Consider the following 72,089-nt stretch of genomic DNA (forward strand, 5'->3'; position numbering starts at 1 on the left):
TTTTTAACGATTTTTGCCGTTCTCGCGGTTTTAATGGACATTTAAGGGAACAAGGAGTCCTTAAAAAAAGATGACTTATAAATACTTTTATTTTAGCAATTAAATTTGCTAAATTTCATGTGTTCTGAAAAAAATTGTATTCCTAACTGGTTTTGGTTCAGCAGAAATTCAAATTCGGGGATTAATTATAATATTGCAAAAACATTATATATGCGTCTGAGAGAGAGAGAGAAATATACGTTTGAGAGAGAATATAATATAAGCAATTATGTTTATATTCTTGTACAAACTTTAAATGAAGATAGCTAGACTTAGAATAAAGGTATTAACATAAAATCAAAAGTGTTTTGAAAATTATGTTATTGTTGTTTATATCTGTAAAAATAAACATTAGAAAACATGCCTTATTAGTGTCCTATTTTACTTATACTGGACCTACCTAAAAATGCCGGGACTCGAACTGGGTGCACCTGACGCTATATTTATGTTCACAAACATTGTTTGCATTCAAGAAATATTTACATAGACGTTTATTTTGTTAAAATATTCCTATCCTAACTAAAGTTATGAAGGTTTATAGATTTTTTAAAAATAGGGTAGCTTCGCTTCTCCAAAACCGCCACACGTACTTACTAAATGCACATTAGAAGTTAACAGGAGCAAAATTTATGTTATTTTTGAGTTAAAGCAAAAGAAATTACATCATTTCGTCAATTGCAAGCTTTTTTATTGATGTTTACTTTTGTCTACCCTTAATGTCCCGTTTTTTGGCAAAAGATCCCACTGTGGTACCTATTAGACTTATTTACCAAGTTTCAAGCTCAATATTCAGTCCATTTTACTCACGATTTACAAGCTCCCGGCACCTAGCATCCCCCCCCCCCCCCCTATATTTGTTGCAAAGTTCCTAAAATACGGTGTTGCTGCATAAGACCTAATTCTACAAAAAAACTAAATTACAATAGAACTAATCCTACAAAAGACCTAATGACAACATCCATAAATCAGGGTGCCCTAACCTTGTGGGGCTACTCAGCATTACTTAACCTAACTTAAGTATTTAGGTAGGGTAGTTTTGATCTTTCTTTATTCTAGGTCTTTTTTTCATAAAAATAAACAATAATTTCCCGCCAGAACAATTTTCTGAGTAGGTATTAGTTAAGCATTAAGCGTTAAGCATCGTAATTGAGTAAATGGGCAGAGAATTTGTTTAGCTAAATTTTCATAAACAAGGGTCAAAATATTGTTTATATTTTAGGTTGATAATTGTATTAATGTCAGTCAGCAACGAACATATACAGTGAACAGAGAGAAATCTGCAGAGGAATTTTGATTGTGGAATAAACTCATGAAAGGTACTTTGTTTTCAAGGTATTTTATGTGCCCAGTTTACATTAGGAGAAGCTACATTATATTAAATTACATATTACATGTTTTTAATATTAAAATCCAAAAATTAAAAGTGTCCATAGCAATTAAAAGGTCAACTTTATTAGAAAATCTAGGATTGTCTTTGATAATTCAAATTTGTGTAATTTGGCGAAAAAAACTAAATTGCGTGAAATACCGGTTTTCGGTGGAAGCGGTGGTTTTGCCGCCGTGCCTTCACAGTTCTATATTGTACCATAGTAGAGCAACTGCCATGCCAAATTTTTTTAGTTTTACTCCTGTTTTAAAGTCTTAAAACACACAATTTTACGAAAAATACGCGAAAAAAATTATCCCCTTTTTTTGTGTGGTTTTATTAATAAACAAGCCTTAACTATTGTTTATATTTTAGGTTATCACAAATTACCCCAATCTTTGGTACCTTTAAATAAAAAGGCGACAGGACCGCCGCTCCCGCCGTTAACCGCTATTTTAAGCCTAAAAAATAACACCTCACGGAATTTTAGCACAATCTACCTCCCTCTTTTTTTATGTAGGTATTATATTTTTAAATACAATTGCTGGTATGTCGTAGCACGAGTCACCACTCCCCCCCCCCCTTTAATCAGGAAATGTTTTTTGTTGAAATATTAATTCATAAAAATAATTTCAGGAGATTGAGAAAGGATAAATCAGCATAAATATTTGTGATATTTGTAACAAGAATTTTACACAGAAATCTTCTTTAGTTGTTCACAGGAGGGTACATACGGGTGAGAAGCCATACTCATGTGATCAATGTGAAAAGACCTTTAAAAGTAGTAGTCATTTGACTAAACACAAAAGAATTCACACAGGTGAGAAACCATACTACTGTGATACACGTGAAAAGACTTTCTCATGAAAAGGTTAATTAACTTTCCATCAGAGGATCCATACAGGTGAGAAGCCATACTCTTGTGATACATGTAAAAAATCTTTCTGCAGAAATAATGAGTTGAAAGTACATATGGGGATCCATACAGAGGAGCTTCACCTTCTGCTTCTACCAGTTTTGTTGATTGTGATGAAGCTGATGTTAAACTAGAGATAAAAGAAGAAGAATCTCTTGATGAAGATCCCCTCTCTATTAACATGGAGGCTGAGAAACTATAAAACATGGAATAGAAGGAGAAAAAATGAGGATAAAGATTCTATTGATATAGTAGAAAGGGATAGTTCTACGAAGTGTATTTAAAGAGTTAAGGTACTTAGAGTAGTGAACTTTTATATGTCTTAGTAGAATATATTAGGCATTGGATAGATATGATTATATGTTAAAGAATTTTTAACATTGACCAGACCAAACTTTTTTTATTTGACAATATCTAAAAAAGTTAAAGTGATTTGCCATAAAAAATTACAATAGAATGGTCTATTTTTTTCCAAATATGTATAGCCAAAACACCAATATCAGAGAATCTTTTTCCACATATTTCACAAGAGTTATAAAAAAATTGAACAGGGGTTCCCCTTGGGACAAGTTACTTAAAAAACATAAAAATAACGTCCGGTTCATAATAGGACAGGTTTTCTATAGATTCTTTTTTAAAAAAATAAAGAAAACCGTCCGGTTTACTTACAATATACACATAGTCTCACGCGGAAATACCAACTAACCATACAACATATATATATATATAAAGACCATTCTCATGTAATTTATGTTGCAAATCACTAACTTTTTGAGATATTGTCAAATAAAAAAAGTTCGGTCAGGTCAATGTTAAAATTCTTTATCGCAATCATATCTATCCAATGCCTAATATATTCTACTAAGGCATATAAAAAGATCACTACTCTAAGTACTATACTAAATATTTTATTGGTCATTCTTTGTTGTTATGTGTATTTTGTTGTATAAAAAGTTTGAAGTTATTTTAATCAATAACTTTATATTATGCACTACTACTTTATTTAAAATAGAAAAAAACTTACAGTTCACTATTTTTTTTTGAATGCACTTCGTGAAACTATCCCTTTAAATATGATGAACTTTTGGGTTTCTTATATGAAAAACCAAATTTTGTAAATATTTTATTATTTTTAAGACAACAGCATATTTACTCATAAATTATTCTAAACCTAATGCAAACAATTTTCTCAAAAAATTAGACAAAAATAATTTAAGTGTTGAAACAATAAAAATAATTTTAGCTAAGCAAAATGATGAAATGTAATGTAGGTTTATATAAGCTTTAAATACTTAATCCATATTTAGACTAATAAACAATAACATCTACAATTAACAAAAACAATTTCATGCCAAAATATATTTATTTGGTAAATATGCAAAATTAATCTCATAAAATAAATAAATAAAATTAAAGTATGTTATATTATTTCCATAATGCTTGATATTCAATTCCAGTAATCCATCTATATCTATGCTGAAATTAAAGTTTTGTTTTATCTTTTGTCACATCATTTTATGGATAAATTTGCCGTTTTCATTGGAAGATATTAAAATGTCTCAATTCCTAGTTTATGTAGTTCAAAATTAGAATAGAATAATATTCAAATTACACATTTCAGATATCAGCAATTACCTGGTATCTTACACACAGCATAATATAAGTTTGTACAAGTTCCATCATACCAAGACCATTTTTTATAATAATATGCCTAAACGTTTGATTATAATGAATCATATTGTTTTATTATTAAAATATTCAGTAGATCATTGTTATTAGACTTATATTTAACCCTATAGGATCTGGCCCTTTCGTTTTTATTCGCCAGGATGGTATTATTTAAATAATTTTAAAAAAACGAGAAAGAGAAAACTGGATAAGGGTGTGCCACATCTCCCCCCAAACCTGTGACTTAACGCATCATAACTTAAGACGTTTAAAATTGTTTCTACTGCTACTATGCACGACAGTAATAGTTAGAGTATGGGGAATGCCTTTAGTTCAAAACAGTGCAACTTATTACATCACCGTTAGGACTTCTCAGACAAATGTCATGCAATCACTGAGTTGGTTATCTGATGGGTGTTACTTAAACTAATATGCCAGGTGTTTGGACAAAAAAAAAAGACACTTGGCTTTCCTGGGTTGTTGGACCTGGCGTTTGATGGAATTGGACAGCATCCCTGCCCATATGAGGTAATTGTTGAGGTACCCCTCCCCCTTTGATCTTTTAAATAGCTTTTTTTATTATGAAAGGAGATAACTTAAATTGTCCTAACCTAACCATGTGTTTTCACATACCTCTTCCTCTATCTTTCCTGGTTTCTATATTTTTGAAAAAGTATTAAAATTATATTAAAATTTTTTTACTATTAGACAGTTGATATTAGTAGAAGGTTTTCGTTCTTCATACCAGTCAGAATAGGTTACTAATTTTTAAAGTTTAAATGTTATTAGAATTTATTTGTTCTTTCTGTCACATAATTATTACTCTAAAAAATGTTTTTTGTAAAAAGTGGAGTTAAAGATTGGTAAATTGAATAATATTTAAATGGATGGTTAAATAAAAATCTTAATTTCCCCTCTATGATTTTCAAGCATTATATTTTAATCAAAATAAAGGGATCATGGAAGAAAACGAAGTAGCTGGTTTTGTTGTATTTTAACAGTAGCTTTTCTCCTATTTCTACGCCCTGTTGTGGGCTCTAACTATGTGGGGCAACCATCAACATTTACCTAACCTAAAATATCATATCATAAGATACTGTGATACTCAATACTTCGTTTTGTCTCCATGATCCGAATGAAGATTGAGCTATTTTATAATGATTAACTAATTATTGAAAACATTTGGAAAATTTTACCTGGGGATCCATCTGTCCAAACCCAATTTTCATCATTGGCTATATCATTTGCACCAAGCCAAAATGGTCTACCAATAGTACTAATTTTGTGGTTACTGAGAAGATCTAAATGATATTTTAACAGTTTGATATAGGTATAATATTAACCTTAATATATTTAATAAGGTTAAAGGTTTAAAAATTATTGTGTGAAGACATTAAAAATCTTTTACACATTTTAAGATCTGATGTAATTAAACATTAAATATGATCATATTAGCTCTTCAAAGTTACTCTAAACCTGGATGATCAGGACCTGCAGGATCATACTTGGAAATTAAAGCTGGCTTGTACACTTATATTTGGCGCTTTATCTTTTCCGTATTATTTTTCTTATAAAAAGCCAACAACATGAAGTCATAATTCTCAATTTCTTTGTTAATAGGTCATTTTTTGGTTGATCTATAGTGCGAGTTTCTACCAAAGTTATAAAAAGTTCTTTTTAATGTAAAAAATGAATCCTGTTGGGCACTGATAAACACCCCCAACTTCTTTTTGAAAAAAATTTCAACTAAAGGGAATCATATTTTTTGTTTCTTTATTACTTATCAAAATAGGTTATGTTATATTTATTTTTTTGGTAGCACTTCAAAAATAGGGTACTCGAGTCCTAAGGGTTAAGGCATAGAAGAAAAAAAAACATACACTACCCTTCAATTTAATTTTATAGAAAAATATGAATGAGCAAGGTATCAGAAGCTCAACAGACACAAATATTATGGAGCAAATTTGGATCTCAATTTGTTTTCAAGAACTACCGAAAAAACCAATTTGTAGTCTTATGAAATCACCTTTTCCTTTGTCTCCTAACATGTATCATCACAATTTTTTTATCAACTCTTTGTGTTGTGTACATGGATGTTATATATAGACTTTCCATGATTACTTTATTGAGAAATGAACCTGATATATATTTTCTTAGAACAGTACACTTGAAACCGTATAGCCTTCTATCTTTTACACATTGAAAATCAGATTACAAAAGCCAAAGAATGAAGGGTAATTTTGCTTCTCTACACCACCAATTTTTAGAATTAAAATTTATGACTGAAGAAAAAAATCAACAACCTTTAACAAATTCCCATTCCAGACTTGATCTTATAGATGCAAGTTCAGCACCTTCCAACTGACATTGAATCTTAGCATCATTAAAGGTCCTTTTACTTGTCAACACTTTGTAACAATTTCCTGAAAACATTTAAGAGTCATTAACATGTTCTTTCTTATTATAAACTTAAAGCACCTATAAAACATTTAATTTTTAAGATAGCAGGAAAATTTTTAAGTGAATGTTTATTTATAGGAAAAATTTTATTTAAAATTCTAAACCTATTCAAGGGAAAATTCCAATTTAATAAGGCGGGGCCCATTTGACCCCCTTGCTTTCTTAGGAACCATAACAGATATCAAAAATAACTAAAATTTACATTTGCTCAAAATAAAATATTAAGGAGATTGAAATAAATTTTGAAAACAGAAAACCTAAAAACTAAGAGTTGCTTAATTTGATAGTGTTTACAATAATTTTCTCAATTGTCCAGCTTTAATGCAATTCTCTGCAATATATATTTTTATTGTAAATTAAAAAAACAGCTGTTTTTTACAGCAGGAAGCGAGAAAATAGTGGGTAAAAAAATTCATTTTTTCATAATTGTAAAGGGTACCATATTGTAAAATATTCCCTGACTGAGGTTAAAAAGTGGCTTAATAAACTAATCATTTGAACTTTGTGTTTGAAGTAATAAAAGGCCTAAAGAACAATAATTATTTTTCTTGTCACCTTTAATAATGTAACAAGATTTGGTATGGCTCTTGTGGCTCTGATGATGAAATGATTCAAATTAAAATTTTACCAAAAATTGCATATTTGGGTATTTGAAAATTTTTTTAATTTTTAAAATCCGTTACACAACTATTGGTATTGGGAGGGGTTGGGAGTTACTCCAGAATTTCAACAGGGAATATGCAGATAAAACTAATTCATTACAGCCTCTAGTAATATTGATTTGAATTAAAGATAGTTTACCAATAATATACAATATCATTTAAAATACTGATAAGCTTAACATTACCCAACTATTTATCCAAACTTAACATGTACTTTTTCATAATATTTTGAAGATAAAGCAAACCAAAGACACAAGTGGGAATTAGAATTGTTTTCTGATCTTATAAAATAATGAATAATAGTGTACTATATTCTTAATTTTGTTTTAAATTAGGGGGGAAGTTCTTAATGCTTGATATGCCCTTTGTGGGAGAGCACCATACATTATATTGTAATAATGTTTTGTGAAAACAAGTTCACCTGAATATCTGGTATATCCATCTTTACATATTCCTAAAACATTCAGAGTAAAATTGGTTAATTTTAAATCTATTAATGAAGGAGGTGTGGGTAGTTAGGTTAGAAAGAAGGTATCAGATCCTAAATACCTTTATATGAATAATATCAAAAGAAAACCTTAGAGAAGTGAGAAATTCTTACTAGACATATAAAATTGTTAGTCTAATTAAAAATCAAAGGCTGATAGGAGAGTACTTTTCAGGATGATGGGCAAAAATGGAAAGTTCAATCCCTCTTAGAAATATGTGCCGATAAAAAACTTCTAATTTTACTATTCAATCCTTCAAGTAAAAATTTATAACATTAATTTTCAATATTTACTTGCAATAAAATATCTAAAGATTTAAAAGATCTAATTAAAGAATTAGAAAAATTCAATAAGAGAGTAAGTATTAAGTTATGAAATTATTTGTATACCTGGCTTTGGGCTTTCAATAGGGCAAGTTGGACATGTTGGGCAAGATGGACAAGCTGGAATAAATACAGGGGAGCATAAGGGTGATATTTGAAATGGTGATGAGCTGGCAGTTGTTCCTAGTATAAAAAATGATATATATTTTAACTATTCAAAATGTAACAAATAATGACTGTAAAATTTTAGTTTAAAATTCCCCATCTTATATAGACTAAAGCTATTAAGCTAAACAAGATGCTTAGATTTTGATTCTGGCAACTATCCAGAGAAATCTAATTTTAAGAAAATTAAGTTAAATTTTCTTCCTATAGGAGTTCCCTTGCAGTCATGATGAGAAAAGATTATTCTTTTAAAAATTTTAAACAAAGTTTATTTTTTAAAAATTCTTCTTTAAACTATGCCTTAAGGGAGTAAATCATTGGCCATTTTTTCAGTTGCATTGTTAGGTCATGGAAATTTAGCAATGAATAAATAATACATAGATTATTTTTTGAAAAACTCTAAATAAGTACACTTGTATAATATTAGAAAATATGTACAATATTTGATTTTCTTATTATTGATAGGTGTATTTTTTCCAAATTAAATATTTCAAAATAATATCATTTCCTGCAACTGAGTAAGCACCATGAGAACTGCCAATGGTAATCAGCCACAAAAATAGCTCAATCTTCATAGTGGTACCTGAATAAGTCATATAAAAAAACCAACAATATGAATTTAAAGATTAGTTTTAGGTAGTAACTCCAAAAAAATATTTTAAACACAAAATTGTAGCTATGTTTAAAGCTGACCTTTTAATTTATGTTTGTTATGTTATAAGAATTATTATAAATATACATCATTTTAAAAAATAAATGTAAGTTTTTATTGAAAAATTCTATTTAGCTATTTGAAAAGTCTTCAAATAATAAAAAAAATCATATCACCAATAAAAACTGGAAAGAATAAAGGAAAATAGTTACATTTGTAAAGGTTAAGTCACCATCAGAGAGAAAAGATAAAAGGTCAACCACTTTACTTGTTCAAATTATAACAATATAAAAATTTATGATAACTTGATATGATACAATTATGCTTACCTATGAATTGGAGCCCAGTTGAAACTGATAAATCTTTAGAAATTTACAAACAATTTATACCAATATACAAGTGTTGATTATTATTGATAAAAATTTTTACCAATTAGAGTTATGCTGATTTACATCTTTTGCTTATTTATCAGTAAATTTTTACTTTAACAAGCGATGTAGGCTTTAGGTCTGCTTCATCTAACATCAAGTTTTCTTTACAAAAGGCTTATTATCTGCCCCTCAGAATTATTACAAAAATATACAGACTTTCATAAGAAGGAAAGAGGAAGGAGAAGTAATAAATTTACCAAATTGCTCATCTTGAGAGTATTCTTAATAATCTGACCTTTATACCTTTTTTACAATTACATGCATACATGCTGTCATTGAAGTTTGAATAACAGTTTAAGGTAAATGAAATTGAAGAGAAGAAAAACGTTGTTTTATAATACAAAGAATGTTAAAAAAAACAATTGCTTCACTTTTTTAATATAAATCCTACAGTTTTGGTAAAAAAAAATAACACAATTCAAGCTCAAGAAATAAAAATAGAAAAATGATATTGAATTTTACTACTCACCTCTCCAGAGTACTAAAGCTCGAGACCTAGCCCTTGTGGAGAATTTTTTATAACATAGGTTGAAGTAGATGCAAATCATTTTATTATAATCAGGTAGAAAAAATATTTGTATCTATAAAATTATGTAAGACTACCTACAATAAAACTTTATTTTATTTGGTTAGTAGTTAGTTTTACTATATTGGTAAAATATTTTTTTGAATTATTAATACTGTAGATACCTCTTTTCTTTCTACTTTTTATAATTTTGCTGATGTGTCATCTTACTATCTGTATTGATTTATTGATCAAAGCAACAAGTGCAACTATAGAAACTGAATTATTAGTATATTTAATAATAATGATTATATTTTTTATATTTTATTTACACATCAAACATTTTTAATCAGTTTAAGCTGTTAACCTTCTTTTAATGCTGTACTAGATGGCATTTTATTTTAGTTTAAACACAGATGTCAACATAAAGAATTGTCAAACAAAGAAAATAATATTTGCCCTACAGCATTACAGGCTGTTGAACAGAGAGAGTAACGACTACTAATAGAAAATGATAAAAACCTATACCTGATAAAAACTATTTAACTTTCAAAAAAAATATTTGTCTTTTGTTTGTATTTTCTTTATGTTTCCCAATAGTATTACAGACTGACGGTCAGGGATACAGACAAACGGGCTATAGAAAAGAAAAATGGAATATCAATTTAATATTCAACATTATTTTTGAAGCCTGAAAATATTTCTGTAGATAGAGGTTTTTTTCCAACTGCTATAGACAAAATTTCAATGAACAAGGATGACAACATCCATAAAACCGAAGCTCTCAAATGGCAGGACAAACAAAACTTGTAGTGTGTCAGAACTGAATAAGCAGAATACAAATGTATAAGTCAAAACAAAATTTAACATAAATTTGTTACAAAATTGCTTAAATTGAATTTACTGTTTAAGGCCATACATTTTAGAATTTAATTACAGAGATGCTTCACTTATAACACTAGACTTTGTTGTCCAAGGAATTAGTATTCCAACAACCAGATCAATAGGAGCCAATTAGCCATTATATTATTTTTAAAACAATATCTTATATCCTAATATTAAATCATGCATTTTGTCAAAGTTACATACTAGTTATTTAAAGCCAGATAAAGTGATGTTCTGCCAATTGGCCTTAAGTCTGCTACAAACAATACTAATATTTGTTAAAAAATTATTTAGATGATTGTTTGTTTTCTATTTTCAAGAATTAAGAGTATTGACGTAAACATAGCTTATAACAAGTGTTGTTTGTGAATAGATTTATTTTGTAGATTGTCATAAAAATGTGAAAAGAACAATTTAAAAAATGCATTTCTACATGAAAAATACTTACCAAATTAACAGATATAAAAGTATGAGCCATTTGGAAAAAAATATTTTGCTGATTTCATATAATTTTGTTTATAATAATTAATATTGTATAAACAAAAGTTAAAAGTATTTTTTACCAAAGGCTTAATCCATTTGAGTGCTGATGTGTCTTAAGGATATTATTGATTTATTGATCCTAGGAACAAGTACTATAATTCATAATCTTGATTTTTTTTCTAAAAACATGTTCTATAAAGCTTAGGATCCTCACACTGTCTGTATGTAATATATTATGTTTATTTCATTTATGAACGAATTATATCTTTTAAAGAAAATTCACATTATGTTTTCTATAATTCAGATAACAATCTTCTATTTTTTTACATTTATATTCATCCCATGGAAAAAATTTTGTATCATACATCAAAGATCGACAATCGGTTGTAAGAATTATTATTTAAATTAATAATTAAAAACAATACTCAATATTATATTACTATGAAAAGTTTACAGTTTATGTGTGTTCAGTAAGTTCTAAAAAACGGCTAGACCAACTTCCAAGTAATAATGTGCACTCATGTGTGCTGAAAATTTTTTTAGTAGCAAAGCTACTCTAATATTCTCTTTGTCTGTCCGTCATTCAGTCAGACCTTTACTGTATGGACAAAATGTAATTTTCTTGGCTGCTATTGAAGATGATAGATAGCTGACATTGTTAGTGGAGATTCCTCAAATCAAATCCAAAAATTTTTTGGCCATCTGTCTGTCAATGTTTAGGTTATTGTAAGTTTTCAGTTTTTTAAATACAGTTTAAAACCCTAGAAGCCATTAAAATTTTTCTTAACTTTTCCCAAAGAGTAATTGAAAAAAATTGGGTTGGGGTGTCCTCTCCCCCCCCCCCCCAAAAAAAATAGCTTAAAACCACCAAAATACCAATACATTTATTCCCTGAAGAGTAGAATCCAATCAGTTCAGTGGTTACCGGGATCTTAACTTCTTAAGCCTCAGACGGACGGACAAACATCAAGCTATCTGTATTATTGATAATATTAAGTCTAAAGACAATTTGTTAAATTATAGTTGTTGTAAAAAAAGCAGTGTTAGGCTTGTCAAAAAAAGTGTAAATTAAATATATTGTTTTAATACAATTTAAAACCATTTTAGAAACAAACATAGACTTTGAGTCAGGGTAACTGTGTGTGTGTGTGTATTTTTCAGAGATATGCATCTGTACTTTGAAAGTCAAAGCTCGATTTGAAAAGTCCCATTTTTTACCAATTAGTGTGTGTTTTTTATAGTTTGATTTACCCAACGGTGCTTTAAACGTTGATTCTCGGTTTAAAAAGTCCCAATTTTCACTAATAATGAGCAGGGATCTTATGGGATAAGACAATGGCTGATGAATTTATGTACATCCCTAATGATGATATACAAAATTACCCTATTTTAGATTAAGAATTGTGGTTGAAACGTTGGTCACTCAAATTAACAAACCAACCAAAATAATTCCATTAAAGTCCCTAAAGTTGTTAAGCCAATGAAAGGAAACTTAATCATGAAACTTTGGGGAATACTGTAATAAAAAGCCCATTGTCCACTCCCCTCCCTCCCTCCCTGAATAATAAGCGTGTGTGTGGTTCATTAGTTATTTTTTTACTTTAGTATTTAATTTATAGTAGCAAAACTAAACTATAATTCGAATATTTGTCTGTATATTCACCTGTCTGGAACGTTTACAGAACTTAATTTTCAGACATTCAATAGGTTTAAATTGTTACAAAATTAATTGATATATTAGGTAATGGAACGTAATTTAAGGTAGAGAATAATAAAAAATAGATTACCAGGTATCTAAAGTGATAAGACATTCGCTGATAGATTAATGTACTTATCTAAATTATCCCTTACAATTAATGGTTGAAACATTTAAACACTCAACTTATTGAACCAACCAATCAAAGTCTCCAAAGTTGTTGAGCCAACGAATAAGAAAAGGTTGGTATAAAACTGATGTAATAAGCAGACCTAGAAATCATGAAAAATACTTTAAGAGGCGTCAAGGTAATAAAAGCTTTAAAAGTCTAGATAATTTGTAAATCCATGGTTGGGGTCTTGTGGGGCAATTGATATATAATTACTTGGATGTTGCACCAGATTTTTATTTACTCTGATAAAGTAATACTTGCAGCTGGCTATAATTACCCCCCCCCCCTAATCAATCACCCTCTCATGCTGGATAAACGAACTGATCAATTAATAAGGTCTATATAAGCAACCTAAATTGACGACAAATTTTGCCTAGTCAATACGTATGTTATATTCTTTTGTAAGGTGTAGCCACGGATATACAGATAGGACAACGAATTAAAATTATTTTCAAAAAGTTATGAGAAAATTATATATATGAAAGCTTATGAAATGAGAATAGTTATTTATCGGATCATAATATAGACAGCTTTCCGGTTGATTCTAAAATGAGGACCGGCTTTCATTTTATGATTTTATTTTAATTTTCGTGGAAAATTGTCTATAATATAATGCTAAACATGATTTTTAGGTAAAGCTGAGAACCGGTTCTATTCCAGTGAATGTTAATTGGTGAAGTTTTCGTATTTTGTAGAACGTTGATTTTTCTGATATCAAAAACAGGTAGATACAAATAAAATGCCCCGAACCCTATAACCCCTGAATAAAGACATTAAGTGCTGCCCAATTACCTATCCCTGTGTACCTGCGGGTAAACTGAGATTATTCATGAAGGGAGGGGATATTGGGCTGTTTATTACACTAGTCTCCAAAGTGTTATAATGATGTTTTCTTATTCGTTTTTATTAAACTATTATTAGTTCATTAAGATGAGTTTCCAAGCATTTCAATTTCCAATTGTAACCTACAAAAGGGGTAATTTTGTACATCTTTTTTGGGAATGTATATTAATTTTTCAGCCTTTGTCTTATCTCTTTAGATCCTTGGAGAATATTCCATTTATCTTAAAGTTGTAACTTACAAAGCGCGCATTTTCTGAAAGCTGAGTAAGTGAAGGGAGAAAGTTGTATTATCCAATTTATTAGCCATGAACCACCCTCTTAAACATATTGATTTCAACACATCCCTCCCACTTTCCCGACAACTAATTAAATGGAATTCGGCGTAAAAAGGAATCCTTATAATATAGTAAGAGGATATCTGTCTGTATGTGTGTGTACCAAAGGATCTCGCTAACCACTGAACCGATATGATTCTCCTTTACAGGATAGCTACTTATAGGTCATTGGAAGATTTATAACTATTTTAACAGTAAAATCACTACCAAAAAATTTAAGAGTGGTGTTTTAGGTGCTTTTTTTATATTTAAAAGGATATTGTTTAGTTGGCTTGGCATACTATCTAGCCTATCATGTTGGGGCTCTTTTTTGTTCAAAAAGTCTACAATTCTAAATTTTGGTTACTTGCATACTAAAAAGCAAAATGTTTTATGCTTTCTTACTCATCTAATATTTTGATTTAAATGAATTACGTCGACCGATAAATTGATGTGCATCCCCAATGATTACCATTCTGAACATAAAAATTAGGGGTGGAAACGTTCGGACAATCAACTTAATGAACCAAAATTTAGTAGATTTCCCAAGGTTGTCAAGCCAACGCATAAGAAAACATTACAAAAAAAGTTTGGGGACTAGTATTATAAACACCCTAATGTCCCCTCCCTCCTTGCCTGCTAGATCTACTTTTCCTAATACCCATCCATATTCCTTGAAGTTTTACCTATCATGGGTGAGAGTTAAAGCCAGGGATGAATGGATAGGTCACCATAGAATAATATATAACCCCCCTCCCACCTAACCAATTAATAATTTAAGTAGCTATTCTGGGGGAGGGAGGGGACATTATTATCTTATTCGTTGGCTAAAAAACTTTGGGTTGTTGAAATCATTCTTGGAGGGGGGCCATTACTATGTAGGGGTTTCCATTACCTCTTTTTTGAAGGGGGGGGGGGAGGGGGTGATGGAAACCTAAAGAGGCTTCGGACAAAGCTACTGGTAAATGGAAATTGATTAATAGTTTTGTGGGATACTTTACATGTTCCTTTTTCCATGGGGTGGGAGATTGCAGAGATTATTCTTAGCATGCCACACATCATACTACAAAGCTGTCTGAAGTAGAGGATGGTTAAGGGGGAGGGGGGCTTCTTGACTTTCCCTCCAGGGATCCAAAGGGATAATAGTATATTGGCCAACAAATTGATGTACAAAATGCAATGATGATACACAAAATTACTCTTTATGGACATTCAACTTAATGAACCAACCAATCAATAACAGTCCCCAAAGTTGTTAAGCCACCGAATAAGAAAACGATATTATAAAACTTTGGAGACTAGTGTGATAAACAGCCCATTATTCCCTCTCTCCCTGGGATATTTTTGTCTTACTAACCAGGGTTCTAAAGGGATAATACATTAGCAGATAACTTGATGTACATCCCCAATGTTGATACACAAAAATACCCATTTTGTAGATTAAAATTAGTGGTTGAAACGTTTCTATACTTAACTATATGAACCAATCATTCAAAAATTAATGAAAATCTCCAAAGTGAGTGAATAAGAAAGCGATATGATAAAACTTTGGGGACTAGCCCAATGTCCCTCCCTCCCTAGACGAAGCAACCAGGTCATATTAGGTCGAGACATACAGACATACAGACTTAGTACTCAACTCAGTTCATCTTAGATTTTCTAACAGTACAGAGTACATACAGTATGGAGAAACTTTTTTTTTGTGCCATAACTTTTTAAGTTTTAATAAGTTTTATAATTGCAAAAAGTCCCTTTCGTGGCAACGCCCCTTAAGGGATGATTCTTTGTTTTTTTCACAGTAGCTTTTCTCCTATTTCAAGCTCCTGAGGGGAGCTCTAACCTGCGGGGCCAATTGCCTAACACAATATAACCTAACCTAAAATAACCTATCAAAATCCATTTTGAAAATACGACAAATCGACCCTTGAGGGTCGTTGCCACGAAAGGGACTCTTCCCCAATTTTGTAGCTTCATTGAAAAAGTAACGTCAAAGACCATTTTGTGCTGTAGCAATAATTTTCTTTTTTTTGAAAACTTGTTATAAAGCGAAAGTGATCGAAAATTGATATGCTTCCAAAGATTTTATTTCAAGTTTTTTATTTGCCATCAAAACATTATTATCCTGTTTTAGATTTTAAAAGTGAAGCTTTTCTAAAACTAGGGTCTTTCCGTCTTTTCGTTATTAGGAATTGATTGAGACAAGTTAGAATTGTCTTATCAATTTCAAACTTGAAATGGAGATTTCTATAGCAGTTTACAAATTACAAAGCGTAGCATCTCTAAAATCATTACTAAAACGTCCGTAGGTGGCATTTAAAAAGGTTAATTTTGACTAGAATGATAAAATTATCCTATTCATCTGATTTTAAGAATAATGATTTTTAGAAGATTATGCCCTATGATATAAGCTAAGCATTTTAATAATCAAATGTTAAAATGTAAGTATGTCTATAGGAGCACCTTGTTTTCATTTAATTTGTCAATGTTCATTTGTCTTTTATTTTAATTCCTAGGACAATGTCATAAGTGAAGCATATCTATAACTAGAGTTGGCTCGATATAACTATCTCGCTATTGGCTAGTTTTCTATAAGTACATATCTATTTATCTATTTCTCAATAAATAAATTTTCCTCCCCCCCCCACCATTACTGTCTGAAAGAAAGAAGTAAATATGTAGTAATTTAAACATTTTTAAACGATTTTTTCAATTATATTTTTTTTTCACATTACCATCACCAAAGGTTAATATGATTAAAATTTTAGTTTTAATATTTGAACACACAATCGAATTCTTTTAAAACAGAGTTTTCTTAAATTTACTATATTATAAATTTAAATATTCCTTTTTTTATGATTAGAAATCAAATACTTCAATATGATGTAAATAGCAACATAATATGAAAAAAAAATGAAATTATTTTTAATAAAGTAAAATAATGGGTCTTATCGTTCTGGTCAATGAGAGTTTATTATGGATTATTGGAGCACTATGAGTTTTATGTATTAATTCCTTGGAAAACTTGAGCTCATTAATAGACATTTATTTCCTATATAGATCTGACATGGATCTTGAAGCAATAAAGCAAGCCATTTTGTAAATGTTAAAAATTGGAAGAATCTATTAAGTAAATGTTGTCGCAAATATACTTAGTAATAATAATAATCCTAAAAAAAGTATGTCCTTAATCTTGTATTTAAACAGTTTACAAATTTACTTACAATTTTGTTTAGAAATTTATATTATGCTTGTTCAGTTCAAACAGTCTCCAAGTGTTAATTTTCTTTTGTCCTACCATTTCAAAGCTTCGATTGTATAGATTTTTTCAGCTTATTTTTTTTTGAATTCATCGAAAAATATCCTGTCTTTTTAAAAATAAAATGGGTAGTTCATTCCGTATATATACGATAGCATTAATAACTGATTGTGGCATATTAGAATTGTCCAATCAATTTAAAACTAGGAATTGGGATTCATTTACCATTTATCAATTATAAAGCGTAGCAACTCTATAATCACTATTAGGCAGTATAAATCTTCATTCTAAATATGATGATATATTGACTTTTTAGAAATCAATCATTTTATATTATACTAGTGGCCCTTGAAGATCAGGGGGGGGGGGGAGTCGACCAACCCTACTTATAAAGTAAAAAAAAAGTTATAATCATTCCTAGAGACCGCATTGTAAAGGAGAACCATATCGGTTCGGCGGTTAGCGTGGTCCTTTGTTACTGACAGACACATACATCATGTTACTTTATGTAAGAACTAGCGGCTATCCCCTAGAGGCCTCTAGGGACACGTAAAATTATTTTTTCTAGATTTTCTAGATGTCCGCAGGGCGGCGTTTTATTATTTCTGTCGATTTCTCTGGGGTGTATGGTGGTACCCTCTCCCAAAATAATTATAAACCTTCCCTCATAGATAATCCTTTTTATGACATCATACAGCATATTTCTAAAAGTGAACCTTTTATATACTAAGGGCTACGCTTTTACCTTGTTGAGCTATGAAGCCCCTTTAATTTGAAAATAAGGGGGTGATAATTTTTACTGAGAACCATTTCTTACTACGCCATTCTGTCTGTTTGTTTGGCACCTACTTTTCTTGCTTTACTGTTCTTATTTTTACAATCCAAAGGCTTCGTTATTTATAGATGTTTTTATCTTTGTTTTAGATATAAAGAATAATGAAATATAAGTTACTGATTCTATTGCTGACATGGCAAAATAATATACAACCTACAGCTTCACAAGGTAATTATAAAAATTTATACATACTTAAAGCACAGCTCTCTGTACTAAGGGGTGAACGTTGATAATTTGGCTAAAAATGTTTAAATGTTTGATTGCAAGTTACAATACATTTAATTATTAAATATACATAATAAATCATTTTTAAAAATTGCATAGCAAAGGACTAGTAATTAAGCCTTTGATTAGGCCGTAAATTTACCCCTTTAATTGATTTCATTTATCATTTTATTTATAGTGAGAGGGGTGTCCCCCCCCCCCCCCCCCCAAGAAAATAGCCTAAAACCACCTCAGGACCAGTAGGTATATTCCCTGAAGAGTAGAATCCGATCGGTTCAGTGGTTACCGAGATCTTAAGGGACTGACGGACAGACAGACGGTCAGACGGACAGACATCAAGCTACTTTGTATTATAGATTTACACAAATTTAATAGATCAATAATAAAGTTTGTTGACTAAATAACTATATGCAGTTTCGCTTTTTTATAACGAGCTTTTAAATAAATTACATAGCCATAAATAAAGAGAAAGTCTAGACAAGACAGTTTTGCCTCAAGACACGTTCACTCTAAAAATGGGTGTGCTAAATTTTCTCCTTGAAACAGATATTTTTACAAGGATGACATCTATAAAAGCGAATCTCTAAAATCAGAAGGTAAGACAAACAAACATTAACACTTGTCAGAACTTAATAAAGATAATATTAATTTGTGAGTCTAAAAAAAAATTGTACATAAAATTGTTGCAAAATTGCGTATAGGATACATAAAAAGGATATAATTTCATTTTTGGGATTTTATTATAGAGGTACCTCGTTTAACATTGTACTTTGTTGTCCAAGGAATCAGAATTCCAAAATACAGGTTAAGAAGATAATTATATGATAATAGTTATTTCTCGTATCGTATTATAAACGGCTTTCCGCGGATATAGAATGTACAATTATAAGATTAAAACTAGTTTTTTTAGCCCCGTGGTGCCGAAGGCACCGGCTAAAAAAAACTAGTTTTAATCTTGTGATTGTACATTTCTATATTCGTAGAAAACTGGATATAATACGATGCTAGACATAGTTTTATCGTATTCATGAGAACCGGTTCCTATCCACTGGATTCAAATGAATACGAGAAAAATATTTTTTGTCAAAATTGTAAAAAAAAAATCAGCATGTTTTAAATAAACATACGGACTTTCTTCTAACGGTTATAGATTTGCTATGCTTCCTAAATCTAAAACTATAACGGGAGTTATCATGGCAGGTTAATCATCATGCAAAGTTTGAAATCGCTAGGACAATTCTATCATGTCTAAATCAACAAAATGAGTTAATCGTGGGTGGACGGACGGACGGACCTAATTATAGAAAAGATCTGAACAACAAAAGTTTGTTATTGCTTATCATATTAAAGAATCATACAGATGCAAACTATGCATTATGAATTGTAAACCTTTTTAAAAAATTGAAGTCGTAGCTACTCTAAAGTCAATATTAGATAGTCTATTTATGGCACAATGACATTTTGATAACAACTTTTTTATGATTTAATTATCATCTTGATTTTGAAATATTATTTCTGGGACAATTAGAAAACACTAATATTTGTTTAGCCTCTTTAAGTTCTGTTTGATTTGTAAAGCTTCGATTTTATGGCTACTGTCATCCTTGTTTTTTTTTAAGCATGTTGAATTAGCGTTTGTGTGTGTGTGTAAATATGATTTGTGTCTAAAACATAAAACTCTATTTTAGCATCCCAAACTTTCTAAATTTCCCTCTCCCTATAAATTGATGTGCATCCTCAAGATGATGTCTATTGTAGATTACAATGAGTGGTTGAAACGTTGGAACACTGAACTTAATAAACCAACAAATAAAAATTTTATGAAAGTCCCCAAAGTTGTTAAGCCAACAAATAAGAAAGTGTTTTTATAAAACTTTGGAAACTAGTGTAATAAACAGCCTAGTGTTCCCTCCTTCCCTGCAACATCTAAGCAAGCCCATTATATAGCAGGGGGGAAACACTTCTCTTAGCCGTGAGTGTATTTGTGGTAGGGGTGAAGCAGTTCAACCCTACTGAGCGAGTTCGATTCAAAAGAGCCCCTAGCCTTAAGGATTCTATCAATAAAGTACTACAAGTAGTTACTGTTTTAAAAGATATATTTGAACTGAATACATTTATAATAAGGTTACTAGTTTATATACAAAATAGATGATAAATGGGTTAGGTAGAAAAGGGTGTGGAGGAGATGGGGCGGAGCCCCATTCAGGTGAGCAGTAGAGTGGTAGGTTCCCATAAGGGGGAAGGTAGACATCTCCCAGAAAAGGGTAGGTTGCTGGGGGCATGAAGGGAAGAGGGGCAGCGCCCCTCCCATTATCAGCGGTGTCCAAGTTGACCGCCGCCTCTGATGTGTAGACAATGCCCAGAGAGGGGCTGGATAGAATGGTGATAAGCTGGGATTAGCGCCGGGGTGTGATTTGATAAACACGGAGCATCGCATACTCTGGAAAAGGCTTGTCCGTATGATGCAGCCTACCACAACCTCCCCTTCAAGGGCTGTGGGACCATCGGGACATCAGGCCTTGAACCATGGTGGGCGGCAGACTCTCCCTGGGGCACAGCACAGTGTAGGCCAGCTCGGGCCACACAGGCCCCTCGGGAAACTTGATGCTCGGTCTGGCTGTGGTTGGTAATCAGCATGGTCAATTCCCGGTTGGCTCGTAGCTGAGGGTTGGTGACAATCAAGCCTCGGCGCTGGAAGTTAGGCCTCGTCTGGAGAACTATTTCAGTCTCAGCTGGCAATTTGACATGGAGGCCCAAGCTCACTCTGGAGGTCCCTAGAGGGGGGACGGCGATGGAAGTAGGCGCATAGAGCTCCATGGGTGCGCCTGGCTTGTCCAGGTTACTGGGGGCCTTGGCTCCAACCCTGGTGGGTATAGCTGTCATCTGGAGGGGGCACATTGCTTCGGCGTCGTCCTCAGGGGCCACAACTTCCATCTCAGTGGCTGCTTCTCGTCCTGGGGACTCGCTGTTGGCTGGCAGAGGCTCCATGTCGGCATCTGGGTTCCATATCGCGTCGGTGGGTAGCGCCTGAGGGGCTGTTCCCAGTTCTGCAGGTTGGCTGGTCAGGTTCTCTTCTTCTCCTCCAGGGTGGTTGGTCCGGTTCTCAGGTATCTCAAACTCTAGTTTGTCTGTTGGATTACATATGGCGCCAGCTGGCGGCGCAGGCGCAGGTCCAGACTGCTCTCCTCCTTCTGTAGGGTTGCTGGTCAGACTTCTGTCCACAGCTGGCGGTGGCAGGACAGTGACTTCGGCTTGTTGGTACAGGGGCAGTTGGCCACTGGTTCCAGGTTGACTGCTAGCTGGTTCGGTTGCTGCAACCGTTCCACCATTGGACTGGTCCAGGAGTATCCAGCTTCTAGGGTCTCGGACAACGCTGGCAGGTGGTGGTGGCAGTTTGGCAGCCACCTTGTCTCCCCTAGGATTGTCGTGGACGGGGGCAGGTAGGAGACTGGCAGTTAGATCTACAGTGTAGGGGTAGGTCAGTTTTCTGTGTCGGGGGTTGGCGCCGGTCTGGAGGTCCGGCGGGGGTCTGCCTGGACTCTGGGCAGACAGCTCCCCAGTCACTGCTGTGAGGGGACTAAAGGTACCACATCCTGATCTCTCTCCCCTAGCCGGGAGGTGATCTGGCACTCTGTCTCCTTCTGGGCTAGGACAAGGTCTTTGACCATTGGGCTCGTTACTGGGTGCATCTCCTCTCTCTCCCCAGGCGGCTTCTTCAAGTTTGCTGGAGGTGGCTGATGTCAGTATTCCTGGTTCCCACACATCATCAGCTGGAGGCGTAGGTTTTGGAAGGTCTCCCCTGGCTGGCAAGTTCTTCTTGGCTGGCCTTGGACAGGGGTGTCTGGCTAGAGGTGACCACTCGTTGGCAGTTGAGGGTAGAGTTGGTGAATCCTTCCCAGGAACAGGCAGGTTGGTCGCTACTGGGTCTGTGCAGAGGCAGGCGGCCAATCGTCTCACAGGGGCCTCTAGGCCTCTTGGGGAGTGGTGTTCTGCTATCCCCTTGCACCTCTGACCCAGTCCACAGCTGGGGGTGGTGGCCTCAGCTAAAGTCTCCTTTGGTTCATCTGGCTGGGGCCCCAGCGTCCAAGCAGGGTCTCCAACTTCTGGCAGATCCCCGTTGGCTGGTTTCCTGGGGGTAATGGTGGTCACTCCTCCTCTTGGCTTGTACGGTAGGTCTGGTCTCTCCTTGGCGGCAACGGTCGTTGCCCCTCTCCTCTCCTTGGTGGTGACAGGGGCCACCTCTCCTCTCATCACATCTCCCATTGGCTGGCAGCTGCTCGGGGCTGGCCTGGTGATCAACCTCTCACTGCGAATTTTAAAAGAAAAAAAGTTGACCCTCAAAATTTCACCTTAAAGTGATACTTTTCTAATAGTTTATAGTCCACTGAGTCGTAAGCAGTAAGAATTAAAATCTATTAAGTCCCTTCTAACGAGATATTGGCAACTTTTTGCACACATTTTCGCAAACCGCAATTATTTCCTTTATTTGAAGTTTTTGTTAATAAAATTTTCATAAAAGTTTTCAGTAATAATCATTTAAGATCCATTGTTGAGAAGAAATAACTGAAAAAATGTGTTTCCATGCAAAATAAGCTTAATATCTAATGATTTTAAATATTTGCGATTTAATGGTAAAAAAGAATATTTTTTGCTTTTTGATAGCCTGAATATGTTTAATTTCGTTTTTTATTTAATCTATTCTTTGAAAATACATGCATATTCTTTCAGATTTGAAAAAAATTTAAAAAATTTAAAATCGGAATTAATCAAAATTAATCTATAGCCTTTAAAAAATACTTTTAATATTTTTAACCAATATAATCAATAAAATCAATGGAAAATAAAATAGTTTTATAAAATAAACTTTTGGAAAAGGTTTAAGATAACTTCATAAAAGTAGCATTAAAGTAGGATATTTTACTTGTCTTTTTAAAAAATGCAAATTGAACATAGTTAACGACTATTTAATTATCAAGAATGGTAATAAATTATTTCAATAACCACTTAAACCTTTTTGTGGCTATGTTATTTACTTAAACAGAAATTCTATTTTGTCAGAATTATAAAAATAATGAAGTATTTTCTAAAAAGCTTGCAAAAAAAACGTAATTTTATCAAACTTACTCACAGTTTATAGCAGATATTGTTGTAAAATATTAATTATCAAAATAAAATCTTCAATTTACAACGTTTAAAACACCTAAAAGTAAATTCTAAGCAAAATTAGATTTATCCCCTAGATTTAGAGTAGCTGCGCTACTTAAAAAAACATCTAGTATTCAAACCAATCAGCTGATCAAATTGCTATAGACATAATTTGTAGGGTTGTTATTATCTGAAACATTTATTTTCTTTTTAATTTTAAAATGATGCTTGACATACTTAAAACAAGCGGCTATGCCCCCAGCGCTCATTAGGGGCACTAGAATTTGATCCCCTCCATTTTTAAATTTAAGTTTTACAAAAAAAAAAACCAAGGACTATATCTGTTCAGTGGATAGCGAGTTCCTTTGTTACAGACAGATATACATACATCTCATTATTTCCATATAAGGACTATCAGCTACGTACCCTTAAAGTCTCTAGGGGCACTTGGGGATAGGGAGGGGAGGGGGGGGGGGGTGGAGAGTCCTAAATATACTTAAGATGATTGTTTTTCAAAATTTTTAGAGGGTTATTTTTTGTTCAGGAGCAATTTTTATATGGTGGAGGCACCCTTCCCAAAATAGTTATAAACATTGCCAGGACATATAAAAAGCTTTAATGTAAAGAAAAACCATATCTGTCTAGCAGTTTGCGAGATTCTTTGAGACAAATAGATAAATAGTTATCATGATACTTTTATATCAGGATAAAAAAATCAAAAACGTTCAAGCTTTATTATGGGATTCAAATTAAAAAAAAAGAGTTATGCGACAGGTTTGTGGGTAAAATGATACTCGGAGTGTCAAAATGCTGTTTCAAACTAACTTGAAATTTTTACATTGTGGGATCAGTACTGTGGTGCAATTTCACCCATTTTGTAACAACTACAAGGACCTCCAAGGGGAGGGGGTAAAGGGGTGATTATCCCCCCCCCCAATAAAATTTACCCCCCCAAACAGTTTTTTTAATTGGGGGGTGAATATCCCCCCCCCAAAAAAATAATCCTAAAAAAAATTTAGAGAGCTTCATGTGCATTTTTATGTCCACTATCAAGATTTTTTACCATAGCCCAAATTCAAAATACTTTATGGTTCCGCTAATAAATTTTGAGATTTCTAATATAAAATAATAATAAAGATAAACATCTTCTGAAAAAGGTGTTTTTCTAACTTTAAAGATAAAAAAAAGGCAGCTGTTTGAAATATTTAAATAAAAAGGACCTAAAAACAAAGGTTGTTAAATAAAAGGGTTAAGTAAATTATACGATATGATATTTAGTCAAATTTCAAACAAATATTTTTTCATTAATTCATTTATAAAAATCAATATTATAAATATGAACTCACAAAGAGACGTTGTATATTATCATAATATATTTAGTCTGCTTTGTAAAAAAAAACACACATTTTTCTTTCTTTAATGCAGGGATGATTTTGGAACAAAAAAATATAAAAAATAAATTATTTTTAATTTAATTTGATATTATTGTACAATATTTTTTTATATACATAATTTAAGAAATATATTCATAATATAATAACCTGTCATAAAGACGACATATAAAAACATCATCATGATAAGGAAATTAAAATATATCTTCAAAATTTTCAAATTCATTTTATATTCAAGAAGGAACGAGAAGGATTTGAATTTCAACATTAACTTGTTATTTTGGTTGTATATTTATCATATCTCTTTACAGTTTATTGGTAAAGTTTGGTAATACTTTATTTCGAGTCTATGCCATTGTGCTCTGGTGGCCTCTGGCCCGTCCTGGGGGTCTGATACCTCTCTCGTAGGCAACCAATTCTCTGGCATGAGTTCGAACCCCCTGAGCCTTGGTCAGGGGATCTTCTGGGTTTCTGTGATGGCGCCGGATATGGCAACGGGCTGGATGCCTGGACTCTCCTACGCTGCCATATACCCCCGCTTCTGTACTCAGTCGCTGACTTTCCAATCCGGGTGAACATTTGTAAAAATATCGAGAGATGTAGGGGTAAGAGCCAGGTACAACCACTCAACATTAACAATACGATGACCGGCAGCCAGGCGGTGGTCATTGATGCCAGGTGGTTGAGGGTCCCAAGCTGGCCATCCCTGACTTCTTGCTGCACAGGCAGGCGATAAGCTGGGCCAGGTGACCAGGTAGTGGCGGGTCCGAGTGAAAGGACATGGTTGCAACGGTGCCTCCAGGGGCAACCCTACTGTACGGGGTTGATGTCGCAGGTAGCTTCCCCGGCGGGCAGTCCTGAGGCTTGTGGTTGGGGTCCTCCCCAGGCCTTGATCCTGTGGGGGCCTGGACTCTCCTTGGGGGGGGGGGGCTGGCTCCCCCTTACTCCTGGTGCCAGGTGATGGCCTCTTCCTACGGCCCTGGGCTGTATCGGGCTGAAGCTTCCATCCTCCTGGGTTAAAAGGGTAATTGACGTCCTGGCATTGTCCTGGAGCGCTTGGTCCCTCCATCTTGAGCATGGGGTCTGTCTCCCAGAATTCAGTCTTGTTTAGCTCCAGGTCCGCCTGGAGTCCTACAGGTTCTCCCCTGGCATGTAGACGATGGGGTATATTGGTGGAAACCTCCAGAACATCAGGCTTGACTAGCTCCCTAGCCACAGGGAGGCCAGCATCCAGTAGGAGGTAGTGCTCCCCAAACTGCTGCGCTGGGACAGCCAAGCGGATTGCGGCCTGAAGGGGTCGGCCAAGTAGCTGGACGGAGACCATCGTGAGGCTGCAGGCCGGTAGGGTGACTTGCTTGGCCGTGATCAGCAGGGCCACATGCCCGTTCAAGGGGAACACGGCGTTCAAGGTGTGCGTAGTCGGCCGCGACTTGACGGGCTTGGCTTGGTAGGAGCACTCGAGGATGGATCCGGGAGGACACGGTTGGCCGTTGATGAAAGTATCCTCAGTCAGGAAGGCTTCTGGGAGGCAATCGGTCTCCAGGAAGGCTGTTGGCAATTCTACCGCGGCCGTGTCTGGTACAGGTAGAAGGGTCACAGCCGGCAGGTTGGTTCCCTTGATTGCAGTGAGGGCCGTGTCCACCCAGTGGGTTCCTCTCTCACCAACATGGGATGATTCTGGGTTTAGGCCCGGCAGCGGCTCCTTGTGGCTCGGTTCATGTTCAGTGTCGTCACGAGTGGCCGACCGTAATTGGACGGGCTCGGCACCGGGAACGTCTGGCCGTGACTTGGCAGGCTCGGGCTCGGTGGTGGCCGGCCGCGACTTGACGGGCCCGGCACCAGGGCACAGTGGGATTTTTAATCATTTTTTTAATTTCCTCAATTTTGAGTTAAATGTCCCAGGGGCTAGTATTACCATTCAAAAGTTGCCATGCAACAGATTTTTTTATATACTACAAAATTAGGCAAAATACAGCCGTTTTGCTGAACGTGGTCAAAGGAATATTTTTAAAAAGTGAATTTTTTCATTAAAATCATCATACATTGCTTTTCCTACTTTTTCCTAGAGTAAAAATCCGATTAAATGATATGTAACAATATTTCATTGATATATACAGATGTTTCTACTTTAAAATGCAAAGAAAAATAAGAAAAGTTGTCATAAATCTGTAATTTAAAATCCAAGAACACCTAATATTGCATCTTAAAATAACATGTATTTTTTACGTTTAAAGGTTTTTCTCACTTGGGGCTACGAGTTGCCAAAAGTTATTTAGGTCCTGATTAAATTCAAGTATTCATAATTCAAGATTAGTTTATAACTCTTGGCAACTCGTAGCCCCAAATGAGAAATCCAGCTTAGAAAATAGATACTGTGAAGTTGTATTAATATAAATTAAATACCATTATGAAGTCAAACTACTAAAAATTGATATGTAGTAATGTGAAATGTATAATCATTGGATGCATAATATGGACATAATTACATTGAAATAATTGATTATTAAGATGCAGTATTACGACTACTTGGCATTGGACATTTTCATGCTGGGAAATTACCAGCTATGGGTCATGAATAAGACATTGTAAATAATCAGGGATGGAGGGTATATTGGACTGTTTAATTTAAGTTTTATAGTAAAGTTTTTACAATCGTTGTCTATGGGACTTTTATTGAATTTTAATTGGTTGGTTCATTTAGTGTACACACGTTTTACCACTTATTGTGACATACAGAGGGTGAAATTTTTTATATCATAATTTGGGATTTACAACAATTTATCGGCCATTGTCTTATTCTTTTAGTTCACTAGTACATAATACAATTTTGCAAGAAACTTTTCTGCCATTAAAAAAGATAGTTTATTAGAAAGTCAATTGTAGTTTAGCTATAATTAGAAGTAATAGAAGGATATGTAGCCCCAAATAAATAATTATCAATCTATTGATTTCTAGAAATAAAACAGCGTGTTTAAAAAAAAGGATGCAGCTAATAACAAGGTCAATCATTCTCAAAAATCATTAAAATAGAAACAAGAAGATATGTAAAATATAAAGTATAAAAAAATTTAATTGTTTCCAATAATCGTAAAATCGTGGAAGAAAGGGATAGTGGATAGTAAATACTGGTAATCAATTTTTTTGTTAGCATTTTAAGTTGGCCTAAACACTTCTAAAATCTTGACTTTTGAGTAAATGCTAACAATACACCTCCATTGTCTTTTAAGATTCCTGGGTGAAATTTAAAAAGTAGCCGCAATATCCCTAATACACATTAAAACAGAAATTAAAAACAAATATTTCAAGCTGTATATTTATATGCTGAGGGATAGATTTATAAAGCAAAATATGTTGATACATACATATAATATTTTATAAATGTATATGTACATTAATTTTTTTTTTGGTAGGTTCTGATGTAGACCTAGAAAATTTTCTTGGGGATTTGGTAGGTGATGTGTTTGAGAATGTGGAGGATAAAGTTCTTAACTTGTTTCGTCACAAACTACCAGTGCTTGAAGGTAATATTCTCAATAAAAATACCTTTATTCAAATAAAAAACTTTTTGCCTCTAAACTATTGAAGAGGGAGGGAAAAAGTCTTTAACTACCCTATGACATTTAAAGCTTTCCTCAATATTACAATGCAATCAAAACAGCAATCATTGAAATCATAAGCTTAAGAAAAAAAACTTTCTATATTATGTTATTGTTTTAATTTCTATGCCCCTAGAGGCATCTAGGAGCACAATTGTTCAGATGCTAAAATTATGAATAAGATATTATTTTTCTTATACTTTATAGATTTTCCTGGTTGTGGTAGAATGAATCCGGGTAAGGTTTGTTTATTTATTATTCTTATTTATAAAACCATATTATTTTTTTTATAATTATTGATATTTAGTTGCAACATGCGGAGGAGGGTGGACTGTTGATCCTTTATCTGGTAATTTTGCAATTTTGAATAAAACATGGTTGACAACATCCTTAACAGAAAAGCTCTGGAATATTAGAACAAACAAACATTAAAACTTGTAGAGTGTCAGAACTTAATAAGCCAGAATATTGTATAAACCTTATCAAAATTGTAAATCAATTAACTGCAAAACTACTTAAATAAAGGATACTGTTTAAGATCAACTTACATTTTTAGGACTTGATTATTGAGCAGTGGCGGTCAAAGCACTTTGTCTTGGGGGGGGCATTTTGAAGATTTTGTAAAATTTTGCCCCCCCCCCCCCTAAATCAAAGTTTTTCATGAAGTGGTGTTTCCAAGGGTTTATTAGGGCAGTGCGCAAAGCGCACCTAAAAATATTTACTCCCCCTTTGAATTAAAAACAATGAAAGACAACAAGAGTGGCGTATTTTATCAAGTTAGGAATATAGAGTGTAGTTAGTTTTAAGGGTTTTTAATGAAAATTGCCATAAAAAAATGTCTTTTTGTAAGGGTATGTACACATTAAAATGATAAACTTTATCCTGAAAATCATATGACATCATATATAGATATTCATTTAGACAGACATACAGTGTTGAGAAAAAGGCTTAGATAAATATCAACGCTGTTTCTTTTTTATATAAAATAACTTTTTGATTAAATATTTGATGTCTACAAATGTTTTATAGAAATAATAACAAAATATACAATGTGATAAAAAGCAGAAACCATTTGGAAGGGCTCGTAACGCAATTTTTTTTCTTCAAATATGCAGGAAGGGAGGGTTTTTGGGCTATTTATTACACTAGTCCCCAATATTTCATATAAAATTTTCTTATTCGTTGGCTCAACAACTTTGGGGACTTTAATGGAATTTTGACTGGTTGGTTAATTAAGTTCAGTTCCCATATGTTTCATCCACTAATTGTGATCTATATAAAGGGTAATTTTGTGTATCATCATTGGGAATATACAAAATTTCTTCTGTAAAAAGTTTATATTATACAAAATAAAATACTTCCTATTACCTGGTTTGTTATGTTCAGTGAAAAGAGATTATAATTTCTACACTAATTAAAAAAATTGGTAAGGTTAAATGAATAGTAACTGTCTGTTTTTTTGTGAGTATTTCTTGATATTTTTTTTGGAAACTGGGATAGTTTTGCTTTTTGTAGGGTAGGGGGCAAAAAAGGGGATTTTTGTTGACCAGGGGGGGGGGCAAAACAGGGCATTTTTGTTGACCAGGGGGGGGGCAAAACAGGGCATTTTTCAACATTTAGGGGGGGAGGGGGGCGTTGCCCAAAATGCCCCCTTCGGTTCGCACTCCACTGTTTTTGAGATCCTTTGAATTTAACTAGTCGAACGGATTATTATATCAAATAAAAATATATTACATAAAAAGGTAAAAATCGACATTCTGGTAATGAGAAACACCGAAGTGTCCCATAAAAAATGACATCATACAATAAAAATGACAAATGATAGGCCAGTATATATTTTTATTGGCCAATGGTTATTGTATACTGGCCTATCATTGCATTTTATGACGTTGTTTTTTTTGGTCACTATACGCTGTTTCTGGTAATGATTATATAGTTTTTAAAATTTATAAATGAATAAATGAAAGATAAGATTTATCCATTACGGACCGACGGACCTACCTTAATTATAGACAATTAATATCTAAAAAAGCAATCATACCACTATTTGAATGTTTTAAAAGGGAAGCCTAGAAATATATTTTATGCATATATAAAAAAAAAAAATGTTTTCCCCCCGATTCAAATTTTTTTAATGCTTTTGTGGTAGACTGATGGTCTGTCGCCGGACAGAGTAGTTGCGCTGCGGTCAGTTATATGGGTCTGTTGTTTACCATCATAAACTTGCTAAATTTAGACCCCAGATAATAAATCTTTGTTTGCCAACTTTTGTCACACCCTCATCTAGAGAGTCAGGGAGATTATCACCCCCCTTCCCCTCCCCACTAAGGAGCCTTCCCTTTTCCCCAGCTACACCTCCGCACCAGCTTCTTATCATCAGACAATGCACCATCCTTCATCACCCCCACCTTCATGCACCAGCTCAGCAGCAACACCCAAGAATCTATTGTTTATTCTACCCTTTGCTATCTATCTATCTATTATTCATTTCATATATAAACCCATGTATTGTCCTTATTAAATCAGTTCAAATATACTTCTTCTACAAGCTACACTGAGTATTACTCCGGCCGCCAACTTTTCCGCCAGTGGGATTTATCAGAATTTGCACCCCAAAACAGGGACTCGCACCTGCTCACCCTGCTAGACTTTCTTTTAATTTGTATGTGCCCAAGAACACCAGTATCTAATAAATCTGTCTGAGTGTCAGTAAAAATTTTTAAAAATTTTCTCGTATTCATTCGAATCGGGTGGATAGGAACCGGTTCTCATCCATACGAAAAAAATAAGTCTAGCATCGTATTTTATCCAGTTTTCTACGAATATAGAAATGTACAATCATAAGATTAAAACCAGATTTTTTAGCCAGTGCCTCCGGCACATCCGCGGAAAGCCGTTTATAATACGATACGAGAAATAACTATTCTCGTATTCATTCGAATCCGGTGGATAGGAACCGGTTCTCATCCATACGAAAAAACTATGTCTAGCATCGTATTATATCCAGTTTTCTACGAATATATAAATGTACAATCATAAGATTAAAACTAGTTTTAATCTTATAATTGTACATTCTATATCCGCGGAAAGCTGTTTTTAATACGATACGAGAAAAAACTATTAAGACATTTCTAGTTGTTCTAAGAAGTAATTAGATGTCTGTCTGTAAAAGTAATTAAATGTCTTTGTATCAGTAGCACCCCAGGTTACCAAGGGAAACACATTTTACTATTTTATGATCCATAAAAATTTTTGGCTAAAAGTATCAAAAATATTTCTAATTTATTATATGACGTAATTGGATGTTTAGCTGTCAAACCCAGCTGATTTAAAGGACACATTTTTTTACTACCTAATATTTCCTAATTTTTTAAAATTTATACTTTAAAATAATTGATCTTTCAATGTAGTAGGATGTATTGTAAATGTGTTTGCCTGTAAAAATTTGAATGAATTTTTATTTATTTTTTGCTTAAATATTATAATAAAAATTACAATATGGTTCTATGTTTTTAAACAACAGATCTATAGTATAGATGTATATACATAGAACTACCTCCCTTTCTTATTCAAAGACCACCTTTGTCTGCTTTTAAATTATTTTTGCTACTTGGCTGTGTTAATATAAGCGACACCATTGGTTGATTTTTAAGGTTGCACAAAGTGGTTGCGATGGGGAGATAAAGTTATTTAACACTTTCTCCCTCTAGTGTTTTACTCTAATCTTTAAACCAAAGAAAAGTTATCATTTTTTAATTTAAAAAAGGGATATTTTTCATGAACACTTATCTTGTTTAAGAATTGGATTATAATTAAAAAAGATTATTTGTTATATATTTTTTAATGAAGCCATTGTGGTATCCTCCCTCTTCTTTCTTAGCTCTAGAGTAGCTTTGCTCCAATTTGGGTCTTTCTTAGTAATTCCCCTTGAAAAATGGGCGGAGCATTGTAAACCCCTTCCCCTGCTCAGAAATTATTTGTTTGTGACAACCTCATTGTGTACATTTGATTTATCCCCATGATGGTCCACCCTTACCAGGGATGGAGCTAACCATTACTAATAATTATTGTATATTTTTTGTTTAAACCAATGTATTTGATATTATCTATCCCTAAATCCGTCTTATTATTGTTATTGTGTATTAAAGGGTGTTAAAATAAAAACCAATCGCTTAACTTTTTTCAATATAAACCTTACAGTTTTGGTCCAAAACTAATAAAAAATAATAACATTCATGCCTTAGCAATGACAATGAGAAAACAATATTGAATTTTGAATCTACTCACCCTTCCAAGTCCTAGGGTATAAGACCTAGCACTTGCAGAGAAATTTGCCCTACGCCGAAAGTGCATATTTTATTACAAATTTGTCTTTTTAAAAACCAATCGCTCACAATTTGAACCACCATAAGTACCTAAAATCTTGTAGATAGACCCAATAATGTTTGGAGTTTTTGATGTGGCATGTAAAGACCTTTCTTTAGACACCTTAACAAGGTTTCTAGCACAATCTTAGCCAATTTGGCATAAAAAAGAAAGACCTGACAATCATCAAGAACTAGGAATAGACAGAGCCGTCATGCCTCAAAGTTGGATGGGAATGTCTTTTTTATGTCAAATTGACATAGATTGAGTTAGAAACCTTGTTAAGGTGTCTAAAGAAAGGTCTTTACATGCTCCATCAAAAACTCTAAACATTATGGGGTCTATCTCCAAGATTTGAAGTACTTACGGTGGTTCAAATTGTGAGCGATCGGTTATTTTTTTAACACCCTTTATAGTTAGTAACTTTGAGACTTTCATTCAATAAACAACTTCAAAGGTATTTGAGTTTATTGTTGGTGATATATAGAGAATCAAGGCTCCTCTATATTAAGGTCTGTCCACGTCTGCCTAAACTGCCGTAATATTCGAACTCACAGCGGCTGAAATCGCAGCCGCTACTACACCATCACTAAAATAGCTTATAGATTAAATTAATAGAAGATTAATATCTTATTCTTAATTTTGCGAAATTTTTAAAAAATATCTAAAAGCAATTTATTTTATTTACTTTTAGGAAATTGCTACCAAATTTACAACCAGCAACAGCAAAACTGGAATGAAGCAATAGAAAAATGTAAAGAACTAGATGGTGAAGCTGAATTAGCATCTATACTAAGTCCAAGTGAAGATAAATTTATTAAAGGTACCTTGTTTTAATTTAGCTTACTAAAATGTAACTCATTTATCGGTCAGTTTATTTCCAGTAGATTTAGATTCAGATTTATTATTATTCCACCTTTAGTTAGGAGCCGACAGTCTAGAAACAATACTTTAACATTAACTAAAACTTTTTAAATTTTAACATCTAATAAACTATAGGGGGAAGTGTGCTCTTTATTGTTGTAAACAGTAATTACATTAATAAATATGATATTCAAAATATTGTTTGAGGAAACTTTAAATCATCAGAAGTGATTTTGATATTGGCAATGAAACAAATAGTGAACTTAGCTCTTTCAATCAATTTATTTGCTTTTTTCAGATTTTATCTTGGATAAGGATAAAAGTGCACTAAACTTTTGGATAGGCCTGAATCAAAATGTTGGTCAATGGTCAGATAATAATAATGGTAATTAAGATTTTTATGAACACATTAGTTGAATAAGCATAATAAAACTTTGCTTGTCTGCAATTGAGATTTTTGTTGGCAGGTTAACATTTGCAAATTAAGTTCCAATGAGTCAAAATTAAAAATAGCTAATGATAATTTATTAATATTCCATGATTTAAAAAAATATTTTTAGTTACCTACTGTCCTGATGAATTACCTAACTGTAATCTAGCTAGTGTAAATGGTTGTATAGCGGTAAAATTTATTTAAATGTTTTAAAATTGAAAAGAAATCAATCTATGAATTCAAGTTTAATAATATTGGCATAAAAAGGGAAAAATCTGAGAGTTTTGAACATTAACATTTCATTTAAACATAATAGCTTTACCCTTTGAAAAGTTGTCATCTTTATTAGATAAACAGAGAACCTAACTGGACGATTAAACCTTGCAATGAAAACAATTTACCAGTTTGCAAGATAAGATTTGATAGACTAAAAGAAGGTAAGAGAAAATTGCTGATTTTCATGATCAAAAACAACATAAAAATTATAAGTAAACATAATAGAATTATTGGCAGTTTCCCTCAAAATGCCTAGTCAAGAACACAACCGACCCCACCCCCCTCCTCTCCTGTGTATTAAAGTTAGTTGAAAATAAGTGTGTTTTTTAATCAGGTTAGGTGAGGATAAATTGTGTACTGGTTATCCCTGCATAATTAGGAACCTTACAGAGGTTAGGTATAAGGAAAATACACCCCCCCCCCCCTACTTTAATATTTAAAATGATGATTGTGCAAGTATCTCCCTTGTTTTATAGAACATTTAAGGGAAAGCACCAAATTTTTTTTAGACTTTAGATGCAATGCCGCTAGTGTGATCCAAGATTGCTGGGAAACTTGTGAATTTGAAGATAAAACAGAAAGATATTATGAATCATTAGTTGCATATTATATTAACAAAACTGGGTTATTGTAGTACATAAAAAACAAAGGATGGCTGACATTACGAAAGCAATATTTTAAAGAGAGTCTTGAAAAAAAAACACATAAAGTTTTTATCACATTTAGCTCTAAAATGCATATTATGTTTTGGCACCCCAACTATAAAGGTCAAGCTTAAAGTATGATCTTTTAAAGTAAAGACATAAGTTGTGTTATTTTTGTAAATTTTTGTTAATCTGGATAACTACAATTGTGAGTTCAGGATTTAAAATTCATTACTTGTCTATACTTACATATAATCAAATCTTAATGAGAAAAGTAAGAACTTTATAATTAAATTTTAAATATGAATGTACTACAATTATATTTAAAGGTTTGATATATTTCCAGTCCATCAAAGGAAAGGATTTCAAAATCATTAAATTTTTTGGGGTAAATTCTATAAATTTGTCAGGTTTCTTTGTATTACAAAGTGTTAAATTTTTGAAATTATTTAAATATAAAGTTGAAGTTAATGTGGTAAAATCCTAATGTATACCAAAGGATACCCAAAGATTGGAATTGCTTTTTTGATAATTGTTATAAAACAATAAACAAAACAATCAGGTAAGAAAGAATTTAAAATAAATATTTTTAAACATTTAGTAAAATACTTACAATCATTAGATTTTAAAGTTGGCTAAAATTCTTAATCATGTATTATTTTCGCAGAAGCCCTTACTTTGTATTGCTTCTCAATAACGTATCTATCAAAATGTGTTCCCCCAGCTTAACTCTTCCAACTGTCTATTGGCCTACTTTAATGCGCAAAAGATGTGGGCTGAATATTTAGTTGACTCCATTATAAATAAAAAGTATTCCTTTTTTTCAGATATGCTGCATTTGATAATGGAACTATACCATGCAAAATCATCGCCTATATTCCATCTTCATATGGATTTGCTGATTATATGAATAATCTAGTTATATGTCATGCTACCAAATTTCCAGGAATACAATTGTTTATCATGCTACATTTGCTTACAGTTTGTTTTTGTTTTTAAAGGGACAAAAGTATCGCTTTTTAACTATTGACAGAAGTTAATAATTAATATCTCGTTTTCTTCATTGATGTGCGGAGTTTTATAAAAAAAAATTTCATGGTGTAAACAAATTATGTCCTAAAAACTAGTGTTGGGCCCGATATCATAAAGAATTTTTTTTGCTACTTCAATATCAGGTTATCCAGCCCAACCCTACTAAAAATGGGCTCAGTGCCCTATTTTTGACTATGACCAATTTAAGAGGGTTCAAAAAAGGCATTCACTTTTTAAATTCCAACTGCGCGGCTTGTGCTAATAGAAGAAAAATGTTATGTATACCATTACGTCATTACCTCCAATTTTTGAACCATTTATGTGCTACCTATATTTTATGAGCTTCGTGGTAAAATGTTACCAATGACTTTCAACCTTTCTTACATTTTTTCACATAGTTTAAACTACTACTAGCAAAAGCATGGCACTTATATTTCCAACAACTATATTTTATAACGATTCTAATTGTATGAATAACATTTTTCTTCTAAGCCTCACAGTTTGATATTAAAAATATAAGCATTTTTGTACATCTTAATTGGTCCTGGTCCATTAATCTTCGAAAATAAGGCACGCTGGAAAAACCGTTTTTTAAGACATAATATGTGAAAAACCATGAAATATTTTATTTTATGATGTACTGTTAAATAAAGCAATACTATTGTTCCTTAATTAAAACACACTGTATATTATTCAACTATTAGAATTGTTTGTAGCTGTGTTTAGTGCCCTGGGAAATTGGGGATAGATGTCACAGCTTTTGGCCTACCTATTCTATTGAGGTCAAAGGAGAGGAGTAAGAAACTCTCCAGAAAGATGTGGTATAGGATATTTTCTGACGGCAATAGAAAAGGTAGGCTAAAAGTTGTGTCATCTATCCCCCTTTTGATAGGGCACTATAGACAGCCATGAATTGCTGATCTTTATTATTTTTTTAAAAAAACAATGTAATGTTTGTGGCAAAGCTGTGGAAGACCTAGATGATTTTGTAAGTAACCATTTAACTATTTTTTTTATAGTAATGCTAATCTATAATTTGAAAGAAAGATGACACATTGTTTCTAATTTTCTCAGCTCCTACAAAACATACGATTGTTGAAACTTATTGTCAACAATTCAATTATTATCATTCATATTTAAGTCCAACATCCATGACAATATAACTGCTTTTAAACAGGCTTTTAGGCGCATTTAAGTTATAAGTCAGAATATAACGGCTGAAACTTCTTGCATTTAGTATTTTTAGAAGCAACACTACTTTATATATAATTCAACATGTCAGTATGTGTTAGCCTATGAAACATTTTCAGACACTTTATTAGATTTTGGTAACTTAAATGTAAAAACAAGTATATTTATAATTTATAATTTACATTTACATTTATTACCTTTTTTGTCTGACTTTTTATGTTTTTAGTTGATATATGTTTGTGCTTCTCTAACGTTTGGATGTAGTCATGCTGGTTTAGATTACCTTTTCAAGAAAATAATTAAAAAATTCACACAAAGATTATACCGATAACCCCACTACCTTTTTTTTTGAAATAAAAAAAATCAGGGGAGTGTGGGTTTAATAGGCTTACACACTGTGGGGGGGGGGGGGTGGCTAACCTTGTTTGGCTACCCAGTACCTAATATAACCTAACCTATACTGAACTATAATAATAAACCGAAAAACTACCATTTCCATATGTGAATAAAAAAAGATGTGGGAGGGGTTATCTTGACCCAAGGGAGTCATTCGTTTAGTAGTGCCCTCATATGTTATATCAAGGGCAATTACTTAAGTATTATGAGGCTTCATAAACCCTTTTCTTATAGTAAAATTTTGAATATATGCAATAATATATGTCACATAAAAATAATATTAGAGAAACAAAAGCCCAACTGTTATAAAGTTAATTTAGTAACCACCAAGTAGCCTCTTGACTAAAAATAATGACTTAAATATTTATAATATTACTTGCACTTTTACAAATGTTTTTAAAGTAAGAGTTGGGGAAATGTTGTTGGGTTGGGATAATATGTTCTTTTGTGCATGTATTTAAAGTTTGCTATTTTATTTTCAGGCATTCTTAGAGACAGACCCAGTACGATTACTGGCTGGTTTTTTATTTGATTTTGTTTATTTTCAATATATTGTAAATCCAACGATACAACTTTATACAGGAATTTAGTCTTTTACTGAATAAATGACATTAAAGTTTGTGATATACTTTCACCTTGAAAGGGAATGGGTATTAACTTTAAGATATAAAGTGATCTTGAATTTAACATTTTTTTACATACATAAAACAATTAAAATTGCCATAAAACTGCCAGAAATTTATTACAAACAGAGTATTAATAAACAGTAGGCTGTTAATTTGTCTCTGTGGAAAATTAACCAATCATATCAATCCATAAAGTCCTAACAGTATATGTATAACATCTAACAGCATTACTTGCAAAATTAATAAGTCCTAAATTAAGTCCTAAAAATGTTAGTATGTTCTTAAACATTATCCTGCTTCAAGCAATTTTTCAACAAATTTACTTACAATTTTGCTTCGACTCTTATACATTTATATTCTGATTATTCAGTTATGACACCATACAAGTGTTAATGCCCTTTTGTCCTACCGTTTCAGAGCTTTTCTTTTATGGATTTTGTAATCTTTGTTAATATAATACTAGATGTTTAAGGATTGTGTGTCCTTACATAAAAGTGCAGAAATATTTTTTCATTTTAAAAAAGCATCAGTTTTCATGAAAACTAATGTGGTTACAAATTTACTTTGCAGAGAAACCTGAAAAAAAATTGCAGCATTATTTTATTTATTGTTTTAAAGGATATTTTACTTACAATATACTGTAAAATAAATTATTAACTGTTTCGGATTTGTTTTGTACTTTAGAATTGACAATTGATGTACAAATAATGTTCAATTTAAAAAAAAACATACATGATGCTTTTTAAATGGCAGAATTTCAGAGATCTTAATTTCTTCTTTAAAAATATATGTTGTTATTGTTGTTATTCATAAGTGATATAGGGGCACATTGACTGTCAGGAAAAATAGGATACATGTCACAAAGACAAAGTTAAGTTTTATCTAAAAAGAAAATAGAATGTCTAAGCTTTATTTAAAATTAATAAATATTTTCTAAGGATCCCAATTTGCTAGTAAATGTATAATATTAAGTAAAGATACTAAATACTTTATAAGGAATTTATAAAGATACAGACATGCCAGATGAGTGTATTGGAAAATCCAGGAATCAAATTAAACAAAGGTAAAGTTATATTATTTTAAAATTGTTATTCCTTTTTTGGATTTTTTTGTATAAAAATAGCAATTGTAAATAGCTTAATTTCATAATATTCATTGAAAAACAATTTTGAAACCAATCATTTTAATGGTCACAGGAACAACTTAAATTATGGTAAATATAGAATTATAATAAACTTACTCAAACCACCTTTTTTGTGTAAAAAAGTCTATCAACAAGTATAAATTACACTAAAGTATCCAGACCCTGCTGCTAACTTTAAAACAACAGTTTTTGCTTAGTTGTTTTCAAAACATACAGTTTATAATACGATGAAAGAAATAACTATTCCATTTTTAAGGAATGCTAATTTGGCAAAACTTCAGGGCCCATCTCCACAAGTTCCCTTTAAAGGTTAGACTATTAATTTAGTGTAATAGTCATCTGATTCTGAGTAACTGTAGGTTTTATGAATGTTCCATTATAACACATTATAAGTCATGCAACTTTTAAAAATTTATATTTAAAGAAAAGTACTTTATGCATATCCTTAAATGCAAATAAGAGTAGGTATACAAATTTAATTTTAAAGTTAAATATTTGTAGAACTTACTTGAGAAGATAATGTCTTTTCAGTGAGTAATGCAAATCACCAAAAAGTTTTGTTTATATTTAAATGATTTGTCTTTAAAGAAAGAGATTCTAATAGGAAGTACCCATGGGTCTGTTCACTGAGAACTTCAGGTTTCAGGTAATTTTCTAAATCTCAGAAAATGTATTCATTGTTGCAATGCCTTTTACTGAGAGCTAAGATAAGAGGTAGTCTATAATTAATAAAAACCCTTTAGAAAACAATTTTTTAAAAAAATTTGAATTAAAATCTTTTTTTTAACATCGATAACACTTTCATACATCAATGTATAAAACATTTTGCTTTTGGTTTTTTACACATGTTGCTGATTTTATGAAAACAAATATTGAGTCTTTAAAATTTGTTTTGCATCAAACCTTATCATTTCAGTAGATTTCCATATCCTCTAATTTACATACTCTTTACATTCTCTTTTGAAACTGACAATTTTTCTTGTTCTACATTTCTTTTCTGGGGGGTGAGCTTCCCACTATCCCCCTGTGTTATTGGGCCTAGTTTATATTTTTTCATGTTAACAAAAAATAAGTAGGATAACAGAAGTGTGATTATTTTCAATAGCAAGGTGTGCCACTCCGAAATAAATTGCTCATAATAATCTTTGTACTAGTAGGTATATTAACTGAAAAAAAGATTCCGATTGATTCAGTGGTTACTAATCTCATAAAGACGGAAATTGTTCTTCACTGTAATAAATATTATTTCAATTAAGAGGGTATCACAAGTGTGGGGCTACCTTGATTTCTGCACCAAAGCCATGGCTTCCAGCATATCCTCCAAGTCCTACAATTCTTGTGGCAGCTGCACATTGTAACTATGTATGTAAGGTAAATTAATGAATTACCAAAAAAAAAAAAAAAAATCTTTTACTATCAAGTGACTCTAATTATCTCATCACTAAATAAATGAATAGAGAGATAAGCACAAATATTGAAATAAATTTAGTTTTATAAAAAAATTAGCAAATAAAATATTCTATTCATTTTAAAGTGTTAAAATTATAAATATAGAATTTAGACTTATTAATGTAAAATTCTTAGTCAAGTCTATAATACATTTAAGGATGATAAAGGCAGAATTCTAGAAGGTTGCTGTTGTAATGAAAAAGGAAAGGGTGGTCTTGTTGTTAATTGCAGGTTTGTAAAATTTTTGTATAAATATTACCCCGTCCCGGATTTGAAAAATTTTGTTAAAATTTTTGCCCCCAGCCAAAATATTATTGATTTATGCAAAAAAATGACCCATGCAAAATATTTTTTCTGTAATGCAAAAATTGCGATGGTACAAGCACTGCAAAGTTTTTAAAATCTACAAAAACCCCCGTTTTTAGGGCTTTTTTGGGGCTTTTGTACCATCCCAATTTTAAAGATTTTTACAAAATTTCAATTCAAGTGTGTTGATATATACCTGAAATTTACCAAAAAAAATGTGGGCAGTCTCAATTATAACATATGAAGGTGTAGCAAGTAATCTTCCAAATACAAAATTGTCAAATTGCATACATATATAACAGGGTTGGGCCAGATACTTTTTTGGACGGATACTGGATATATGGCTCATTTATAATGCCGGATATCTGGTATCTGGCCAGATATCTAGCAAATATCCGGTTATTTGGCCGGATATCTGGTATTTTTCCGGATACCGAATATCTTGCATTATAAATCATCCAGATATCCAGTATCCGGCCAAAAAAGTATCCGGCCTACCTCTATTATATAAGTATTAAATTTGTTTGATACACAAAACTATCCCTTCTGTAGATTAAACTTAGCAGTTGAAACGTTTATACACTTAACTTAATAAACCAACCAATCAAAATTCAATAAAATTCTCAAAAGTTGTTAACCTAGTGAATTAGAAAAACAATTATAAAACTTTGGGGACAAGTGAAATAACAGTCCAATTTCCCCTCCCTCTCTGAATTATACCAGAGTGTACCAAAAGTCTAATAATAACTAGGGAGGCAGAGCACAATTGGCTGTTAATTACACTAGTCCCCGAAGTTTTAAAAACTTTTACATTTGTTTGCTTAACAACTTTTTAGATTGTTTGAAATTTTAATTGGTTAAATAAGACATTCCAACCACCTATTGTAATAAATAGAAAGGTTAAGTTTGTGTATACTCATGGGGTATACACGTCCATTTATCAGCCATTGTCTTATCCCTCTAGATCCCTATGCTCAAAGTCTAATAATAACTAGAACACTTTCATTTTTATTACATAACAAGAAATAACATTGTTATTCAAGAATCTAAAGGGATAAGACAATGTCTAATAAATTGATGTACATCCCCAATAATGATACAAAAAATTATCCCTTCTGTAGATTAAGACTAGAAGTTGAAACTTTTAAACACTCAACTTAATAAATCAACTATACAAGAGTGTATCACAAGTCTAATAATAACTAGGGAGAGAGGGGACATTGGGCTGTTTAATACACTAGTCCCGGAAGGTTTATAATAACATTTTTTTATTTCTTGGCTCAACAACTTTGGAGACTTTTATTGAATTTTAATTGGTTGGTTCATTAAGTTTAATGATCAAACGTTTCAACCACTATGTAATCAACAGAAAGGGTCAGTTTGTGTATCATCATGGGATATACAAATAAATTTAAAAGCCATTAGAATTTAAAATTAGTGGTAGTAACAATTAAACACTCAAATTAATAAACCAATCTATCAAAATTGATTGAAAGTCCCCAAAGTTGTTAAATCAACGAATAAGAAAAGGTAATTTTCCAACTTTTGGGACTAGTGTAATAAACAGCTTTTGTCCCATCTATCTCTTATACTTATTAAATGCAATCTTTTCTATAATATGAGTCTAAACGAACTCCGTAAAGGTTAGCTCTTTTCTTTATTCTAAGCAAGTTAAAATTTTTTTGATTGAAAACTTTGGTTGATGATTCCTGTAACAATAAGGGTTTAGAAAGTGAAGCAACTCTGCAATCGGTACTTCTGCTTTATATCTTTGGTTTTTGATATATTGAAGACGTAAGTTTAATGCAAATTATTGCCAGTTTCCCAAGTGCCAAGTCGAGCATATACCCGACCTTGAAAAACGGAAGGGATACTTTCTAGTTTGTTTCTTAAATATATAAGGTCAGGTTAGGATAGTTTATATTGGGTACCAGGGACCCATGCAACATAATATAAGGAGGGAGGGGTTGTCAGTGCTCAAAAAAACGTTTTGAGGGAAAGCACTGAACATCTTTTATAAGCTAAGACATCTTTTTCCATTAAGTTAATACAAAATTAATAAACATAGATAAACAATGGATAATGACACATAAAAAGAAAATATTAAAAATTATCTAATTTTCACAAGAACTGTAGAACTTTCTAGCGGTAACGCTCCTAAAAGACTCTTGGGGCACCTGATAGAAGGGTTGATCATCTAATTTTATTTAAGTGTTAATAACTGAATCATTCCCTGGATCTATCAGAAACTTCACTGTAAAGAAGAAACAATGGCATACTTATATAATAGGGTTGGGCCTATACTTTTTTGGCTGGATACCGGATATCCGTTTGATTTCTAATGACATATAATCGTTATATGGCAAATTATTGGATATCTGGCTGAATAAAAGAATAACTGGATATCTGGCTGAATAAAAGAATAACCGGATATCTGGCCGAATAACCGGATTTCCGGCAAATAACCGGATATCCGGTCGAATAACCGGATATCCGGTCGAATAACCGGATTTCCGGTCAAATAACATATATTTGCCAGATATCCGGCATTATAAATCAGCCATATATCCAGTATCCGTCCAAAAAGTATCTGGCCCAACCCTGTTATATATGTATGCAATTTGACAATTTTGTATTTGGAAGATTACTTGCTACACCTTCATATGTTATAATTGAGACTGCCCCCATTTTTTTGGGTAAATTTCAGGTATATATCAACAAACTTGAATTGAAATTTTGTAAAAATCTTAAAATTGGGATGGTACAAAAGCCCTAAAAACAGGGGTTTTTGCAGATTTTAAAATTTTTGCGGTGCTTGTACCATCGCAATTTTTGCATTACAGAAAAAATATTTTGCATGGGTCATTTTTTTGCATAAATCAACCATATTTTGGCTGGGGGCAAAAATTTTAACAAAATTTTTCAAATCCGGGACGGGGTAATAAATATAATTGGTAGAGTGAAATTATCAAAGAATTACTTTAGAGCAAGCATACATTGTGGAAAAAATCCCAGCAGGGTTAAAGCTGATCCTGAGGATCTTGTTCTTGTATGTGGAGAGGTCAGTGTTGAGATAGAAAATCAATACAACTCTGATGAGAATGAGGTACTATCTTTTATTTAAAATAATAATCATTAATTAATTGCATAGTGCAAGCAAAGAAATAAAGAAGAACAATTTCTAATGAACAATTTGACAATACTTTTTATATTGAACTTTAATATCATTTAAAAAATTTGATATTTTTTTAGTTAGCTATGAAAGTATTGAATTATCACAATCATCCCAAATTTAATCCTCAAGAATTCTTAGATGGTTTTGATATAAGTGTTTATATTGTAGATGATATACAACTGAGGGTAATGCATTTTTTGATTCGTTAAGAATATTAGTATTTTCAATAATTATTTCTAAACATATTATTTTATTCATTATGTCAAGGTTTGCGTTCTCAGTTTATTAACATTACTCAATATTTAGGATACAAATCATACTTATCTTAACCCAAGAAATATATGGCCTGCATGCTTGCCCAAAAGTGATTCTGTTTATGATACTTGGTATGTTTTTTTTATTATTCCTGATTTAAGGTAAATTTAAGCTTATGTTTTTTTAGTTAAAAATTTGTATACATTGTCAGAGGCTATAGAGTCATTTAAAGGCCTTGTTTAAAAGTAGAAGATGAATAAAGTTGAAGTATAAAATTGAGTATAAGTAAAAATTTATAGTTATAATCATATAGTAATGTAATAGATTAAAGATCCCAGGCAAAATATTCATTGAAAACTAAGAAAAACATTTATTGAAATTTATATTGCAGGGAAAAATCTACAAATCAAACAGGTAGACTTGCTGGTTGGGATTCACCAGACACTGCAACTCGAAATATTGGAGGTCTTAAATCTAGATCATTTGCAGAATATGAAACATCTACTTTCTTTCAAAAAGAAGTTTTAATGGAGAAAGTTGAATGCCTGGATCATCCAATTTTTATGAACACAAGTACAAGTACTTATTATCCAGCTAGGGGTGCTTGTTTCAGGTAACATTATGATTTGTATGATATATAAAGAGAAATAAATATCACAAAATATTCTAACTCATAAATTAAATGCAAATATTAAGCCATAAAGTTTAGTTGTAAAAATTTGCACTTTTAGAACAAAAAGAACTTAAATATTTTTTTCTTGTTGAAGAGAAAGATTTCATTAAATATTTTTTTTAGTTATGATTAGGCCATGAATATGAATTTTAATTTAAATATTTTAGAGACCCTACAATGATGAGTTGTCCAAATTTTGGTATATCAGGATCTGGACTTATGAGGCCATTTAAAGATTATACTGTTAAGTTGTTTGATAATTTATTTTAAAGTAAAATCATCTATTGACCATTTTCAAATCTAATTTTTATCTTCTACAACAACAGTTATTTTTAAAGCTAGAGTTTAATTTTATTGTTTAAAATATGGAGATATATATCCAATGTTTTTTTTTATAACTCAGGAAGATAATGTAAGAAGTTTATATAGTTGGTTTGGTCCACTCAGCTTTCACAGGAAATATAAACATTATTCAACTATATTCATTATATTCATATGCATGATTTTTCTTTGCTTATAATTTTAAAACCTGTTACATGTAATTTTATATAATTTAGATTAGTTTTGCACTGCTTCAATCATGTTTATAAGCTAAATAATATTTTGATAATTATTTATCCATAATACAAAGAAGAATTATGTCTGTCAGTCTCTCCCTCTGTCTTAGGCTTAAGATCTCAGTTACCACTGAACCAATTTGGCTCTACTCTAAAAATGTGGTTACTGGTCCTGTGATTTAAAGCACTTTTCTTGGTAGAGTGTTTTACTCCCAACCCCTAAAAAAAGAAAAAAATTTCAACACCCAATTTTTTTTATTGTAAACAAAAATGAATAAGCAGCTTCACCCCCAGGGCAAAACCCTTATTATACAGAATCATTTTAAAGCTATAGAAAGGTTATAAAAAATTAAACCCAGTAAAAAAAACATTACGCTAAATTTGGAACTAAAAATTTTTAGACTCTTTGCCTGTGGCTACTAGGGGTTTTGCACAAAGTGGTGATGGGAAATCCAAGGTATCTAGAGAAAACTGCGTTTTCTGGTTTTAGAAATCAACCACAAGGAAAATAATTTATGGTCCATATTTTCTTTTAAATGTAATTATTAGAATATTTTATTCTTAATGCTATATATTATGTTGTTTTCAAATAAATAAAAAGAGTTTAATTTAACTTTATAGCACTAAATTTTACAAAATTAAAGCAACATAAGTCTTTAATTCTTTACACTCTGAAATGTGCAGTTTTTTTAAAAGAAAATAAAAAAAACACTTGTTATAAAATTGATACAAACTTTTACAGGGAAGCACATTTCTTTGAGACACCTTTATATATAATTGTTCTTAAAAAAACTTTTTCTAAAATTTAGTCTCAATAAATGAATTCATAAAAAAAATTGTGGCTTGCTGGCGACCATAAATGGCTATCATTGCTAAAATTTTGGCAATCAGGTTCTTAAAAGTCTAATGTAATTTGTAAACAATTCTTTAAATTAAATATATTCCTGAAAAATTAAAGAAATTTCTTCATAAGGAAATATCTTTTAGTCATTTTTATTCTTTAAAACTTAAATGCCAATACAATTAAGAAATTTGTGATAAATATTGCATGACACAATATTTATTGCATTATAAAGTTTGTGCTAAGTGAATAAATTTAAGATTGTTTATTTTGATTAGTAAAAGTAAAACTATTCGACATTAGAACCCTAGCTGTCCACTGCTGTTTATACCACAAATATATACAAATCGAAATAATGATTATTTGTTATCATTACAATAGAGGATGTCAAGTTACTTTCTACAATAGAACAATAGGGAAAAGTCGTGCAAGTCTTTACATCAGACAATCTGTCAACCCTTCCTTCGTTACTGGTAAGTCTGCTTATTGCAATTGATATTTATCAATTTATTTTTAACTTTAATGATTATAAGTTAAATTACTCTCTTTAGTTCAGGTAATAAATTGATACAATTCTACACTAGAAGTCTAAAGTATGAAATAAATAGATATGTGTATTTATGACGCATGAAAAGCATTTTCTATTTTATTTGATAACTAAACCATAACATTTAACAGTAACAATATCTTATGGATAAAAAAAAGAATGCTCCATTATAATTCAAAAATTCAAATAAATTTTATATTTGAAAATGTTATAGTTTGACTTGATAAGCTTCCAAACCCAATATTCTAGAGGGCATATTATTATTATAAGGTATTATATTAGTTGTGTGAAAGACACAGTTACAAAATTTCATGACTTTCCAAGTAATCTTAAAATTTCTTTGACCTCTCAAATATTTTTTCTTTACAATCATTTTAAAAAACTGCAGTTTTATTTCTGACAATTTCCCAACATTTGCAGTGATAAATTTTATTTCTTGGTATTGTAATAAAAAATTGTATTCAAAACTGCTTTTAATATGGTTAATTGAGGAAATTCAATGAAGCCTTATCAAATAATGCACCTTTAAAAACATTTTTTGAGGTTTTTATCACTTTTTTTAATGGTAAATAATGTTGACACAGCGATAAAATTACAATAAAATATTTATATCTATTTAAATTAGATGCTCGCTGCTTTATGGACTGGATTGCTTTGAAATATAGAATGAGGATGCCTTCTACTTATAAATTACCAGAATCTTGTTTGAATCCTACTAGCACTGGAACTAAAACTATGTAAGATTCTGTCTAAACATTACTAAACAAGAAAAAACACAAAAATATATCCTGTCTCAATTTTGTATTGGTTTTACTAGGGGAAATCACAATAATCTTGAAATAGAACACACAAATTTAGAATCTTACTACAGAGTGTTTCAAGAGAAATGAGTTTTTTTAAACTTAACAAATATATAAAATTCGTTATATTTGGAAAACCTGTTCTGGAACATTTGTGTTTCAAATATTTTTAAAATGGCTATTTCAACAAATTATACCTTAAAAACGGTTTTTTCAAAGTGTTTTATTTTAAGGATTGAGTAGAAAAATGTTTTGCATACCCTTAGAATCATCTAAAGCTCTTGTTTTTGGAAATATAAGTACCATTTTCGTCCTATTTGAAGTTAGGAGCTATTTTGAAAAATGTGAGAAAGTTTGAAAAAAAGTTTTAAGTCAGTTGTGACATTTTACCATGTAGCTCCTACAAACAGGTTATTCACATTCCCAAAAACTAGAGCTTATGATGTTTCTAAAGGTATGCATAAGATTTTTCTACTATTTATCCTTACATATTGGGGGGGGGGGGTCTCTAAGAGCCCCCCTTCTAGTTTCTTTAATGTTAATTTTTTTGTAGGTAAGTTAGAGAGCTGTGATTTCATGACTTTTTAGTTTAGTAATTATACGCCCGCAATTGTTGATTTTATAAAAATATCTGGTCTGTGTTGGTCATGGTGTCTGGTCAAAGTCGGTTAGGTGGCACCAGAATTAGAAAAAATCTAAATAAATCTTAATTTCTACATATTACCTTTTGTGTATAAGGTAGAGACCTATCCTATCAATGGACATCTAAGAAAAGTGGTGTTATGACTAATTGACTGCTCCCTGACCTATTTTATGACCAATTTTTGTCCGGCTTTTATTACATCTAAAGACCTAAAAAAAATTTAGTAAAACATTGGGCAATAATGAACTTCTGTGAATAGTAAGGTCATGGCCGTTTGACCACTCCTTGACCGATTTTTGACATATTTTCTATTGCCTGTAATTTTGCCGTTATTAAGCTCCCAGTTGCCTATCTGTAACAGGAGCTGAGATAGAGGGGGGGCTCTTAGTGTACCCCCCCCCCCCCCCAATCTATTAACCCTTTACAGTCGGGCCCCTTGCTGCACCTTAATCGGTCGGGGGGGGGGGGGGGGTGGGCACGTTCAACGGATAAAGAATTTCATACCTATTATAAGTCTAAATCAATTTTCGTTTCCTTCACCCTTTTATTTAACAACCTTTGTTTTTAGGTCCTTTTTTACTTAAAAATTTCAAACGGCTGTAATTTTCTTATTTTTGAAGCTAGAACAACAATTTTTTTCCAGAAAATGTTTATCTTTATGTAAATTTTACATTAGAAATATCACAACATAAATTTCAGCGGCTGTAGCTGTACTTGGCAGCTGCCAGCCGCCGCAGTCAGGGGTCGGCGGGAAAACAGCGGCGGATCCTTATGAAATATTAAAACGTTATGTAGACATGTAAGAAAAGCTTAAGTCTAAAATATGAAGTCTCTAAGTCAAAAATTGCGGTCACAGGAGCCTTTGAAAGATTTTTGGAGACCTGGAGGATCAGGACCTGCAGGATCATACCTGGAACCTGAAAGTGACTTGAACACCTGTATTTTATATAAGGATGTACTACTAGAGGATATATTAGTATTTTGGTATGATTAAATGCTTTGTTTTAGTAAAAAAAAATATTTTTTCTCTTTACCTGGATGACCCTGCCAGGTTTGCTGGCATCCTGTGCCCGTCAGGATGGAGATATTCAAAAAATTCTAACTCTCAGTTATGTGTCATACCCATACTTAAAAAGTCACGCAGTTTGGGCTCGTTATCTTTCACACACAGAAATGAGATAGAAAAAACTTGAGGGGGGGGGGCATTCAACGCCCCTCCCTCCAACCGTTAAGGGTTAAGGTGGAAATTGGGGCCTGATCTGTAAGGGTTGACACAAGCATTGATCTCTGAATTTGAAAAATGTATACATTTCACACACACATTAAATTTTTCATGGTCCCTCAATCGTCAAAAATAAGTTACTTTGAAAAACTGTTTTTAAGGCATAATTTGTTGAAGTAGCTATTTTAGATATTTGAGACATAAACGTACCAGAACAGGTTACCAAATAAATAAAGCATTTTATATATTCTTTTTTCTATGCATAAACAAGTTTTTATAAAACTCATTTCTCTTAAAAGACTTTGAATAACCTTAAATTCTCAATCATTGGTAAATGTAGAAACTTTTTTGTAGTTTAAAGATTATTTCATATATTTTGCATTTTATCTCCAACTGCACCTTTTTTTATATGTGGATATAGTTGTAGAAGGTTACACGACTGTGTTTTAAAAATGTTGAATTATTTTTTTAACATTATTATATTTTAAGACCGAATACAAATTGTGTTGGACGTGTCAGTGCAGGATATTGGCAAAATTGTAATTTAACAAAATCTCAGGTACATTTTATAGGTTTCAATATTAATCTTGATTTTTCAAAGTGGCTAATTGCAGATTATGCTGTCTGCTGCAGAGTTTGGTTTAAGACTAAACAATTATTCATGATGTTTCTTAACATTTACCTATATACAATTGATTGAGATGATCATGAGTGTACCCTGCTTCAATGTTGTTTGTTGATAGAATGGTCCAATTTAGTAAAAATGGAAAAAAGTTTCCTACACTAGGGCCAGCTCAAGCTCAACATTCAAGCACATTATGTCTTGAATTCTAATTAACACCTCTCACTAGCTAGTATGACAGGTGTCACAAACTAAGTCACAGTTATAAATATTGCTTCTGGAGAGGAGCTTGGGATAAGGGTACTACTAGAATAAGTATGTGACTATTGAGTATCCAAATAATCTCTCTTCTTACACAACCAGTGAAAGTTGTGTGATTTTTTAACTAACACCATTGTAGCCTAGTGTGCTGCCACCTAGCCATGATGCCCCGTACAATGCCAAACCCCACAGTTTTAGCAATATGCTTCAGTTTTTATGGTTCTATAAAAATAGTCAAATTGACCCTCAGTAGGCTTTAGACTAAAGTTATCTTTCTTTAGAGCTTTTCTAAGCCCTCCAACACAATCCCCTATAACTGCCTAAGTTACTAGAGTGCAACTATAATCAGAATTATTTTACTTTTTATAAGATCAATTTTAGTTTAAAAATTTTATTAGTTATATGACACTTAAAAAATTATACTACTTTTAGGAATTTTTTGGTGATGATAACCATAATATGACTGAATGTTGGTCATTTAATCAAGAAGGACAAACAGATCACTCCTTTTATTGCATTACAGGTATGTTTGGTTAAACTAAGGGTGTCCCACGCAAACTGTTTTTTTTAAAACGCTTATTACTCCCTTAATATTTGAGCTATCTTCGTAAAATAAAAAGTATTTTGCAGCCTACTACTGACCATTTTATGATATAGTGATGAAAAATCCGCAAAGTTAACAGAAAAAAAAAATCTACAAGTTAATACATAACAGGCTGATTTTAGTGAATATAAGACTAATCCACAAGAAAAATATGACTTAGTTAACTTTTAAAGCAGCTGGTGGTCAAACGGTGGATCACAAAGACTTACTCTGACATTATAAGAACTGGCATTGTAGACTAATTAAAAAATCTGGTATAGTTCAGGTTCTTGTGTGCATTTAAAGCGAACTCACATGAAAAATTTCCAAAGAAGATCAATATTATGCCTATTTTTACATATTGTTCACTTATATTACACATCAGAATCTTGAATATTGAGAATTTCTAGTATGCCATGTCAAGTTTGTTCTATTTTTGTGCTTAGAAAGTCTGAGCGACCAGCAGTTTGGACCCAAACTAATCTTAAAGTTCACAAAGCAAATATTTTCTTGTGGGTTAGTCTAAATTCAATAAAATGACCTCTTATGTAATACCTCGTAGATTTTTTCCTGTTTATTTTGTGGATTTTTCATCATTATCCTATAAAATGGTCAGTAGTAGGCTGCCAAATACTTTTTATTTTACTAAGATAGCTCAAATATTAAGGGAGTAATAAGCGTTTCAAAAAAAACAGTTTACGTGGGACACCCTGTATTTATAATAAAAAAATTTATAGATTCAAAATTTTTAAGTGCACTTCATCCATACTAGGGTGGGTCGATTTTGGAATTTCATATTTCTACACATTGGCAAGGGTTACTGGTCCAATATAAAACCCTGTGAAACTTGAAAGGGGTTTTGTAATCTAAAAACAATGGGCGCGCGGGGGGTATAAAATGTGCCCGCCCCCTTATAAAATCAAAAATTGAAATGCTTATTACGAATCTAAAAACTATTTTTATAGATATTGCTCCTAGTTCGAATAAGTACCTAAAACAGCTGATTTAGTCAAAACCGTTTATTTCGGTAGGTTATTTGAAGATCATTTCAGACTGAATCAATATTTTTCAAAACGGTTTTTAGATTCGTAATCAGCATTTTAATGCGGTCATTTTGATATGCGACATGCCTGTGTTTGAAGGAATTTAAATTTTTGGTTTTATAAGGGGGCAAGCCTACTTTATTTATACGCCCGCGCGCCCGTTTTTTTAGATTACAAAACCCCTTTCAAGTTTCACAGGGTTTTATATTAGCCCAGTAATTCTTGCCAATGTGTAGTAATGTGAAATTCCAAAAAAGCCTACAAATCGACCCACCCTAATCCATACCCCCCCCCCTTGGCAAAACCCTGTGTACCACTGGTATACCATTTTTTGTAGTATCCCCTAAATAATAAATCTTTAATTATCACCTTATTTATTTATAGAGGATAGATATAATGCTACAACAAATAGAACAATTCCAGGAGTTCAAGCAACATGTCGTAATGACTGTCCAGGAGTAAGGGAAGTTCAAGTTGGCCTTGGATTTACTTTTGTTACAACTACATTGGCTATTGCAGGTTGGTAGAAGTTAAACATAATCCTACCAACAAATTTTGTCATTTTGGGTAATCAACAAACAGTACCAAAACTTGTTTTCTAATTCATTTTCTAAATTCTACTAACTATTGGATTTTAAAGAAAACTGAATATAATTTTCTCCTTGCACAGGATCTGCCATGGTTCCACCATTCACATTTGCATCATCTGTTTTACTTGGCTCTGCATCTATGTCAAGGTGAGCAATCTAAACAAATTTCCGTGATATTTTCAACAAAAATATATCCATTGTTTCAATTACAAATTTTTATCAATTCTATTCTTTTTATAAATCTCTGACTATGTGTTTTTGAAAGCGAAGCTTTTCTATATTTATGGTCGGTCCGTCCGTCCGTATGACCGTAACAGATAGCTTTTTTGGTTAATTTAGGCATGTTAGAATTGTCCTATCGATTTCAAACTTTGCATGGTGATTCCTTTAGTAGTTAGGTACGATTGTGAGAGCTTAGCAACTCTGTAATTACCAAAATGTCCGTACGTCCATTTTAAACATGTTGATTTTTTTACTTTTTTAACAACAAATTTTTATGTGATCTAATCTTCCGATTGATCTGAATTTGGTATATTGATTCCTGGGACAACAAAGTATAATGTTATAAGCAACTCTATAATCAAGTCCTAAAAATGTAAGTATGTTCATAAACATTATATTGTATCCAGCAGTTTTTCAACAAATTTACATACAATTTTGCTTTGACACTTAAACATTTACATGCTAATTATTCAGTTCTGACACTATACAAGTGTTAATGTCCGTTTGTCCTACCGTTTCAGTGCTTCGCTTTTATGGATGTTGTCATCCTTGTTTTTATGTGAATAACCTCTGCATGATCATTTGATAAAGATAAATATTAATCTTAGGCAACCAAAATGTCCAGAAGTTTGTAAGTTAAGCTTTGGGCAATGTTTACGGGGTAGAAGATGCAGATTGTTACAGAACAGCTCTCAAACTAGCAACACAACTGACAGCAATGCAAACAGAAGAAGGTTTACATCACAATTTTATCAGGTGTGTTTATTCTCAAATTTTATTCACCTATTTCATAATGAAATAATAATTTTTTTATTACAAGTTAACATCCTAACAGGGTTAAGGCATCCTAGAAAGATTAGATATAAAGAAATAATAATTTAAAAATGCTACTGCCAGCCTTGGGTCGGGAAAAAAAATTAAAGATGAAAAATTGTTGAGAAATTTATAAATCAAAATATATCATTTTAGAAATCTCCTGAACAAGTTTTGGCAAATATGGAAGGAAAGTCAAAGCAAGAACAACTAAGAATCCTACAAGAACTAATGGAATTTATTCCACAAACAGATGATTATGTTAAAAGAAAAGATGGAGAGCAACAAACAGGATACTTACATGAAAGTCTTGGTTTTGTGTCTAAACTTTTTGACACTGTGTACAATTTTATATTTGAATAATCCTTTGCAAAACCCCAGTAAAAGCTAAAATAATATGGTTATTGAAAGTCTTCCTAACTATTGGTAATGATTTTCAATAAATTTTCTTCTATGAAAATTTTTCTATGTATATAATGTACTCTGCTTTAAATATGTTATTATTAATTTATTAAAATATACTTATTAAAGATTTATTATCTTAGACATATATCTTGATGATAATATTGAATATTTGAATAAGAAAAAAACTCTGGCTAAAAAGTTGAAGATTGAAGATTGCTTGAAAGCTACTTTACACTAAACATTATTTTGATAAAATATCTTGGTAGCTTATATTCAAAAAGTAAAATACGTCGGATACATTACATCTAAATGATTAGCTTATAGATATTATAAGGATTGTCACATCCTTTATGCCTGGAAGTACAAGGATGAAAATACCCATAAAAGCCAGAGGTATAAAGGTATAAGACAATGAATATTTCTACTTCTGTAGATAAACAGGATGACAACATACACAAAAGCTTTAATTCAGAAAGAAGGAAAAATGAACAATAACTCTTGTATTGTGTCAGAACATAATTAGACGATCATTAATTTCTAAGTCTTAATAACGAAATTATACATTTAAATTTGTTGCAAAATTGTGTGATATAGGATAGAGCAAGAGGACATACTTTCATTTTAAGGATATGATCATAGAGTTGCCTTGCTTTAATACTTTATCTTGTTTTCCTAAGAATTATCATTCTAAAAATCAAATGAATAGGATAATCATATCGTACAACATATTGTCAAAATATTTTAAAATTAGCATACTTTAATGGGCATATGAAATTGGCAGCACCAGAATTTTTTTGCTTTTTTAAATTACCTCTTGGGGCAAAGCCCCCAGAGGCTAGGGGCGAAGCCGCTAGTACATATATACAATTGGCAAAAATTCGGAGATTTTATGAGATGATAAAAGCTCGGCTGTATTTCTCTGATAACACACACGCTTACACCACACAGACAGACACAAACACACACACGCAGACACAAACACACACACACACACACAAACTAGCATATATCTCACACACCCATACTTACTGTCCCATACAAATACACAACCAGTGAAAACTTTTGAAACAGAGAATTGATTCTTAAATCTTCGTTGACAACACCAGACACACCCCATACAACCACACACACACATACACGCCACGTATACATAAATACACACATACAGACAAATATATGCCTTATTAGTATTTTATAAAAAATCAGTGAAATATTTTTTGTAGGATAATTAACATTCTTAGCTCCGTTTGGTTTGCAAAATACATCTTAAGTCCACTCCGGGAGGAGGGGGGGGGGGGGGTCCTGAAATTCAATATTCCGGGGAGAGGGCCTATTGCTATCATGGAAATTTCAGGCTAAACTAAAGTTTTTAACCCCTTACGGTCGGGCCCCCCTATTATCTCAGTTCCTATTAGAGCTAAAAAAATTTGTGCAAGTCCCCTGTTTAGTAATGAATTTCCGACCTCAAGTGAGTCAAAGTCAATTTTCGCTTCCTTCACCTTTTCATTTAACAACCTTTGTTTTTAGGTCCTTTTTCACTTAAAAATTTCAAACGGCTGTAATTTTCTTATTTTTGAAGCTAGAAGAACAATTTTTTCACAGAAAATGTTTATCTTTATGTAAATTTTATATTACAAATATCAAAACATAAATTTCAGCTGCCGCAGTACTTGGCAGCTGCTTTCCGCCGCAGTCGGCGGTCGGCGGGAAAACGGCGGCGGATCTTTATGAAATTTTAATGCGTTATGTAGACATGTGAGAAAAGCTTAAGTTTAAAATTTGAAGTCTCTAAGTAAAAAATTGCGGTCACAGGAGCCTTTTAAAGCTTTCTGGAGACCTGGAGGATCAGGACCGGCAGGATCATACCTGGAACCTGAAATTGACTTGAACACCTGTATTTCATATAAGGATGTACTACTAGAGGATAATTTAGTATTTTAGTAAGATAAAATGCTTTGTTTAAGTCAAATTTGCTCTTTACCTGGATCACCCTGCCAGGTTTGCCGGCATCCTGTGCCCGCCAGGATGGAGATATTCAAAAAATTCCAACTCTCAGTTATGTATTATACCCATACTAAAAAAGTCAAGCAGTTTGGGCTCTTTATCTTTCACACACAGAAAATGAGAAAAAAACGGAAGGGGGGGGGAGCGTTTAACGCCCCCCCCCCCTTCCCCGACCGTTAAGGGTTAAGCGTAGAAGATTCTTTTTTTTTTATTTTCTCTCAAATAGCGGCTACGCCTCAAGGGCCAATTCAGGGGGGCTTGGGGTTAAATTTGGTAACCTTTTTTATTATAGATTTAAAAAGGAAAAATTTCTATAGGGTTTTTTTTTATAAGGGCAATTTCTCTTTAGAGTTTTATGAAACCTTCCCCCCCAAAAAAGTTACACACCTTCACAAGATCTAAAAAAGGCTTTACTTTAAAGAGGACCCATATCGGTCCAGTGGTTAGCCTTACTAATTTATAAAATTGGAAATGGGATAAGAAAAGGTTTGGTGATTATTTTTTCTTTTAAAAATGACAAATCTTTTCTAAATTGGTGAAATTTTTGCAAAACTGGACACCTAGATGTATATTTGATATTAGAAAAATATTTTAATTTTAGCAACGAATCTACTCTATAACTGACTGTACATTTAATTGATTAAATAAAAAATTCAATTTTTAAAAAATATTTAATGTATTATTTTTTTAAATAATGCAACTATAAAACAGCTAAATAATTATTTCGTTTAATATTATGCAAATTTATGTATCTTATTAAACATAATATATTACCACGATGAATATAGAAAATACGTGGATATTATTACAAGGGAAAATTTTCGTCAATTTAGGCTGCTAATATGGGCATCATTTATTGGTATATTCGTCCATCCAATAGAAAGGGGAGGGGATGTTGTAAAGATGGTGGATGGAGGGCAATGGTTAGTTTTGCCAGCTACAAGTTTCACTATATTAGAGAACATGATAATCTGGTGTAATATCCAAGTAATAATAAATCTATTACAACCACTTCTATTGTTAGTAGCAAAGCAAGGTTTAGTGATTTTCTAATTTTTTTTTCTATTAGTTTCTTTGGGTATAGCGCATTCCTTTCGTAACATCGCACCATATGGGGCTTTCACTGTAGCTTTTCTCCTATTTCTAGCACCTGCGGGGGGCTCTAACCCTGCGGTGCCAATTTACTAACCCTGTGGGGCAATCACCTAACCCAATATAACCTAACCTAACCTAAATAACCTATAAAAAGCCATTTTAAAAATACGCCAAATCACCCCCCAGCCAGAAAGTAGCATCACTATCGCGCTACTATAGCGCACGATATCGTGTAGCAATCAAGCACGAGTTCTTACGATATCGCTAAATAGTCGTCCAATGCACATCGACGATATGTTACGATAAATGGTTGAAAAGGTACTTAGAGCTGCGCGATACACCTACGAAATCGCAGATGATATCGTAAAGATCGCGCGCGATATTGTACTAAAATCGTAAATAAAAAGTTAATTAAAAAATCAATTTAACATCATGTAGTTTTCTGTAAGGAAAGGTTAGGTAAATCAGTAATACCCAGCCAGAAAGTAGCGTCACTATCGCGCTACTATAGCGCACGATATCGTGTAGCAATCGAGCACGAGTTCTTACGATATCGCTAAATAGTCGTCCAATGCACATCGACGATATGTTAAGATAATTGGTCGAAAAGGTACTTAGAGCTGCGCGATACACCCACGAAATCGTAAGCAATATCGTAAGGCTCGTAAGCGATATCGTGCCAAAATCGTGAATAAAAAGTATATTTAAAAAATATTTAACATCATGTAGTTTTGTTTGTAAATATTGTATGTAAGTAAGAGGTTGCATAAAGAATCCATTTCATACTGTGCATGCAGACAGAGAAAGAGAGAGTGAGAGACAGAGAGAGACATAGTGTAAAGAGACACCATTCTCTGTGCCCTTCTACATACTGTATACTCTCAAAAGATTTCAATGAAATTTTATAGAGTATATTTAAGTTTATCATAATGAATGGCAATGATTTAAGGAATATTAAGACACACATTTAAAAATGTTGCCATTAAGAAAAAAAACTTTTTAAAAATACTTTTATTTGTAATATTAAACATAAACACATTATGACAATTTTTTTTATCTGTTTTATATTTATTTTGTTTGACAACAGAAAAAATGCAATATATTTTTAAAAATAATGTGAACTTCTAGCGGCCAATTTATAAACTATATTTCTCACAGAATGATGTTGATTATATGTTGGTTGTGTGTCTGTTTGTAAGTGTGTGTTGACACACATAAAATGCTATTGTTTACGATTTCTTAGGGAAATCGTGGTTGCCGCGATTTTTACTACAAAATCGAATCAATCCCTAGCGATTTTTTTCGATTTTTGCTATAAAATCTTAAATAAGATTTTGGCGATAATATACTACATATCGGATGCGAGTTTCCTTACGACGTTTCTAGCTGGGTGTTCATTCATAACATTATACACAAATTGTACTTTGCATACAGAAAGAGAGAGAAAGAGTGGGTGTTTATCTTTGTATTTCCTCTGAAATTGTAAGGTTGATTTTAAATCTGTTTCCATTATACTTATAATTGTGAGAAAGTTAGAATTTCTTACTGAATTTATCTTATTTTAATTGCTATTTAGACATTTTTGTACACTTGCTGTGGTTTAAAATGAGAATGTTTAAAAACAAATTTTTTTTCAATAAAAGACAATTAACACATTATGATATTTTGTTATACCAGTTTTTAATTTATTTTGTTTGATAACAGAAAGATTTTAATTGTCTATACAAAGTAATGTGAATACCTAGTGGCCAATTTATAAACTATATTTCTCACACAATGATTTTGAAAATGTTGGTTGTGTGTCTGTTTGTAAGTGTGTGTTGACAAACATAAAATGCGAGATACATACGATTGTCACGATTTTTACCACAAATTTGAATTAACCCCTATAAAATCGTAAATTCGATTTTTGCGATAATATAGTAAATATCTCCTTACGATTTTCCTTACGACGTTTCTGGCTGGGCCTATATGGGGCAATGTTACGAAAGGGACCATTCCCGTTTCTTTCACTCTATTATGATTACTAAACATCTGTTTTCTTACTCATTTTGACCGTTTACATCCATTATTTTTTTATGATTTGCTACTTATGGATGTTTCATTATAAAATGGAGTAATGAGAGACTAATGACCAAACCGTGTATATATAGAGAAGCTGCGCTCCTTCTACTAATGATTTTGCGTCGGTCATAAAAATAATCCTAATTGTAAAAGGACAGCTGTCTCAGGACCAACCCACCTTTAGTGCCAACCTTAATATTCCCTACGGACTGCCAGGGGAAGGGGGTTTAATCATGTTTAAGACTTCTAATTCATATTTTGCTTATTCAGTAATAACACTCGACAAGTATTAATGTTTGTTTATCCTTCCATCTGATTTTAGAACTTTGTTTTTATGAACATTGTCATCATAGTTTATAACAAGCAATTTTTGAATTTTCAGTAAAGCTTTCTGTTTACTATATGTTTATTTTCAGAACTTTCCCAATATTTCTATAAAAATAAAGAATGATAGAAAGCAAACCTCAAAGAAGTTCTTATCTTACTTTGCTTGTTATGTTTCTTGTTCTAATAACATCTATCTATGGACCTCCTAATCCTAATCTATCCAGCAATCTCTTTGTAATAATTATTTATATATCTATTAACCTTATGGTGAGTTCAGAACATGCTTTCTCTAAATTGATTTAGTTACTTCTCATAGTAGAAAATTTTAAAATTACTTTTGGTGATCAAATTTTACTTTTATTTTAGAGTACCTTCACCTAACCTCCTTTATTATCTTATTTTGTCTTTCATGTTAAATGTTTTAAGAAAAAAAAGTTAATATAGTAATTATTCTCTATTGTTAATAAATATTACTTTAGTAAAACAAAATAAGCAATAAGTAAGCATGTAACCACACTTTTAATATTATAGAAATAGCAATTATTTCAGATAGCTAACACTGTTATAAATAATAATTTTACAGGCTTTTTATATGCTGAAGTTGAACATTAAATCTTTGAACTATAAAATTATATAATTCTAAATCAATTTGTAAATCTTGTTTTAGTTTCTGTATAACTCTCTCACTCTGCTCTGGATGAGGATTAACATTTTCTCTTGAGTTATTTTCAGAATAAGCTATAGATGCTCCCTTGAAGAAGCCTACATCATACAGTAAATTATTTGTATCTTAATGTAAAATATCATAGAAGATTTGTGTATTCGCAAGAAGTTATAATTTCCTTGTTTAAGCTACAAAAATTACACTTTACACATTACTTTTATCCTGGCATATAATGTTTGAAGTAACTCTTCTGTTATTCCAATAAGTTTTTACATAATTTTAAAGATCTTTAGTATGTGTGGTATATAACTGCCACCAAAACTAAAGAAATATTACTGGAATAATATTTCCTTAGTTCTATTAGGGCCAATCAATAAGGATCTTCTATTTTTCAATGATCTTTAAAATGATGTGGTATAGTACTGAGATCTAAATAAATCTGTATTCCTGGGATATAATGTTCAAGTAAAAGCATGGTATTGGCAAACTCTTCCACAATTCCTACCACACTGTATTCTTCTTCTATATGCTTCTTGGCCAACTGAAGAGCATCTAGGGAATGGCTAAACAAAATAATAATTCATTTTATGAGTTTTTTTCCATAGCAATTAAGGTCTTTATTAAATGAGTATTTATTATTGAGTATTACTTAATATTCTCTAACTTCTTTTATCAACTTTTTGGGAAAAAATTCAGATTAATTGTTTTTTTTTGGATCTTAATTGTGATTTAAATATTATCTAATAATAATTTGAGAAACACACTTTTAAATAGGGAGGGGAGATATTGAAGTTCAGCTCTATTGAAGAAAACAAATCAACGATATTTTACCTATTTCCACACTCCCAAGCAGTTCCACAAAAATATGTTGTCATCAGTTCTTGAGATTCTCCAAACTTTTATATAGATATTTTTATACAAGGGGATGTCCACCCCCCCAAAAAAAAAATAGTTAAGAGTTTAGAATTAATTGAGTCTAGAAGACAGACAGACAATATATTATTTTATTGTTTACAGGTTAAATGTAGTGAAGAATAAAACAATAATATAAAAAAATTGCCAAATCTACCAAAACTTTAAAATTAAATTTTATATGTAGTAAGGCAAGCATCTCTGAGTGAGTTATATAGCATCTCCGCTCCCAAGACTAGGGATGAACTTAATGCATGTTGTACTGGAATTAAATAAGGACTTGTCAATTATAAAATAAAATTAATTATGTTTGTAGCAAATAAAGGGATTAAGCCCAATATGTGTAATAGTTAATGGATTTTTGTAATGCACATGATTTTTCCCCCATCCCTGACAGAGTCAGGGACAGGGGGATATGTTATCTAAACCTCTGTAATGATCTGAATATTACTTATATTGATTGTATTTGTATATATCTGTCTCCCTGCACCTATGATTTGTAACTCATTGTTCATTGTAGTTAGTTCCCTTGAGACATTTTGATCAAATACACTATATCTTATACATGAACCTGTCCTTGGTTATTCAAAGCAGCGAAGCTGAGTACTAATTCAGAGTCAGGGACAGGGGGATATGTTATCTAAACCTCTGTAATGATCTGAATATTACTTATATTGATTGTATTTGTATATATCTGTCTCCCTGCACCTATGATTTGTAACTCATTGTTCATTGTAGTTAGTTCCCTTGAGACATTTTGATCAAATACACTATATCTTATACATGAACCTGTCCTTGGTTATTCAAAGCAGCGAAGCTGAGTACAATAAGGTTATAACTGTTCCACATCTAACCACACCCGCTAGTGTCTTCTGTTGCCGAACCTGCCCATAGTAAGCAGACGTTGCTACCAGTCTCCTTACTACATAAAAAAGCTAAAATTAAACTAAAAGAGTGTATATAAAGATCTTGAAAAAATATTATTCCTGACACTCGGGGTCATCAGAAAATAAGCACTCTTCAAGAGTTTTATTGAACCAAGCTTGTGCTGGTCTCTCCAGGGCATTGCTCCAAAATCTCTCTGATCTCATGTAGTAAAACTGTAACATTACCAATAATAAACACTAGCTAGTGAAGCCTCCTAAAATGATAATCACTGAGGTGAACTTTCCACTTACTATGTTTGTAATTACCCCATCTAAAGTATTATTGGCACTTCCTTTGAAATCATTCTTTGTACTGGATCTCTGACAACATTCATATATAATGGGTTGAAATTAAACTTTTTAAATTCTACATAATAAAAATGGCTGTTCCAAACTAATTTGTCTTGTGTCAATAATTGTATTTGTCCAATAAGATCTTGGATCTCTTGATCATCTAAAGCATGGTTCTGATGAACAACATACATATCAAATTCATTTTCATCTGATAGATCATTTATGACTTTTGTAACTGAAGAGGATCCACATTTTAGAACTCGGTTGTAGACTAGATATGATGATTCTTTGGACTTGGTTACATTATGACTAGAAGGTAATATAGGTACTTCTGGTACAATAGGGAGTGGTATGTTGAGCAGGGGCTGATGGCTATCATTCGTCCTTTTAAAATATAAATGGTAGCAGGTTAAATTTTCATGAATGGATTTGATAAAAAAATAACACTATGAGGGAAATTTTATTTTCATAGCTCCTAATCAAGATTTTCAATGGGGTATTCCTATCCAGTTTTTTGTTTAGGAATGAATATTTTTTACCCGAGGGAATAAATGATGGACCTATAGTTCATCATTTATTCATGAGGGTAAAAAATATTCATTCCTAAACAAAAAACTGGATAGGAATATCATTCTCATTTAAACAAAAACTCATTTTTTATTATAAAATGTGGTTTAATTTTGGTTTTTAAATTTCATTTATTTCCCTGTTATCATTTTTCTATCTTTTAGTATTTAATAAAAATTCTAAAATCTTCCAAAAAAAAATTAAAAATATTCTAAAAATGATACCAGGGATATAAATGATGATACCAGGGAAATAAATGAATATTTACATCCACTATTTAAGGGGTTGTTTTTATGGGAATGGATATTCCTATGACATATACACATCTAGTCCTTCTGCAGTTAATCATGCTACGCAGTTTTTAAGGTTTTTTATTTTTGTTGTACATTCTCTCTCTTTCTTTTCTTTTTATAACAGCTGAACATGTCTGCTACATACTTATGTTGTCCTATTTTCCTTTAAAGTTTTTTACTTTTACACTACCTTTGGATGTTGTCATCCTTGTAAAATTACACTGAAATTTAAAAAAATAAATGTATGTAAATTTGCCACCATTATCCAGACCTTGCTAATCTAAAAATATCCACTTCATTCCATCCACCACTGAGGTAATTAGCTGACAGGGTTTTGTTGTAAGGCTTCTTTGCCTAGTAAAAAAGGATGACAACATCAACAAATAGCAAAGCAAATTATTTTTTAGATCATCAAGAAAATCTAAATACAATTTTAGGTAAATTTTTGATAAGATGAGAATTATTTAATTTAAGAAGCTACTTTAATACGGCAAAATAATAAAATTGTGATATGGACAAACAAATTATCACAAAACAAAGCTTATCTCTATTTTCCATAGCACCCAAGAAATCATGTTTTAACCAAAAGTCTTTCTGGTCATTTGGACAATTATAGAGTAGCTTTATCCAAGAATATGATATATTTGTCAGTTTTTAATCATAATTTTTTTTGTAGATTAGTATTTTAAAAAGTATTTGTAAATCATAATAGCTGTTTTTTACCTGTTTACTGAGCTGATTTTGTCCATCTTTATTATTGAAATTTTCTCTTAGTGTATTCAGTCTGAAAATATTTCAACAATTGAACTGCCATAAAAAAAAAATTTTATTCAAGATTTTTTTTGGATAATCCAACTTTCTTTCAGACAACTTAAGATTTCCAGAAAAAAAATCCTGCAATTACAGAGTTGGTTGTCTGTCGTCGAACTTTACTTTTTAGATAATCCGGACAGAAATAAAAAGAAGATATGGTTCACTTTTGGTGCCTTGACTATTGTGCCATTAGAGTAAAACACTAGAGGGAGAAAGGATTAAATAAATGTATCTCCCCATCACAACCACCTTGTGCAACCCTTCTATTCGGTCATAATAATCAACCAATGGTGTCGCTTATATTAACACAGCCAAGTAGCAGAAAATAATTTAGAAGCAAACGAAAGAGGTCTTTGAAAAAGAAAGGGATGTAGTCTGTATAAACACCTGTACTATAGATCTTTTATTGGGCCCATGGCATTACAGTGAACAGCAGGTTTGTTATTTATAAGCTACTCCTCTTCAACAAATAGCTCACAATTAATACTCAATATACCTGTAGCTTGAAGTATAAAACATCAGAATTTGGAGTACGGCTGTTAGAAGAACCAGTGTTTTTTTCTTGGTCAATTTCACATCCATTATATTTTATCAATCTGAAATTTGATAGAGGGATCATGATCGATTGGTAGTTTTTCATAGTTTACAACAACTTTTGCCTTAAAAACCAGTTTTTCAAAGTGCCTTAATTTTGAAGATTAATTGATCATCTAAGTGTGTGCTCATTGTGTTCATTGTTTAACTTCAAACTGCGCGGCATGTGTTAAAAGTAGAAAAATAGTATACATATACATATCATTAGAATTGTTATGAAATCTTTTTTTTTGAACATTTTACCACTTAGCTCCAAAACCATTTGAAGAAAAGGAATGGTTCTTATACAGCTTCCCTAAAAATACAAAATGTTCGGATCTTATTTGATTACGATGCTGTCTTATTTGCAATTGAAATAATTCACTTTATTACAGAGTATTGTAAATGTGGTTTCAGGTTTTAGATATACAGTGTGTTTTTTTTATGAGAACTTTTTTGAAAGCAATTTTACCCCACTTATAGTTATCAGAATTTAATGATTAATGGCTTATTTTCTTCGTTTTTTAAGGGAAATTATGAAACAACCAAAAAAAATTACAGTTTTTGTTGAAAAAGTACAGTAAAGTTGAAAATTAAAAACTTAGGTGACAACATCTAAAAATGGTTTTAGCGCATTTTTCTTATGCTCAAAATTGGATTTTCAGTAGTCGACTTTGGGGGGCCAGTACTTTCTCCCTGATTGAGATATGGCCTTCAAACTTTGACCTATTCTAGTACATGTCCCCAATAGTATCTGTATAAATTTATAGCTCTATATCTCAACTTTGAAGCGTTTTGCAGCCATTCTTGCAAAAGGTAGAATATTTGAACATAAGAAAAAATGCGCTAAAACCATTTTTAGATGTTGACACCTAAGTTTTTATTTTTACTGTACTTTTGCAACAAAAACTGTAATTTTTTTTGGTTGTTTCATAATTACCCTTAAAAACGAAGAAAATAAGCCATTAATCATTAAATTTTGTTAACTATAAGTGGGGTAAAATTGCTTTCAAAAAAGTTCTCATAAAAAAAACACACTGTATATCTAAAACCTGAAACCACATTTACAATACTCTGTAATAAAGTGAATTATTTCAATTGCAAATAAGACAGCATCGTAATCAAATAAGATCCAAACATTTTGTATTTTTAGGGAAGCTTTATTTAGAAAATTATATAATGCAACTTTGACATCTATTTACCTATTAGCTCTTCTATTTCTATTTTTGTATATTATAGTATACACTACTTGGTTCAATTAATAATCCCTAAAAATAATAATATCTAATATTACATTCTTCTAATTCCAAGTAACCTAATCTAAAATATCTATAAATAAGACATTGTTTCATTAAATTCATCAACTTATACTAACAACAAAATTAAGTGGAAGAAATTACGAAACCCATATGTTATTTCAGCTGTCCTTGGGGGGTCAAAACATAATAGAGTTGTCGAGCTCTACATCTGCCCCCCAATTATTATTATACATTTATTTCGCTTGTTGGTATTTTACTTTTTAATAAGATGCAACTCTATAAGTATTAGTGTCTGTCTGTAATGCAAAATAGTATGAATGGGACAAACTATCAATTCTTATCGTCCAATTATGAATTAGCTCAAATACAAGGTAGTAGATTCATATACAAAATCATAGGCAATTTTCTACGAATGATAAAAAAAATATCATAATATTAATACCAGTTTTCCTAACCCGGGCTTTAGGCCCTGAGGGGCTAACAAAACTTAAATAAATTATACAATTTTTAAATTTACTATCTGCGGAAGGCTGTTGGGGGTTCTCCTTAACAGGGTAGCTTCTCATACGTCCCAGGAATGTTTATAACTATTTGGGGAAAGGATACCACCACCCTCCCAAGAGAAATCGCCCCTTGAAAAAAACATTACCCACGCCCCCCCCCCCCCAAAAAAAATTAAATTTTTAAAAAAACTAAAATAAAAAATTGGGTGGGGTCTGCCTCCCCCCCCCCCTCAAAAAAAATAATTCTAAATTTAAAAAAAATAGGTTTTGGGATTCAACTTCCTCCTCCTCAAGTGCCCCTATACTCTATGCGCACAAGATTGAATACTTACTCTTTAATTACTTTGCCCGTTTGGTTATAAATGCTTTTTGATATTGCAATTGTTGAAAAAAAACTTACTTTTATTTTCTCTCGTTTCATTAAAAAAACGGCTTTTTCCGCCGATTTTTACTATGTCAAAGATTGGGGAAAAAATTTCCGGACTATATAAATGTGCAGTCAATTGTCTTTTTTTCCTTAACCCCCCCCCCCCCAAAAAAAAAAAAAAAAAATTTCTCCTCCCTCCAAAATTTAAAAAAAAATTTTCCTTTAAATCTAAAATACGAAAAATTGGTTTGATCAAACCTTTTGGGCTAGTTTTGAACTATTTTATCTAATATTTAGCCTTAGTTTTCATGTATGTCTTTGAAGTAGACAACTAGCGATCTTATTGGCTTACAGCTAAACTATTAATTTTTTATTAGTAAACATTTAAAAGTTTCATAATGTTAATTATTATACAATAAATATTACATATTAATGTTAAATATTACATTTAGGCTAATTTAAAAAAAAAATTAAATATTTGATCATAAAAGGTGAATCCTCCTATTTTCTAGGTGTAACAAACTTTTCTGCCGCACCAAAACTGCGACTGGCTGTTTGTTTTTAAAGATTCTAAATCAAATTGTATCTTAAATATTTTCTTAAATTTTTTTTTAAAAACCTAATAAATTATAGAATAATAATAATAATAACATAATTAAAAAAAATTTTTTTTTACATGTATAGAATAGGTTATCATTAAAATGCAAAAAGCCGCTAGTGATTTCACTTTATAGCAGACCGATTATTTTATGTGGGGGGAAGTAATATTTTACAATGAAAAAGGGGTGAGTATACATCCTCTTATCCTTTTTTTCTAATGGGCTACATACATACCGACAGATTGGCAGACTGTCCTCTAGCGTCTAGGAAAGGCCAGCAATATAGCATAAAAGCACATAAAGAGAGGGGACAATGGGCTATTTATTACACTAGTCCCCAAAGTTTTATAATAGCGTTTTCTTATTCTATGGTTTAACAACTTTGGGGCCTTCAGTGAATTTTGATTGGTTGTTTCATTAAGTTGAGTATTCAAATGTTACAACAACTAATTTTAATCACTAGAGAGGGAATTTCTGTATCATCATTGGGAAAGTAAATCAATTTATCGGCCATTGTTATATACCTTTAGATCCCTGATATAACAAATAACAGCCCCTTAGTATTACATTCACAAACAATTATAGGCATACATCAGGGGTGTGTAGGAGTTAGACACTTGTCAAGGGGCGTATAGAGGGGTGTAAACTTATAGACACCTAGGAGGTGGCATGCAACCCTTCTTAATTTTGCCAGGGTACAAAACCCTTTCTGTACGCCTCTGGTTTAATACATTTATGTTCTATTGGTTTCTTTTGAACTTATTTTTTTCTTACCTAAAGCCCTAGGTATAACAATTATCATTTACATTCACACAATTATTATTTCTTGCCTGTTATATTGCAAGGGCAACATTTTCCATAGATAATATAGCGTTTAGACAGATACACACCATAAATTCATACACTTACACACACAGACACTAATTCTGATAATCTATAATACAAAGTAGAATGATGTCTGTCCGTCCGTCTCTTAAGATCTGGGTAACCACTGAACCAATCGAATTCTACTCTTCAGGATATATACCTATTGGTCCTGTGGTAGTTTTAAGCTATCTTTATGGGGGGTGGGACACCCCCAACCCCCCCAAGAAATAAAAATGTCCCCTCCCCCCAAAAAAATTGTTTTTAGGTAGTTATTTCAAAATAAATGGCAGCACCAGAAATACTTAATTTTTTTTAAATTACCTCTTGGGCCAAAGCCCCTTTAGGCTAGGGGCGAAGCCGCTAGTGGTTATATATTTTGCTATGTTTTCTAAAATATTCCTGTTATGAGTTTGTAATGTAGATTTTTCTGTATTGTCATGCGCGAGAAGTTTCTGTTTTCTAACTTCAGTACTTTCACTTTCAGTACTGTCCGTACGTCCGTCCGTAACGGATAGCTTTTTTTATTAATTTAGGCATGTTAGAATTGTCCTATTGATTTCAAACTTTGCATGGTGATTCCTGTAGTAGTTAGGTACAACTTTGATAGCGCAGCAACTCTATAATCGTTACCAGAAAGTCCGTACGTCCATTTAAAACATGCTGATTTTTTACTTTTTTGACAACACATTTTTGTATGTTAAAATCATCCGATTCGTCTGATTTTTCGTATACTGATTCCTATTACAACAAGGTATAATGTTATAAGCGAAGTATCTCTATAATCAGGTCCTAAAAACGTCAGTATGTCCTTAAACACTAACATGTATTTAATAAGTTTTGCAACAAATTTACTTATAATTTTGTATAGACATGTGCATTAATATTCAGTTTATTCAGTTCTGACACACAACAAGTGTTAATGTTCGTTTGTTCTTCCATTTCAGAGCTTCGCTTTTATGGATGTTTCCATCATTGTTTTTAATTTCATACATGGTAGCTTAAAGTAAAGGATGGACAAAGGACTGAATGGCTATTTTTTATATTAACAATAAGATTAATTTAATGTAAGATGTCTACAATACAATACGATTCTTGGTTTTTCAGTATGGCTAGGAACCAGTTCTATTTCCGCGGATATTTATCCGTGACAAAGCCATGCTAGAATAGTTATTTATCGGATCGTATTAGAGTTAGTTTTCCGAGGATATTAAAATGAAAAATATTAAACTTTTAATTCAAGAAATTGGCTCAGAGAAGCACCAAAATAAGATTTCGTGGTGTATCCCATCCTCATCTTCAGAATAGCTAGTTGGTACATAAAGTACTATTCTAACATGCATAAATTATAAATAAGATTTATCCATTACTGACGTATGGTTTGAATGTAATTACAGTAATTCTTTGCTTTAAAATTATGGCAGAAAAATGTTATCCAATGCATATGATTTTTCATAAATCAACGTCAAATTCTTTGAATTTATGCAATTTGCTTAATTATATATAGTATACAGTAAAAGTACATACTTTCATTTTTTGGATCAAAGCAAGCAGAGTGTGCTTGACTTGGGATACTATATTGGCATGCTCTAGGGGCACTTTAGGGGAGGAGAGAGCTGAAAATATATCTGTATTACATTTAAGTTTTAAAAAGAAAAACTTTAAACAAAATAAGGGTGATTTATTAGGACCAATGAGAAGCTTCATTGAAAGGGGAATCACAACAGTCGAGCGATTAGTGAGATCCTTTATTTAAAAATTTTTTTTTAAATTTTAAAAGCTAAGCTTTTCTATAATTAGGGTTGGTCCGTCCGTCCGTACGTCTGTAACGGATAGCTTTTTTCATTAATTTAGACATGTTAGAATTGTCCTATTGATTTTAAACTTTGCATGGTGATTCCTGTAGTAGTTAGGTACGATTTAGAAAGTGTAGCAACTCTATAATCAAGTCCTAAAAATGTAAGTACGTCCATAAACTTTAACCTGTATCAAGCAGTTTTTCAACAAATTTACTTATAATTTTGCTTCGATTCTTTTACATTTATATTCTGCTTATTCAGTTCTGACAATGATAAAAGTGATAATGTCCGTTTGTCTTACCGTTTCAGTGCTTCGCTTTTATGAATGTTGTCATTCTTGTTTTTCGTATTATTTTTACCACTTGGAATAGAGAGCTCCTAGATGCTATGGACGCAGCTGCTAGTTTATATATTTTGCATACATTAAGTAGTAAATTTGTAGGTTGATTTAGATGCAAATAAATCGGAAAAAATTGTTAAATTCATATTCTTTTTTTATTGTCATGCTGCTTTGTTTGATAAAATATTGGAATTCTCTGCCTTACTTGATAAAATATTGACATACTCTGCTTTACTTTATGGAATTTTGGCATAGTATACTTTACTTGGGGGAACATTGGCATCCTCTGCTTTACTTGATAAAATATTGGCTCACTCTATTTTACTTGTTTTGTTTGGTACACTCAGCCTGACTTGATCCCATTTTTTCAGGATTTGATTATAGAGACACATATAATGCTGTACCTTGTTTCATTATTTATTCTTTACTATTTTGCACATTGCATTATGTCTGGTAACACTTTTCAAAAATTTGATATTAGTACAATATGTACATCTTGGTCCTATTTTAAACTTTCATCCATTTTTCTGAATACTTAATTTGGATGTATTAAATATTTGATTTTTAAAAAATATAAAGAGAATTTTTTGACTCAATCAAATTATCTTAAGTCTCAACCATTGCATAACCTCCCTAATACATTAAAAAAGCTTCCGTAAAAAGTACAACAGTTTTGTATATTTTTTTCTTTTTTTAATGTCTTTTAGTTATTACTCGGTGTTAGGCCGATGTTTAAACTTATCAACACCCCGACGACGAAACATACATGAACAAGGATGACAACATACATAAAAGCGAAGCTCTGAAACGATAGGACACACAGACATTAACACTTGTATAGTGTCAGAACTGAATAATCAGAATATAAATGAATAAAACTTCTTGATACAGGATAATGTTTATGGACATACTTACATTTTTAGGATTGATTATAGAGTTTCTTTGCTTATAATATTGTATTTTATTGTACCATGAATCAGTATACCAAAAATCAGAACATTCGGATAATTATAATTTAGATCACATAAACATTTTTTGTTAAAAAAGTAAAAAATCAAAATGGACGTACGGACATTTTGGTAATGATTATAGAGTTCCTACGCTTTCTAAATCATACCTAACTACTACAGGAATCACCATGCAAAGTTTGAAATCGATACGACAATTCTAGTTATAGAAAAGCTTCGCTTTTAAAAACACCTTGGTTAAAAAATCTTTGGATTATCCAATGAATGTTAATAACATACTAAATTGAACATGTATATAAAAAAAAAGAAAACTGTTTTCGCTCCAGATAACACAATAATTTTTCATGTATAATGATTATCTTTA

The 72,089-nt window shown here is 31.9% G+C and overlaps 3 protein-coding genes and 2 long non-coding RNA genes across 5 annotated transcripts; 4 read left to right on the forward strand and 1 right to left on the reverse strand.

Moving 5' to 3' along the window:
* Positions 1 to 3,668: 3,668 nt before the first annotated feature.
* Positions 3,669 to 9,091, reverse strand: LOC145312895 (snaclec coagulation factor IX/factor X-binding protein subunit B-like). Its single transcript, XM_080152119.1, has 9 exons — positions 9,069 to 9,091; positions 8,593 to 8,670; positions 7,989 to 8,102; positions 7,533 to 7,565; positions 6,293 to 6,412; positions 5,186 to 5,290; positions 4,692 to 4,750; positions 3,957 to 4,032; positions 3,669 to 3,797 (listed from the first exon to the last, which is right to left on the reverse strand). Exons 2-9 carry the CDS (start codon positions 8,660 to 8,662, stop codon positions 3,793 to 3,795), a joined length of 582 nt encoding a protein of 193 aa, XP_080008245.1. The 5' UTR covers positions 8,663 to 8,670; positions 9,069 to 9,091; the 3' UTR covers positions 3,669 to 3,792.
* Positions 9,092 to 18,246: 9,155 nt separating this feature from the next.
* Positions 18,247 to 33,629, forward strand: LOC145312663 (uncharacterized). The gene is made up of 4 exons (XR_013877074.1): positions 18,247 to 18,327; positions 28,331 to 28,441; positions 28,724 to 28,758; positions 33,576 to 33,629. It is a non-coding gene; the product is annotated as an uncharacterized LOC145312663 (long non-coding RNA).
* Positions 33,630 to 34,074: 445 nt separating this feature from the next.
* LOC145333334 (uncharacterized) lies at positions 34,075 to 34,604 on the forward strand. The gene is made up of 3 exons (XR_013884485.1): positions 34,075 to 34,130; positions 34,306 to 34,367; positions 34,528 to 34,604. It is a non-coding gene; the product is annotated as an uncharacterized LOC145333334 (long non-coding RNA).
* Positions 34,605 to 39,343: 4,739 nt separating this feature from the next.
* Positions 39,344 to 45,615, forward strand: LOC145312664 (uncharacterized). Its single transcript, XM_080151924.1, has 10 exons — positions 39,344 to 39,406; positions 39,744 to 39,796; positions 40,076 to 40,133; positions 40,744 to 40,858; positions 41,094 to 41,167; positions 44,228 to 44,348; positions 44,495 to 44,602; positions 44,724 to 44,803; positions 45,064 to 45,285; positions 45,513 to 45,615. Exons 1-10 carry the CDS (start codon positions 39,360 to 39,362, stop codon positions 45,613 to 45,615), a joined length of 981 nt encoding a protein of 326 aa, XP_080008050.1. The 5' UTR covers positions 39,344 to 39,359.
* Positions 45,616 to 51,837: 6,222 nt separating this feature from the next.
* Positions 51,838 to 54,452, forward strand: LOC145312665 (uncharacterized). The gene is made up of 5 exons (XM_080151925.1): positions 51,838 to 51,844; positions 52,849 to 52,983; positions 53,135 to 53,201; positions 53,885 to 54,032; positions 54,246 to 54,452. Exons 1-5 carry the CDS (start codon positions 51,838 to 51,840, stop codon positions 54,450 to 54,452), a joined length of 564 nt encoding a protein of 187 aa, XP_080008051.1.
* The last annotated feature ends 17,637 nt before the right edge of the window (positions 54,453 to 72,089 follow it).

This window comes from Acartia tonsa, chromosome 2 (genome assembly GCF_053477335.1).
Source record: "Acartia tonsa isolate MP-2025a chromosome 2, ASM5347733v1, whole genome shotgun sequence".
Taxonomy (NCBI): Eukaryota; Metazoa; Arthropoda; class Copepoda; order Calanoida; family Acartiidae; genus Acartia; species Acartia tonsa.

Coding starts and splice junctions, on each gene's coding strand:
- LOC145312665 (XM_080151925.1), top strand. Junction 52,984..53,134: donor AACTACATTGGCTATTGCAG/GTTGGTAGAAGT, acceptor CTCCTTGCACAG/GATCTGCCATGGTTCCACCA. Junction 53,202..53,884: donor GGCTCTGCATCTATGTCAAG/GTGAGCAATCTA, acceptor TATTAATCTTAG/GCAACCAAAATGTCCAGAAG.
- LOC145312895 (XM_080152119.1), bottom strand. CDS start 8,662: ATGAAGATTGAGCTATTTTTGTGGCTGATTACCATTGGCAGTTCTCAT. Junction 7,566..7,988: donor TATTGAAAGCCCAAAGCCAG/GTATACAAATAA, acceptor TGAATGTTTTAG/GAATATGTAAAGATGGATAT. Junction 6,413..7,532: donor TGGATATACCAGATATTCAG/GTGAACTTGTTT, acceptor AAATGTTTTCAG/GAAATTGTTACAAAGTGTTG.
- LOC145312664 (XM_080151924.1), top strand. CDS start 39,360: ATGCCAGATGAGTGTATTGGAAAATCCAGGAATCAAATTAAACAAAG. Junction 39,797..40,075: donor TCCACAAGTTCCCTTTAAAG/GTTAGACTATTA, acceptor TTGTCTTTAAAG/AAAGAGATTCTAATAGGAAG. Junction 40,859..41,093: donor ATTGTAACTATGTATGTAAG/GTAAATTAATGA, acceptor AATACATTTAAG/GATGATAAAGGCAGAATTCT.